Source organism: Malus sylvestris, chromosome 2, assembly GCF_916048215.2.
Source record: "Malus sylvestris chromosome 2, drMalSylv7.2, whole genome shotgun sequence".
NCBI lineage: Eukaryota > Viridiplantae > Streptophyta > Magnoliopsida > Rosales > Rosaceae > Malus > Malus sylvestris.
In genome coordinates, this window is record NC_062261.1 from 33,424,912 (window position 1) to 33,497,000 (window position 72,089).

The window sequence follows — 72,089 nt, forward strand, 5'->3', positions numbered from 1 at the left end:
TTTCTAGTTATGTCTAGCGGAGAAGTTAGTTGTCTGGTTGATAGTGCTACCATACACACCATCTTGCGTGAACGACATTATTTTACTAACTTCGTACCTAAGAAAGCACATCTGACTACTCTCTCAGGCCCATCCAACCTGATTGAAGGATACGGAAAGGCTCGTATCATGTTGTCTAATGTTACAGTCTTAACCATTAAAGAGACCCTATATTCTCCATGTTCTGGAAGAACATTGCTGAGTTTTATAGATATTCGAGATAATCAATATCATATTGAAACCACTGAAGAAATTAGTTCTGAATTTCTTTGTATCACTTTTTACGAGTATGGTTAGAAACATATTCACGAGAAGTTAGAATGTCTCCCCAGTGGGTTGTACATCACAACCATTCGCGGCATAGAAGCCCATCATGTGGCCGGCTCTATGCTTGAGTTCCAGAAAACTTTGCTACTTTAGCATAACCGTATGGAACATCCCGGACGTGATATGATGAGTCGTATCCTCAAATCATCACATGGGCATCATTTACTTCCTTACGTTGGATTCCCGCCATGCAACGCGTGTTCTTTGGGGAAGTTGAATACTCAACCCTCACATACAAAGATTATTCACAACCTCCCCCCCCCCCCCCGAAGTTTCTTCTGAGGATTCAAGGGAATATTTATGGACCTATCAAACCAACATGTGGACCATTTAAATACTTTATGATGTTGGTTGATGCATCGACACAATGATCACATGTTTGCCTGTTGTCCACACGCAATGCTGCATTTGCAAAACTCCTAGCACAAATTATTAAGCTAAGGGCTTATCACCCTGATTATTCGATCAAGTCGATTCGACTGGATAACGTTGAAGAGTTTAAGTCACTGATTTTTGACAATTATTACACATTAGTAGGAATTGAAGTCAAACATCCAATACCCCATGTTCACAACTAAAATGTTCTGGCCGAAGCTTTCATAAAACACCTTCAATTGATAGCTTAGACTTTGGTTATGTGAACCAAACTGTTGGTATCTGCCTAGGGCTATACAATATTGCACGCAGTTATGGTGGTCCGCATAAGGCCCACCGATTCCCTACCTCATTCACCATTACAGTTGGTTACTAGATACGTGCCTGATGTCTCACATTTACGTGTGTTTGGGTGCACAGTTTATGTGCCAATAGCGCTACCACTACGTACCAAAATGGGTCCTTAGAGGAAAATAGAAATATATGTCGGTTATGATTTGCCATCAATTGTTCGCTATATAGAACCATTGACAAGAGATCTTTTTACCACACGTTTTACGGATTGTCACTTTGATGAGATAGTCTTTCCGTCGTTAAGGGGAGATAAGCATGCTAACGTTCTTGAAGAACACCGTGAATTATCGTGGTATGCTCCCACTATGTCTCATTTAGATCCCCGTACTGCCCAATTTGAAATTGAGGTGCGACAAATTATAGATCTTCAAAGCATTGCTCAAAGTATGCTAGATACTTTTACCGATCTAGCTAAGGTGATAAGATCACATATACCAGTTGCACATGCACCTGCAAGGATAGACGTACCCCACGTACATCCTAACAACACCTGGGAAGGCCAGACCATCCCCGAAGGTGAGAAGGTCGCATCTTCCATGCGGCATGGTACATTGGCGGCTAGCCAATCATCAGCTCCGACCCTGAAGCATGGCAAACCCCTTGGTTAAAAAGATTCACAACCCCAGAAGAGGAAATCTGCACCAACTAGTGACCTAGTTTGAATCTGACCATTGCTCATTCATCTGTTCCAACGTAAGAAGTTATTCTAGATTACGGTGATGTCTTTATTGAGACAAACTGACCTCCCGAAAATCCCAGGATTTCGGTCCACTACGCAGTATTGGATGAGGTTTGGAATCAGAATGAAATGATCATCTATGATGCATTTACGTATACAGTAGCTACTGACATCATGCTTAGCGCTAACATTGAACCACGTTTCGTTGATGAACGCCGACGTAGAACTGATTGGTCAAACTGGAAATAAGTAATTCAGGTTGAACTCGATTCGCTTGCGAAACATAAGGTGTTTGGGCATGTAGCTCACATTCCTCCACATGTGAAACCTATGGGCTACAAGTGAATTTTTGTGAAGAAACATAATGAGAATAATGAAATGGTGCAGTACAAAGCACACCTCACGACCCAAGGCTTCTCTCAACGCCCTGGAATTGATTACGAGGAGACATATTCCCCTGTAATGGACGTCATAACGTTCCGCTACCTTATCAATTTGGTAGTTTCCGAAAAATTGAATATGCAGCTTATAGACATCATAACCGCGTATCACTATAGGGATCTAGATACGAAAATATACATGAAAGTTCCAGAAGGACTTCAATTGATTGGTTCAAATAGTTCTAGACCACGGAACACTCTCTCTATTAGATTGAGCAGATCACTTTACAGATTGAAACAATTCGGGCGGATGTGGTATAACCGTCTGAGTGAATATTTGACAATTCAGGGTTATGTGAACAATGAATTATGCCTATGCGTGTTCATTAAGAAGTCACATTCCGGATTTGCAATCGTTGCAGTTTATGTCGACGACATAAACCTCATTAGAACTTCTGCAAAGCTTAAGGAAATTGCTACGCACTTGAAATCAAAATTTGAGATGAAAGATCTTGGGAAAACTCAATATTTCCTCGGCCTGGAGATCGAGCATTGTTCGGATGGAATCCTAGTACATCAATTGAACTACACCCATAAGGTGTTGCATCATTTTAATGATGATAAAGTGAAGCCTTCGAGTTCACCTATGGTTGTTCGGACTCTAGATGCTAAACAAGATCCCTTCCATCTGATGGAGGATGAGGAGGAGATTTTAGAGCCTGAAGTTCCATACCTAAGTGCAATTGGGGCTTTATTGTACTTGGCTCAATGCACTAGACCTAACATCTCCTTCGCTGTTAATCTTTTGGCTAGACACAGCAATGCGCTTACACGCAGACACTAGAATGTTGTTAAAGACTTTTTTTGTTACCTCAAGGGTACTATGGATTTGAGCTTGTTCTACACCCACGAATCCTCGAGAGGACACGCCGCCCCCCTCAGTTCTCGGGTTGATTATTGCCTTGTTGGTTATGCAGATGTTGGATATCTATATGACCCACATAGGGCATGTTCTCAAACGGGTTATGTCTTTACCATTGGAGACACCGCTATATCTTAGAGGTCTACCAAGAAAACGATAGTTACGACTTCTTCGAACCATGCTGAGATTCTCACCTTATATGAAGCATCGTGTGAGTGCTTTTGGTTGAGAGCAGTTATGGAACATATTCGAAGTACTAGTGGTCTTACTTCCGTCGTTGAGCTTCCTACGACAATCTTTGAAGATAATGCAGCATGTATCAAGTAGTTAAAGAATGGATAAATCAAAGGGGACAACACCAAGCACATAGAGCCAAAATTCTTTTATTCTCACCAGCAACAACAACATCAGAACATTGAAGTCAAGCAAATCTGTTCCCAGGACAACCTGGCCGATCTCTTCACCAAGTCACTGCCCAAGTGTACTTTTCAGAAGCTCGTCCAAGGAATCGGTATGCGTAAATTATCTTAATTGAATCGCTTGTAGTTCTCTTATTTGGAAGTTATGTCTAACTCAAGGGGAGTATCCAGAAGCATACTCATTTGATCTTAATGTACCCTTTTTCCTACAATTAGGAGCATTTTTTCCATTGGGTTTTTGCTACTTAACGAGGTTTTGATGAGGCACCCATCCTGGGATGATCATACTCCATTAAGTTCACTACTTTCGTTCTATTTGACATTTTTTTTAGACATTATACATACTTCTTATTTTTCTCCTTAGTCTATGGGTTTTTCTTCCACCTTGGGTTTTACCATAGCAAGGTTTTGTGATTTTTACTACCAATGCATACTTTCTTAAATTTGAGACTCGCATTTGTCCATTGTGTCGCTGACTTCATCAACTATTCTACCTTATCTGCTCAAGATCTAATGCGATGATTGTTTGAGCATTTACACACTCAAGGAGTGTTGCAGTCATATTTAGAATAGGAATGTGATTGTGTAAATTCTAGTAGATCTAGAATATCTCTTATATTCCTATTAGGAGTTGATTACCTATTACGAGTTGTAATCCTAAAAGAGTAAGGTTTTTACCTATCCTACTACTATAAATAAAGTCACAATGGGGTGATACAACACACACCCAACAATTAAATCACTCTCTTCTCTCTCTCACTACCGCCGACCTCCCTCTCTCTAATTCCCTAGAATAGTTCCATCAAATAAGCCTACAATAGTAGAATAGTTCAACCTGAATAGTTCAATAATTAATAGGATTTTCTGTTTTAATAATTAATAAATGTGGAAATTAGATGTATGAAATGATGTAACGAAAATCATTATCTATTAGTTTAGACAATTTCATCCCGAATAGTTCAACTCCAATATTGGAACCACTTCATGTTAAAACTCCGAATCCACCACTGGTTATGCTTTCCATTTTTTATTTCTAATTTGCAATGGGTTTTGTGATTGATTTTGTGGCTTAAGTTTCACAAGGAGAAGACGAGTAAGATAATGGCGCAAAGATTGCCACGAAGTCTCATGAAGATAAACAAAAGTGGGATTACTGTAAGTGCACGCACATCCCCCAAACAGACTACTACTTGTGCTTATTATTGTGCTTCCTTGCTTGCTTTTCGATTCGATTTTAGAGGCTGGCTTTTGGGATTTTGATAGATTTTTAGGGAATTAATTATTTTAGGGGCTACTTAGTACTACGGTCTAATAATATTTTTTGTCATAAGAGATCTTATGTTCGATTCTCGCCAAAGACAAATTTGAACTACATTATTGCTAGTTCATTATGAGGCTTAACTCATTCTCCCACATCTTAGTGTAGATAATATTTTTGGCTAAAAAAATAAAAAATAATTCAGGGGTATTCAATTGTTGTTGATGAATCAAACTTAATAAAAGAAATGTGTCTTAATTAGAATATAGTGTCTTATTCTCTCATATTGGTTGGATTTTGGTTGTGGATGAATCAAACTTAATAAAAGAAATGTGTCTTTGAATAGCTTCTTCTAATTTCAATCAGTTGTTGGATGGATTCCATGGTCGAGCTTGATAGAATTTGTAAGTTTGTTGTTCAAATTGTTCTCTATGATCCAACCGCCCCTTTAATAACAATTCAGTTTTCAATTTTTAGTATTATTTCATTGTTTTTAAGACTCATTAAAGTAGCTTTCATATTTTATTTTGTTTTTTTAAATTGAAAATTTTAAATAGTTGGACATTAGTGAAAACTGAAAAATTAAAACAGTTATTATTGTCATGGAATAACATGGGAGGTAAAAAGATAGATAAATGTCTTTTTAATGTTTTAACATCAATTCTCAATACCATATCTTAAGGGTGAGTTGGTCGTAAGTAACTAGAAGAACATTTTTGGTTCACTTACTGAATAGGGTCCGGGACAATTTTGACTAATTAGTTTAAGGGAACTTTCATGAAAATAGCTTAAGTTAAATTTATTTTAATAAAAAATCATGCTATAACTTTATTTAATAAAAAAAACTTAAATTTTAAAGAAAATCTCTTAAATTTTAATAAAAATGACAAAAAATTTAAATTTTAATGAAAAATACATAATTACACATTAAAGGAAAAATTGATGCGCATGCCCGCGCATCCTCACATATATTGTTTATGAAACTTACCACACTATTTATGAAACTTAACGGTACTCTACTGTTTATGAAACTTACTACATTATTTATGAAATTTAACGGTACTACACTGTTTATGAAACTTACTACACTATTTATGAAACTTAACAGTACTACACTGTTTATGAAACTTAACATTACTACATTGTTTATGAAACTTAACGGTAATAGACTATGTATATTATTTCTTTTGCCTTAAGTAGGTAAGAGTCAAATCTACATATATCAGTTTTATATATATTATTTATTATACACATGAAAATACATCTTACGAGATTATAGTACCTTCCCTCACATTTTTCACATACCTACAACAATAAATGTAGCTCTCCATCCAATTTCTTGATCTTGGGTGTCATCTTGAAGAAAATTTTCCTTGTGCCCATAACACAAGTAGTACACCACGTGTTATTATGTAAGCGGTGAAATTTTTTACTTTTTATGTTATTAATTTTTTAAAACAAGAATCTCACCACTTGTATAGAGACACGTGGTGTAGCACCCTGTGTTCGGACACATTGAAAAATCTCTCGTCATCTTGACTACTACTGGAAAAGAACACCACAAAAATAAAAATGGGGAATGTAATTCAATTTGAAGTTTTTTCGCATTCTAAGCAAAAAAAAAATCTCTTAATGCAGCTGACAATGGGAGAAAAATGGGAGTGTGGAAAAGAGGAAGTGAAGGGCGGGGGGATGCGCCCAGCACGAGTTGGATTTTTTTTTTTTTAATTTTTTTGTCCTTATCATTAAATAAAGTTAGTAGATGGTTTTTTTTTTATTAAAATACAAAGATTTAAAGCATTTTTCATTAGCTCTCCTTTAGTAGCATCCTCAACAATACTCAATATATATATAGATATATATATATATATAGATATATATAGATATATATAGATAGATATATATATAGATATATATAGATATATATATATATATAGATATATATATATATCTATATATATCTATATATATATCTATCTATATATATATAGCTTACAAATAATTATCATATAACTTTAACCTAGTGACCATAGAAATTTTTTGGTTCACTTAGCTAGTGAAATAGTGTCCGATAACTGTTTTGCTAAGTAATTCAACATAGCATCCAATGATACTCTCTATATTAACCAACTATAAATATATACATAAAACAACTTACAAATAATGACCATGTACAACTTTAACCAATTTGGATATTCATATATCATAGTCAGATACAAGTAAGTTCTAATGTGCAACGTAGCACTAAAGTGATTCACAATACAATTTTTAAACTCTATTTAGCTTACACAGGACACACATAAATAAAATTATAGTCACCTATTCTTGACCCCATCTTTTATGCCTATTCCTTTGATAATAAAAGCTACCCTCTCAACCCCTTTAACCTCAAGGTTCTCAACAATCACTTGGCAACAAAAGGGTTTTTCATTCACAAATTTATGTCAAAAGTGGGATTATTACTGTGTCAATGATTGTGTATTCCGCTGGTATCGTTTTTTGGGTGAATGGTCCTGACCAAGGAAGAAAATATCGGTAATATCGGAAATATCGGTAGTCCGAAAACACGGAAATATCGATGGAAATATCGGGATAATATCGATATCGATAAAAATTACATGGAAACCACGGAAATTGTAAGAAAAACTTGGAAATTTTTATTGAAACTTTGCAGGATGTTTATTTAGTCAATTATCTATTAGTTTATCACAAAAAATTGGAAGGAAATGCATTGCATGATGGATTTAACATTATCAAGTTGATTATATAGCGAGCTGACAAACATTGTGAGTGTAGAAAATATGTAGAAATTAATGAAAGAAGTCTAAACACACCATAATCATTTATATATAATGAATTAGTACAATATTTTACACTTTATACATTGCATGGTAAGATACATGAGTGACTTAGTACCACATAGAGTTCCTATGAGGTTCAAAATTTTCACTATCTTCATCATCTCTATGTGTAGAGTGAGTGTATTTTGAAGAGTAGTTAGCAACCATGGCAATGGTTTTCAAGAACCAAAACCCAAAAGTCAATAAGAAACCGAATATTTCGGTATTTTTCGGGATTACCAAACAAATGGGATTTGGAAACCAATCCCATATCGAAAATTTTGGTATTTTTCGGGATGGGATTCTCGAACTTCAGGATGGTTTTGGTTTGGGATTTTTCGGTTTGGGTTTGGGACTTTTTCGGTTTGGTTTGGGATTTTTCGGAATTTTTTCCAGCCCTACCATGTAAGTGACCAAATAAAAAATAGAAAAATTAAAAACCACATGCCATTGACTAAGTAATTAATTGACACAATTTAAAATATAATACCACAAAAAATTTGGAAAATGTGCAAATTTGTTTCTTGTAAAAAGAATTCAAAACAAAAGCATATATATAAATATTGTAGCATATTATCACAACAACATAAGTGGTATGGTGGTTAAGGCGCTAAGGAGTTAAAGTGGGAGGGGTTCGAACCCCTCTATGTTCAAAATTGTGACTTTTCAAAATTTTCAGGAATTTTTGAACAAAATATCGCGATATTAAGCGATATTATAGTTAATATCGCGATAGTATCGATATTATCGCCATATTTTGACGAAAACTCATTGGATACTCATTAAAATATCGTTAACCCAAAAAAACGAAAATATCGACGATATTTCGCCGATATTTTGGATATTTTCTTCCATGGTCCTGACTGACTTTGTCAAGCAGAATGCTTTCTTCTAAAATTCATTCTCCTTTTTTAGCCTTCTGTTGTCTCTTAGGCTTGGGTGCGACTTGTTAGGTGTCTCATCTCTATCTGCTTTTGGAGCTGATTGGTTGTTTAGCTATTGGTCTCTTCGTCATTGTAATTGTGTAGACATCGAAATTTTGGTAAATAAATGTTGACCGATAAATCAAAGTTTTAACGCTCATGTATTACATAAATTTTACACGTAGCGTGTGACTCGACGAAAAATTGAAATGAGTCGGAAAAGTCATCAAACAGGACACGTGTCAACACCTGGCAGAAACGACTTATGTCATCTGGAATATTATATTCAAAATTAGGCCTTGGAAAATTCTATAAATAGAAGCCAATTTCATTCATTTCGGGGAACCAATTCATATGACACCAAAACCTTGAAGCTCTGAAGCTCTGAAACTCCGAAGCTCTCAAGCATCCAGGTTCCCGAAGAATCAAGAAAGCTCTCTTCGTTCTTCATTCATCGTTCTTCCAAGATCAAGCCCCGACGGCCCTTGGATCAACAATCATCCACCTTCAAGATCAAGCCCCAATGGCCCTTTGAAGAACTTCCACCAATTCAAGATCAAGCCCCGACAGCTCTTGAAGAAAGTGTTCATCGTTCATCATCCGTTCATCCTAAGATCAAGCCCCAACGGTCCTTTGGATCAACAACGTCGACAAATCCACACATCCAACCGTCCTTCAAAATCAAACCCCAAAAGCCCTTGAAGGTCCGTTCATCACCGTTATCAAGCCCAAAAGCCCTTGAAGATCCGTCAATCATTGTTCTTCAAGATCAAGCCCAAAAGCCCTTGAAGATCCGTTTATCACCGTTATTCAAGATCAAGCCTCAACAGCCCTTGAAAAAACGCTCATCCTCAAGATCAAGCCGCAACGGCTCCTTGAAGATCTGCTCAAATCCACCTTCAAGATCAAGCCCATGGCCCTTGAAGAACGTTCATCCTTAGATCAAGCCCAATGATCGGATCATATTTATATATATTTTTACTTCAAATTCACTCGTCTTTTCTTAGTTAATTCCTTATATTTTTGAACTATTTACGTTATTTTTGTGTTTATAGGATTTGTTATGCAAAGAAAATAAAAATGGCACAAATGAGTTTTAAATAATAAATTCGTCAAAAAGTAAGATTGTTTTAGTTTAAGTATTAATTCTTATCCCTTCCACCTTTAGTTTAAAATAAGTAATTGATCCAAGTTTTATATTTTGTTATGCATACACACACATATAAATAGACACACACACGTTGTTCTCTACTTTTGATATAGTAAATATGCATGCAGGTGCTTTTCGAGCTGGAGGTGTGAGGAAGAAAATGAGCACTTGGGGATCAGAAAAGAGAAAAATAATAAAAAGCTTTGCAGAGTGTGGTAGGTGAAAGGCACAGAAGGAATAAAAAAACTGCACTTGCAGCATTAGTGTGGTGGGTGAGGCATTAGCCTCGGGAGAGAAAAGAATAAACAAGACCTTGCAGCCTGGGCAGTGGGGGGGGAACGAAATAAGCTGCCTTTGGCAGCAGATAGCAGGGAGAAGGGGGAGAGATAGAAGGGAGGACGCTGCTTTGGCAGCGTGAGAAACCAAGAGGAGAGCAGAGGCTGCCATTTGGCAGCTTGAGTCTTGACTGACGGGAACTGGGGAGAGACACGGGCTGCCACGGGGCAGCGTGCGGAGAAGAAAAGAAGGGAAGCAAGTCAGGGACTTGCCAGGCAGAAACGAGAAAGGAAAGAAGCTCAGAGGGGAAGCTGCAGGAAAGGAGAGGGCGCCAGCGAGGCGCAGTTCACACGGGCACGAACGCAGCAGATCACCTTCTTTCGGTTTAATCTTTCCAAACTTCTATTTTATTTATGTTTTAATAATGTGTAAATAAACTTATTTTGGCTAGAGGTTAATTCAAAGCCATGAATATATTTGTAATATGAATTGATTACCTTCAGTTGTGATTTATAAGTTGTGAATTCAATTTACTTATCCGTTCGTATAAAAACTGATTTGTGTATGTTGGTTGAGAGTGCACGCTTAATTTTCATGCATAAATTTGACGCTAGAATATAAGGGAGTTTCACCTAATCGTTATGAACTTATATTCACAAGTAGTGAAGGTTGCTAGTCACAATCACGTTAAGTAAATTCTTGGCATAAGTTTCATGCAAATCATAGTAACGAGTGTCTCGTCAATGCTTATGTTTTTCATAGAACTTAATGATTCTTGCTTGTATCTCTATTATGCAACTCATGTAGGGAACTTGTAGGGAATGTTTTGGGTTGTCGTATGCAATCATCCAACCCAATAACTTGTGGAAAAACTGAGGGTTAATTAGTGCAATTCACGGTTAATTTGGGGCATTGAGTATTAATAGCTTATCGAAAAGCAACTGAAAATCAATTCATGTTCAAGTGTGTCATGTGTGAAGAATGGATCTCTAGCTAATCCATCAACCATATATTTAGTTTTACTTTTTATCTCAATCACAACCAAAACCAATACCCCCCATTTATTTTCTTGTATCAAAGTGTGCTTAAGTTTGTTTTGAACTCTTTGAGTCTAGTTTAGTGTTTTAAAGCCTACTTTTGTGTTTTTAAGTTTCTTCTTATTTTTTTGAGTCAAGTGAGAGGTTATTAGCAAGCCCTCCTAATCCCCGGCCTAGAACGATACCCTACTTACATCTATACTACAATTGTCAAAAAGAGGGTTTAATTTGTGTGTCAAGTAATTTCTCGCACCAAATTTTGGCGCCGTTGCCGGGGATTAGCAACTTTGCTAATCCTTTTATTTTTGTTTTTGTTTATGTTTATATTGGTGTTTGTGTATTTTACTTTTGATATTTGATTTATTTTTCTTTCTTTGATTTTAGGTTCAAATGGAGCCGAGGGAAATTTAAAGGAAAGATGCGTCCGGCTAAAGACGTTAAATCAAGCGCTTCTTGGGAGGCAACCCAAGCATTCAACGAAATGAGACTTTGGAATCACTAACCCAATCAGCTTTGCATTCTTCCACCCTTATCTTTACTGCTTTCATTTTGTTTTGTTTAGTTAGTTGTGTTATTTGGTTGATTTCTGTGAGTTTGTGTTATTTAGTTTAAGTGTGGGGGAAGGTTAACCAAAGTCTCTTTACATTAATTTAAATATAAAAAAAAAAAGTACAAATATTTTACAATGATGTAAACTAATAGTATTCATTGGTCGGGTGGTGCTTCAGTAGTAGGCGGGGCTTCAGCAGTCAGCGGGGCCACAGAAGGAGGAGGCGGCAGAGGTTGATCAGTTGGAGCTTCACTACGCGGTGCCGCTCCAGAAGACGAAGGCAGATGTTGTTGGAACAAACCCACAAACCTCCGATGATCAAGTAAAATTTGACCATCGGTGTCTTGCATCTGGTCAATCTTCCTCTTCATGCTGGTGGCATAGCTATGTGCGAGCTTGTGCAATTCTTTATTCTCATGCTTGAGCCCTTTAATCTCTTGTTTGAGACTCTGTATTTCAGCCACCAACGACTCAACATGACGGGTTCGAGCATATAGGCGTTGGGCCATGTTGGACACAGAACCCGCACACTGCACGCTAAGAGCCAGAGACTCCTTAACCGCCAATTCATCAGACCGTCTAGCGAGCAGTCTGTTATCTCTAGGAGTGACAAGGTTCCGGGCCACCACCGCAGCGGTCATGTCATTTTTCATCACCGAATCCCCAACGGTAAGAGGACCAGTAGGAGATATGAATGATGGGCGCCATATGTTGTCTGGTGAAGGCGGAGCTGCCTCTTCACCAAGGTTTAAGTCAAAACGACGATCGGAAGGGCCAGACATTTTTCAGAGGTGGTGAAGAAAGAAGAGAGTCGGACAGATCAAGATTAAACAAGTGCAAGAATGGAGTGTTTACAGGAGGGAGCTCAAGTGTGTTGTGGAACAAAATTAACGCCTCTATAAAAAGAAGAAATCAAAGAGGCGCTCCTCAGAAATTGAAGAGGCGTCCTCTCGCAAATCGAAGAGTCGGGGCTCCGTTCTCAAACGCCTGATTCTTTTCTCAAAAGAGGAGTTTCCTTTCTCAAAAGCCGGATTCTTTTCTCAAAAGAGGCGTTTCATTTCTTAAAGGCTGGGCTTGCTCAGAAACCACGAGCCGAACCCCGGATTTCAAAAGATCAATTTGTCCAGACGTGTTGTCACTCGTCACATGCAACCGGTAGCTTTGCGGAAATCACGGGCAGTTTGTCGAAGCACCAATTCAGAAATCAAAGAGGGAAATTCAACAGTCAAAGACACGCTAGCTTTCTCAAAAGCTGGGCTTCAACCCACGGGCAAATCTTCTTTTCCTGATTTATCCGCACGTGTCACATGCTACCTCTACAATCGACGATGCTCAGAGCTCGATGCGCCGATTCCAGATATCAATGAAGAATCTGCTTTGCGGAAATCACGAATAGCTGGTCAAAAAAAAAAAAAAAATTATGGTGAAGTGGGAAAGCACGTTGCACTGTTCTTCTACTCGTGTCGGTAACCCTGGGTTAATTGAACAGTACCTCTACCAGCCATTAAGAAAATTCTTTAAATGTTAAACTTCATTGCAAAGTAGCCTCACTCAAAACTTCTTCATCTCCGAGAATGCATTCCAAAAGAATCCTCTTAAGTTACTCAGTGTTCCTCATTCCTTGGGATACTCTTGCGAACAACCCATTCAAAGAAAAAGTATTTCATATCATAAAGGTTGAAAGCAAGAGTATCTCATATCATGCTTTCTCCATGTCCTTCTCCTTGTCTTTGTTTTCCGACAAGGAGAAAGAGAGCAATCAGCCAGCATTTGGTATCAATCTTCCGATCTGGAGCCAACTGCCTGGAACCCCTTCCTGATTGCTTACCTAGCCTTGCTCTCGAGTACTCATCTTCTTCATCTTATGCTTCCGTTTTGTCTACCACATCTACTTGGGGGACAAGTAAGGGAGGTGAAAATGAGACCTCGAAGCATGGGGAGACAATTTGCCAATTCATCCTCAGCTAGGGAAGGAGAAAGAAAGCAAGAGGTGGGCACTTGGAAATATTGAAGAAAGAATCAGACCAAAACAGCTACCTTGTGCCTGCCCGCCATGCAGAGGAAACAAGCAGAGAAGAATGCAGCTCGTACAATCAAACCAGCACAAGGAGTCCGAGTTGAAGAACTCGAGAAGCTTCAACAACATTTGGAGGGCACCTTCGCCAAAGAGCAAAGCCTCGCAGTACAATAGCATAAAATCATCACTTGCAAGTGAAAAGCTAAGTGTCACCCTGTTCAAGAGGAAAGCTGTGGAAAGTCAACAAGCACGACCAATGATTACTTATTAGTTTTATTCATTATCTTTTATCGTAATTTTCAATTTTTCGTTTGCAATTTTTTTTAATTAATTTTCTTGCGTTACTTAACTGAATTATTTCTTTTCTTTGCAGGAACTTTTGGTTCTTTCCACCCTTGAAGTTGATTGCAGAATTTTAGCTTGGAGGGTCATCGCTTGATTTTACTGCAAACTAGGGAAGTTTTCAGTCCAATTGCTTTATTTTGTTTCTTATTATTTATTTATTTTATTTTTATTTGCATTATAGTGTTTTCTGACATTGGGGACAATGTCCAGTTTAAGTGTGGGGGTAGACATCTCTAGAATTTCATTTGTTTCTGTGTTGTTGTTTTTTTTTTTTTCTTTAAAAAAAAAAATATATATATATATATATAATAAAAAAAAATAAAAAATAAAAAAATTGGAAAATTTAAAAATCCAAAAATATTGTCTTGTTTCCCTTATTGTTTTGAATTAGATTTTTGTTAGTTTCCCGACCCAATGATATAATTGGATCAAATTTGAACCATGATCATCAAGAACTTAGTTAACATGTGTTTTGTGAAATTCCTAATTCTCTTGTTAGTTTTGTATATGTTTGACCATCTTTGAAAAACCAAATGCACATAGCCTTGTTAATGTGAAACTAAAGTATGAATTAAAGCGTCATATGTGAATTTAGTGACCATATTCATCCTATGTGAGTTTTTGAGCCGATTGAAAGTGTGTGCATTTTTCATACACTCCTATTCTTTCATGTGTGATGAACTTATGTGAGATACATCTCTAGAACTTGCGTAACGATCTTTCGAAATGTTTATCATTGATTGCATGAACTTGGAAATGATAGAGGCATTAGGTTTACCACTATGGCCCAAATAACCATGTTTCCCAAAGAAAAATGATATCATTAGATTGCCAATTTGAGCCGTATTTGTTGAACCTTTTATTTCTTATCACCAGATATGTCTACCCTTATACCTGAAACATTTTTTCCTTACCCTTTCCAAGCGAGCAATGCGAGATTGTCTTATGAGAAACGTTTGTGAAGTACTTTGAAGGTGTTTGGCAAAAGAATAAGTGTGGGGGTATTTCATGTTTGTATTAAAAAAAAAAAAAAAAAAAAAAAAAAAAAAAAAAAGAAAGATTGTATAAAAAGAAAATAAAAAGTTTTTAAAGTTTCAGTTTAAGGGTGTGATTGGAGGTATCAGAAGAATCGTTGGAGAGCTTGAGTTCTTATAAATCTAAACAAAAGAATTGCTTGCAATGTAGCTTAGAACTTGTGTTTTCCTATTCTTTCGTTTCAATAACCCTATCCCTAAGCCTCATTATATCCAATAAAAGTCCTCTTGATTTAAGTTTTGCAATTATGACTGTGGAGAAGTGATCTTTATGCAAGCTTATGGTAGAAATTTCACATTTGTTTCTTTGAGCGAAACACATTAAAACTAAACACATGTGTGATTGAGTGCATATCCCGTGAGAAGGTCGCTAGTTTGCATATGATGATTTTAAAAATAAAAACTTGAAATTGCATTAGCATGGCTATCTCACACACTACACTTCAATGATGATTTAAAGATTACTGCTAATATTTGAATGAGGAAGATGAACTTGGATTAGTTTGTTGGTGTTAGCTATGGTTCTTGATGATTTGTTTTCTCGAATGAAATTCTATGAGGGTCACATAGGGGGAAACTAATGTTTTTCATGTTAGTACTTTTTCATGTTTTCTTTGTTTTGCTCGAGGACTAGCAAAAGCTAAGTATGGGGGTATTTGATCGGATCATATTTATATATATTTTTACTTCAAATTCACTCGTCTTTTCTTAGTTAATTCCTTATATTTTTGAACTATTTACGTTATTTTTGTGTTTATAGGATTTGTTATGCAAAGAAAATAAAAATGGCACAAATGAGTTTTAAATAATAAATTCGTCAAAAAGTAAGATTGTTTTAGTTTAAGTATTAATTCTTATCCCTTCCACCTTTAGTTTAAAATAAGTAATTGATCCAAGTTTTATATTTTGTTATGCATACACACACATATAAATAGACACACACACGTTGTTCTCTACTTTTGATATAGTAAATATGCATGCAGGTGCTTTTCGAGCTGGAGGTGTGAGGAAGAAAAGGAGCACTTGGGGATCAGAAAAGAGAAAAATAATAAAAAGCTTTGCAGAGTGTGGTAGGTGAAAGGCACAGAAGGAATAAAAAAACTGCACTTGCAGCATTAGTGTGGTGGGTGAGGCATTAGCCTCGGGAGAGAAAAGAATAAACAAGACCTTGCAGCCTGGGCAGTGGGGGGGAACGAAATAAGTTGCCTTTGGCAGCAGATAGCAGGGAGAAGGGGGAGAGATAGAAGGGAGGACGCTGATTTGGCAGCGTGAGAAACCAAGAGGAGAGCAGAGGCTGCCATTTGGCAGCTTGAGTCTTGACTGACGGGAACTGGGGAGAGACACGGGCTGCCACGGGGCAGCGTGCGGAGAAGAAAAGAAGGGAAGCAAGTCAGGGACTGCCAGGCAGAAACGAGAAAGGAAAGAAGCTCAGAGGGGAAGCTGCAGGAAAGGAGAGGGCGCCAGCGAGGCGCAGTTCACACGGGCACGAACGCAGCAGATCACCTTCTTTTGGTTTAATCTTTCCAAACTTCTATTTTATTTCTGTTTTAATAATGTGTAAATAAACTTATTTTGGCTAGAGGTTAATTCAAAGCCATGAATATATTTGTAATATGAATTGATTACCTTCAGTTGTGATTTATAAGTTGTGAATTCAATTTACTTATCCGTTCGTATAAAAACTGATTTGTGTATGTTGGTTGAGAGTGCACGCTTAATTTTCATGCATAAATTTGACGCTAGAATATAAGGGAGTTTCACCTAATCGTTATGAACTTATATTCACAAGTAGTGAAGGTTGCTAGTCACAATCACGTTAAGTAAATTCTTGGCATAAGTTTCATGCAAATCATAGTAACGAGTGTCTCGTCAATGCTTATGTTTTTCATAGAACTTAATGATTCTTGCTTGTATCTCTATTATGCAACTCATGTAGGGAACTTGTAGGGAATGTTTTGGGTTGTCGTATGCAATCATCCAACCCAATAACTTGTGGAAAAACTGAGGGTTAATTAGTGCAATTCACGGTTAATTTGGGACATTGAGTATTAATAGCTTATCGAAAAGCAACTGAAAATCAATTCATGTTCAAGTGTGTCATGTGTGAAGAATGGATCTCTAGCTAATCCATCAACCATATATTTAGTTTTACTTTTTATCTCAATCACAACCAAAACCAATACCCCCCATTTATTTTCTTGTATCAAAGTGTGCTTAAGTTTGTTTTGAACTCTTTGAGTCTAGTTTAGTGTTTTAAAGCCTACTTTTGTGTTTTTAAGTTTCTTCTTATTTTTTTGAGTCAAGTGAGAGGTTATTAGCAAGCCCTCCTAATCCCCGGCCTAGAACGATACCCTACTTACATCTATACTACAATTGTCAAAAAGAGGGTTTAATTTGTGTGTCAAGTAATTTTGCGCATCACCCAACGGCCCTTTGGATCAATCGTACATCCACAAATCAACACCTTACGGAGATCAAATCAGAGGATCAAATTTGAAAGAGATTGTAACCCAAAATCATCAAATACAAATATCATTTTGTGCACGTGTTCTTGTCTCGTTTGTTTCAGGAAAATTTCGTGTTCACAAATTTGGCACGACCGGTGGGATAATCTCTACCTCTCATCTCTTTCTTCGTTCAAGGAATCCAAATACGCCTCAAAGTCAATGGCATCAAACAAGGGACAAGCCGTTCTCTCAACCACCAAGGGAAGGATCCTGAGCACTTCTGCCGCGAACGGACAATCCATTGGCGCCACAACCGCTCCTCAATATGCCACTTCAAAGTTGGTGATGCTAAAGGAGCAAGGGGAGCACTAAAGGTGCGAGTCTGTCATCAACCTAACCTCACTGGGGGTACCGAAGCATGCTGCTGAGGCACACAAGATGACATCCCAAAATAGCCAACGACGTTCTTCGTCAGCATGCTGGATGTCTAAAGGAAAGTCACGTCTATTGGTTGCACAAGTCATGACCATCGACGTTACCTCCATCGAAGAACAACTGGCTCAAATGAATAAAGCGATCGTAAGGCTAACACGGATTGTTAAAGAAAAAGACTTGCAAATCGCTTCACTCGTCAGCCGATTAGAGCCACAGAACGGCGAGAACCCCGACCTAGAGGATGATCCACTAAAGAGAGGAGCTGGCAAAGAAGATAAGCCTCTGGTGAAGAAGATCGATGTGAAGCCGGAGCCAGACCAAGCAAGGGCACTCATGGGATCTCTTTCTATCCAGCAGCTGCAAAAGATGATCACCAACACCATCAAGGCACAGCACGAAGGGAGCTCACATACCTCCTTGTTCTACTCGAAGCCTTACTCCAAGAAGATTGATGCCTTGAAGATGTCAAGGGGTTATCAACCACCAAAGTTCATGCAGTTTGATGGAAAAGGAAACCCAAAACAGCACGTTGCACATTTCGTCGAAACTTGCAACAACACGGGGACGGAGGGAGACTACCTCGCCAAGCAGTTTGTGCGCTCGCTGAAAGGAAACGCCTTTGAGTGGTATACGGACCTAGAGCCTGAGTCTATCAACAACTGGGAGCAATTGGAAAGAGAATTCCTTAATCGCTTCTACAGCACCCGCCGCACTGTAAGCATGTTGGAGCTGACAAGTACGAAGCAATGGAAAGATGAGCCAGTCGTGGACTACATCAACCGATGGCGCACTCTAAATCTCAACTGCAAAGACAGACTTTTGGAGACCTCCTTGATCGAGATGTGTGTTCAAGGCATGCAGTGGGGATTACACTACATCCTTCAAGGCATCAAACCACGGACCTTTGAGGAGTTAGCCACCCGCGCCCATGACATAGAGTTGAGCATCGCCCATCATGGGAAGAAAGAATCGATCGTCGACTACAAGAGCGACAAAGTTCTTGGGACAAAGGTGGAGAAGGCTGCATGGAAACCCATCAAGGAAGCAATGACGATCAACACAGCTCTTGTCAAAATCTCTACACGAGGCAAGGCGATTCAAACCGAAGCTTTTCGTGATCAAGAGATGCGTAGACGCACTTTAAAAGAGCGCGAGGAGAAGACTTATCCATTCCCCGACTCTGATGTAGTTGCCATGTTAAAAGACTTGCTTGACAAAAAGGTGATCGACTTACCTGAGTGCAAACGGCTGAAAGAGATGAATCATACTAACAGTCCAAGGTACTGTAAATTCCACTGTTTCATCAGTCATCAAACGGAAAAGTGCTTCATACTGAAAGATCTCATCATGAAGCTGGCTCAGAAAGGAATCATTGAGCTAGATCTTGACGATGTGATGAAGTCAAATTATACCACCATCACTTATGGCTCTGTCGACTCAAAATCTTCACCTCAATCGCTGGGGGCATGCTCCAAAACCATGCCGGTCAAGTAGAGTAAAGTTAAGGGATGGATTCATGTTACTTCGAAGAAATTGCACAAGAAGCATATGTCTCCTCCACAAGGTCACCAATCGGAAAATGGGCAAAGCAACTCTCGTCAACCTTCGAAGCGATGTGAAAATGTTGAGGATGATGAAACTTTGACACAAAGATTATCCATCCCCATCACAATGCGCGATTTCCTCCCCGAAGACTTCTTCAACCACTCGGTCAAGACTCCTTGCTATGAGGATTGCAAGGAATGCCTCTCCAAGATCGATTGACAAATTCACAAGCTCCTTGTTCGCACGAGCCTAAATTGCACAAACCAACGCTCCTGGTCCGCACGAGCATAAAAGGCGACAACCAAAGCTCCTTGTTCGCACGAGCCTAAACTGCGTATGGCACAAAAAAAATCCAAAAAAATATGTATTTGAACTACGTTTTGACTTGATCTCTTCTTTGGAAGGGTACGTAGGCGGCTCGAACATTCAATTTCGAGTTCAGTCATATCAAAATAAAAAATAAATGTTTTATTAAAGAAAGTAAATTTTATTACAAAAGAAAAAAAAATGCAATGAATACATATGTTATTATGTATTTACAAAACAAACAAAAACAAACAAAACAAAAAAAAAAACAAAACAAAACAAAACAAAACAAAAACAAAAACAAAAACAAAAACAAAAGAAAAGAAAAAGAAATAATATATGTATGAGTGTCTCGGCCCAGCAGCAACAAAAGGCTCAAGCCACAAGCCACAAGCCCAATCCACGGTCAAGTCCAATGCTCACAAATTAGACCCATTTCTCATTTCTTGCATCATTGCTCAAAGTAGCACATCCAAAATGAAGCCTAAGTGCTGTCGAATCTGCCCCAACCCGGAGTGCAACAGTTTGGTGCTTTGCTGGCCCAGCTGAGTTTTGGAACCAAATGTCTTGGGCTATGAACCCATCACCATCAGCAGCTAGAAGTTGCAGAGTTGAAAGGGGCCAGGGCAGCGCCGTGTTTCTTTGCTGATGCTTCCGCCTCCAATTCCAAATATAATCGAACCATTTCCGTTCAGGTGGACGAGGAAATAAAGGCAGTCATCAGCAACGACCTCTCCGCCAAATTCGCTGCTCTCAAGTCCCCACCGCTCACGGCCTTGGCGTTCGCTCCGTCACCATCTGTGTCTCCTGCACTCCCTCGAAGCACCTTCACCGCCTCTGCTGTTGCCGCGCCGTCCGATTCATCATCATCATCACTGGCGGGTCCCGTACCTCCGCCCGTTGATTCGCCGCGCCTATCTTCTTCTCTCATTCTACTTTACTCTATCTTCTCTCTCCGTCTCTCTTAGACGCACAACAATGGCGTCGTTCACTCCATAACCAGCTGCTTTCGCACCTCCCGTGGTAGCACCGTCAGCCGCAGTACTTAATCTCCCACCACACCAACTCCAAATCGCCAGCCTGTTACTCTTCCGCATCAAACACCTGCGTACACCGCAACCCGATCAAGGTCACCCTCATCCTTCTCCGTCTTCATCATCAAGGCCAGACCCTACATGGTTATTGAAAATCCTCCACTGCATCTGCTCCTCCGCCATGGCTGCTGCCTCCGAATGTGATTGACAAAACCAAAGTTTGTCAACTCACACCCAGAGACCTCCTCCGTCTCTTGCCTCATCGAGCTTCAACTTCGCTGCTCCGTCAAGTTCCACCCTTGCAAAGCACCATATCTAAAGAAAAAATAATTATATATATATATATATATAATAAAAAAATATAATAAAATAAAAGTTGAAAGGTTCATGATGGTGGTGGGTGTGAGCACCATCGAAAGCAAAAAAAAAAATTTTAAAAATTAAAAAATGATGGTGGACGACACCATGTGAAAAAATAGTATTATAAAAAATCATAAAGTCCTTTGGTGCTTCTGGCACCATGTGCAAAAAAAAAAAATTATATAATGGATGGTGCATCTGGCACCATGTAAAAGAAAAGAAAAAATATATATATATAAAAAATGAATGGTGGATCAGCACCAGGTGAAATATATATATATATATATATATATATATTGAATGAAGAAAGCCTCATTTATTGATTTCTCTGAAAATTTACAGAAATGTACATTTTACATCAGTAAAAGAAAAAGAAAAAAAAAAAAGCAAACAGGAGGGAGCCTTCACGAAGGTTGCTCGTGTAAAGCCTCATCACTCGGCGGAACTCCAGGAAGAAGAGGAGCCGGAGGTTGATCATTTGGAGCTTCATTACGCGGTACAGCCTTAGAAGACGAAGGCAACTATTTTTTGAACAAACCCACAAACCTCTGATGATCAAGTAAAATCTGACCATCAGATTCCTGCATCTGGTCAATCTTCCTCTTTATGTTTGTAGCATAGTTATGTGCGAGCCTGTGCAACTGTTTATTCTCATGCTTGAGCCATCTAATCTCCTGTTTGAGACTCATCACTTTAGCCGCCAATGATTCAACTTGACGGGTTTGAGCAAATAGGCTTTGGGCTATATTAGACACAGAACCTGCATACTGAACACTGAGAGCCAGAGAATCCTTAACAGCCAACTCATCAGACCGTTTGGAAAGTAGTCTGTTATCTTTGGGAGTGATAAGGTTCCTAGCCACCACCACATCGGTCATATCATTCTTCATCATCAAATCCCTAACAGTAAGAGGACCAGTAGGGGATATGAAGGATGGGCGCCATATGTTGTCTGGAGAAGGCGGGACTGCCTCTTCACCAAGGTTCAAGTCAAAACGACGGTCAGATGGTCCAGACATTTTCAAAGGTGTTGAAGAAAGAAGAGGTCGGACAAATCAAGATCTCAAAAGTGCAAGAAGGGAGTTTCTACAAGCGAAAATTCAAGTGTGCTTTGAAACGAACTGCGTGCCTCTATAAAAATCAGCACTCAACGGAGCTCAGAAATCGAAGAAGCAATCTCAGAAATCGAAGAGGCAATTGCTTTCCCAGACGCTTCAGCACCCCTCACACGCAAACTTAGCTTTACGGAAATCACGGGCAATTTATCGAAGCGCCAATCCCAGATATCAAAGAGGCGCCAGTCTTTTTCAGCCTCGTCAATACCTGTCACATGCACACTCAGCTTGGCAAAAATTACGGACAATTTGTCAAAGATTTTTGATGAAGAAGAAAGCACATGAAGCCATACTGATCAATCACTCAATGGTTGCCAACACGAGTGAAAGAATAGTACCTCTATAGGTATTAAAGAACTTCCTATAACTGTCCACCTTCACCCTCCATAGCAAGGCAGACATACAGAACCTTTCTTTGTCTCTGAGAATGTCTTCCCAACGAAGCCTATCAAGTCACTCAGTGTTCCTTATTCCTTGGGGTACCTCTGCAAACAAATGACACCAAAGCAAAAGTATCTCATATCACCAGGTAGAAAGCAAGAGTATCTCATATCATGATTTCTCCCTGTCTTTTCCTTTGTCCTTGTTCTTACCTGCAAAGACAATGATAAAGAAAGCAATATGTCAGAACCTCTACTCAAACTCGGATAAGGAATCGACTACCTGGAACCTTTGCCTGGTTGCTTACCTGGCATTGCTCTCGAGTACTCGTCTTTAACTGCTGATGTACTTCCGAAGAAGATGCCACATTTGCCTGGATAACAGATAAGGCAAGTGAAAATGATACCTTGCAGCATGTGAAGACAACGTGCAGAAGAAACAAGCAGAAAAGAATGCAGCCTGCACAATCAACTCAGCAGAAGAAGTCTGAGTTGAAGAACTCAAAAAGCTGCCACATCTGCCTAGAGAACAAATAAGGAAATGCGGCATGCACAATCAACTCAGCAGAAGGAGTCCAAGTTGAAGAATTAGAGAGAAGAAGGGGTCTGAGTTGAATCCAAGAGCTCGAGAAGCTTCAACAACATATTGACGACACCATCACCGAAGAGCAAAGCCTCGCTGTGCAACGCTGTCAAATCGCCACCACTTCTTCGAAAGCAAGAGTATTTCATATCATGCTTTCTCCATGTCCTTTTCTTTGTCCTTGTTCTTACCTGCGGGACAAGGAGAAATAAAGCAATCGGCCAGCACTTGGTATCAATCTTCCGATCTGGAACCGACTGCCTGGAACCCTTCCCTGATTGCTTACCTAGCCGTGCTCTCGAATACTCATCTTCAACATCTTATGCTTCCTCTTCGTTTACCATATCTGCCAGAAGAACAGATAAGGCAAGGGAAAATGATACATTGAAGCATGTGGAGACAAGCACAACAAAGCACATGCCGATTCATCCGCTACTTCTTCAAAATCAAAAGTATCTCATATCATCAGGGTTGCAATCACTCTGGGTAGATGACTCGTTTTGACCCTCAAATTCTTGGGTCGACTCGCTAGGCGTTGTGGGCTGCACGTGCCGATTCACCACCCTTGAATTAAATCCTTAAAGATCAAGTCACCAACTGGAAAAAGAGCCTATCAATCTTGAAAATCATACCGTTGACCAAACTGCTCAGGTGTGAATTAGAAAGATTGAACAAAGCAACAAGTCGTCACCTTCACCTCGTGCCTGCTTGCCATGTGTTCGAGTCAACCTTCAAGAATCAAGCCTCAACGGCCCTTGAAGAAGCTTCCAGCCAAATTCAAGATCAAGCATCGACGGCCCTTGAGGAAATCACAAGTCCGATTCAAGATCAAGCGTCCACCACCCTTGAATCAAATCCAGTTCAAGAATAAGCTGAGGAAAGTCAACAATTGGAGGAATTCAGAAAATCCTCCAACCCAGTTCAAGATCAAAGCTGTGGAAAGTCAACAAAGCGCAAAAAACAAATACGTGCCAATTCATCCACAACCAAAGCCAAAGATCATCTACCATATAAAGCTCCTTGTGGTCTAATTTCAACTTTCAAGATCAAGCATCGACGGCCCTTGAAGAAATTTTCAACCTTCAAGATAAAGCCTCAACGGCCCTTGAAGAAATCTCAAGCCCAATTCAAGATCAAGCCTCAACGGCCCTTGAAGAAATCTCCAGCCCAATTCAAGATCAAGCATCGACGGCCCTTAGATCGACATATACATTAAGGGACTTCAAAACGCATCTCCTACACGTGACAAGCACATGTATACGACGCGCCTTGAAGTGGGGGCATTTGTAGACATCGAAATTTTGGTAAATAAATGTTGACCGATAAATCAAAGTTTCAACGCTCATGTATTACATAAATTTTACACGTAGCGTGTGACTTAACGAAAAATTGAAATGAGTCGAAAAAGTCATCAAACATGACACGTGTCAACACCTGGTAGAAACGACTTATGTCATCTGGAATATTATATTCAAAATTAGGCTTTGGAAAATTCTATAAATAGAAGTCAATTTCATTCATTTCGGGGAACCAATTCATATGACACCAAAACCTTGAAGCTCTGAAGCTTTGAAACTCTGAAGCTCTCAAGCATCCAGGTTCCCGAAGAATCAAGAAAGCCCTCTTCGTTCTTCGTTCATCATTCTTCCAAGATCAAGCCCCGACGGCCCTTGGATCAACAATCATCCACCTTCAAAATCAAGCCCCGACGGCCCTTTGAAGAACTTCCACCAATTCAAGATCAAGCCCCAAAGGCCCTTGAAGAACTTCCACCAATTCAAGATCAAGCCCCGACGACCCTTGAAGAAAGTGTTCATCGTTCATCATCCGTTCATCCTAAGATCAAGCCCCAACGGTCATTTGGATCAACAACGTCGAGAAATCCACACATCCAACCGTCCTTCAAGATCAAACCCCAAAAGCCCTTGAAGGTCCGTTCATCACCGTTATTCAAGATCAAGCCCAAAAGCCCTTGAAGATCCGTCAATCATTGTTCTTCAAGATCAAGCCCAAAAGCCCTTGAAGATCCGTTCATCACCGTTATTCAAGATCAAGCCTCAACAGCCCTTGAAAAAACGCTCATCCTCAAGATCAAGCCCCAACGGCTCCTTGAAGATCCGCTCAAATCCACCTTCAAGATCAAGCCCACGGCCCTTGAAGAACGTTCATCCTTAGATCAAGCCCAACGGCCCTTTTGATCAATCGCACATCCACAAATCAACACCTTACGGAGATCGAATCAGAGAAACAAATTTGAGAGAGATTATAATCCAAAATCATCAAATACAAATATTATTTTGTGCACGTGTTCTTGTCTCGTTTGTTTCAGGAAAATTTCGTGTTCACAAATTGGTTTTATCTACTTTGGAGCAGGTTGTCTAAGTTTTGGTCTCTTCGTTGTTGTAATTGGTTGTATCTTTGTTATGGTTGATATCTGTTAGCTGCCTTTTGGCCTTTCATCAAAATTTGCTTTGATTAGAAAAAAACAAAATTTGTCTACGATGTGTTTGAGAAAAAGCCTTAAAGAAAAGCTCTTAGCTTAATTACTCTTAACTTAGGAACATTATATGTTTATTATGTGTTTAAGGAAGCATTAAACACAAATTTTTAGTTTATTTACTCTAACTTACCAATATGATATGTTTATCTAGTGTTCAAGGAAGCCTTGTAGAAAAATTCTTAATCTATTTACTCTAACTTAGCATCAGGATGTTAAGGACAATAAACATTGGATTTTATGTTGATGGATGAGTCATTCTTGGACTGGATTCCAAGTGACTAGAATCTCCTATAAAATATGAATCATCAGTTTCCAACAATACAATATTGTCTTGAGACCAATGAACGAACTTCTTAGTCTTTAAGGTTTTGATCCACTATAACCTAAGAAAATCAAAACCGTCATCACTAAGAAATTATTACTTTGCTCTAAAAAAACATCCACTCCATGTCTTCCGAAGCCAATGGTTCTATGCAAGGTATAAAATATCGATGATATTGGAAATATTGGTAGTCTAAAAACACGGAAATTTCGATGGAAATATCAGGATATTATCGATATCGATAAAAGTTGAATAAAAACCACGGAAATTGTAAGAAAAACTTGAAAATTTTTATTGAAACTTTGCAAAATTTTTATTTAGTCAATTATCTATTAGTTTATCACAAAAAAATTAGAAGGAAATGCATTGCATGATAAATATAACTTATTTAAGTTGATTATATAGCGAGCTGGCAAACATTGTGAGTATAGAAAATATGTAGTAATTAATGAAAGAAGTTTAAACACACCATAATCATTTATATGTAATGAATTAGTACAATATTTTACACTTTATACATTGCATGGTAAGATACATGAGTGACTTAGCAAGATCTAAAATATCAATGATATCGGAAATATCGGTAGTTCAAAAAAATATCGGTAGTCCAAAAACACAGAAATTTCGATGAAAATATCGGGATATTATGGATATTTTAGACCATGGTTCTATGGTCCTCAATCTTTCGTATTAGTTCAAAGTATCTAAGTGGATAAATCTCAGGTTTCTTCGCAAAAACAAGAAACAACAAAATTATTAAAATTAACCATTTCGATTTGGTTAAGTTTTTTAATTTTGGTTCCTTTTTTTCTTCGATTCGTTTATTTCAATTACAGTTTGGCTTTCAGTCCGATTTTTTCAATTTTCGGTTTTTCGAACTCAACCCTATTTTCCATGTTGTGTGTCAGATTGGTCGGAGTGTATCATTTGTTAAATGCAATAAGAAATTATTGTTAGGATGCTGAAATATCTTAAAAATACTTGAGAATAATCATTAAGATATTATTAAATTAATAATATCCTAAGAATATCTTTTGAGATTTTTATTTCTTTGAACAAATCAACAAAGGAATCTGTCTTCTACCAGGAAAGATTAAAGGTAGGAATCTGTTTTCTACATTTAATTTATTTGTCATTATCTCATTGTCTTGGACCGCAGAATTTGAGAAAGTTGTAGTCTGCAGTTTAAGGCTTTTTGGTAGTTGAACGGATAGTAGAATAAAATTGAGTATCACGAATTAATAAGGGCATTCTCGATAATAATGAATAAAAGTTTACACGTTAGTTCCATATTTTACAGATTATTCTTTGCTCCACAAACCCCCTCTTACTAAGTGATTTGATGAATCGACATGCACTATCTTTCTAGTCTTATGTAATGGCCAAGTCAACTAAAAGGGCAAAATTAGGAATTCTAGAAATGCTATGGTGAATTCGGTTGTCGGTTACTTGATTTGGAGTAGCTAAACCCTAGTGTTTTCCAAGGCCCCAATTCGCCTTTAGCTTCCAAACAATACAATGGAAGTTTATATGCCTCTACGGAGCATCACGACTGCTTCTATGGAGATTAAAATTTTAAACTAAATTTACAAATAAAATGATATGTCACTAATAAAAAAACAAACACGTTAATCAATATTAAAACAATAATTATGTTATCTCTACTAATTAATAAAACACTTATTGTCAACCAAAATCTTATGAAATTACCAGTTTAACCTTCTAATTAAAACAGAACATGAATAAGAAATATGAGACACAAATGTAATTTCACACAACCAAATTTTGTTTTTTTTTTTTCAAAGCTTCACCTACATGTAATCCTAACATATCTCTAATTAAAAAAATTATTCCACTCCCATATTCTCTATCATTCTCTTCCTCTCTCCTTCTATTTCAAAAACAAAAATAAAAATAAAAATTCTCACACACTTTATGTGTGCCCATTTGCTAATATGATTTATAAAATTTAGTTTTTCTAACTTTTCTCAAGTTTCAACAATCAAAAGAAAAAAACACAAAAACCGTATAAAGTGAGACTAAAAACTAGAAAAGAATGATTATCAACGAACCCTTTAAGATTTTTACGTGCAAGAGTTCACCATCATTTGCCTCATAAAAAATAGAAATTTTCAAAGAAGTGACTTTCATAGCCACATCTCATACAATGTTTCCATTCTAGTAGTTTAAATAAAATTAGCATCAATCCAAAAATTCGTTTAAGCAAATGATTCCCCTATCATGTGAAAAATTAGCAGTTAACTTGATAATGTAACAGACCGATAAAAAATTTGAAGAGTTCTTCACCGGAACATTTTGCCCGTAGCTTTGCCGTTTTAATTTTTAATGGATGAGATCGGTCTGCCATGCACAACCAGCACAAGTGGCAGCAGCCCACCATCATTTCCATGCTGAATGTCCTTATCTATCCTTCAGCTTATTCTGGGACATAAGTCTATGTCTGGGTTGGTGATTTGTCAAATCTGTACTGAAAAATGTTTAATACTACTCCGAAAGTTTAAACTATTGCCACGTTCTCCTCTTTTATATTTTCTAAACATTTTTATAAAAAAAACAAAAAACAAAAAAAACTAATAAAAAAAATTTAAAAATTTTGAATTTTAACAATAATGATAAAATAAAGAACAAAGTGAATAGTATCAAAATTAACTTTTTAATGTAAAAATATGATTTTTTTTGTTAAAATGAACATTACTGAGAGATTTTCGTTAAAGTTCCTGAGCAAAAACACGCCTGATTATATGCTGTCAAAACACAATAATATGTCATAGGGCTCAATGACAGTTCAGATTATACTTACTATTTTAGTTAGATATAATAATTTGTTATCTGCCCACTTAGTGGGAAAAGGCTTTGTTGTTATTGTTGTTGTTATAATAATTTGTTATCTGATAATACTGATTGAATTAGTTAGAGTTTTAGAGTAATATCAGACTAAAATTTGACTATTTAATAAGTATTGTAGATTGTACCAGATAAGAAATTTTTAGATGGGAACTTTAACGAAAAGCACCCGGTACTGTTTACTTTAACGAAAAACCACATTTTTACACTAAAAAGTCAATCCTGGTACTATTCACTTTACCCTTTATTTTGTCATTATCATTAAAACTCAAAGTTTTCAAGTCTTTTTCATTAGTTTTCCTTTTTTAAATTTGAATACAATTTTGTGAATAGATTTTTAAGTTTATTTGCAAGCATAAGTATGTGAAAATTTTGTAAGAAAGATTAGTTGAAAGTAATTGCAAATATTGCAATGTGGTGTAAGGCGGAAGATAATAGTTAGATATATATATTTTTTAATATTTTTTATTAACTTAATTAATCTGGATCATTAGACTACAAAAATTTTGAAATTCCATAGCCTAGATTTTGACACGTGCCCAATGGTAACATTTCTATTTTTTTTTTTCATTTTTTTAATCCAAAAAACTTAGACCGTTGATAAAAAATAAAACAGTCCAGATTATGCCATGTCATCTAGCCATTGGGGTTAGATTTCAAGTTTTTTTTACAGTTGGAAATTCAAAGGCCCAAAAATAGTCATTGGATCCAACGGCCTATAGAATGAGCCACGTCGCCCCCTATCTGGACTCCATTAGTGCGCCTACCGCGCATCCATGCACGCGTGTCTTCCACAGGTCTGGCTCCCAAAAAAAAAAATTCCTTTACATGGCTGACATTAACCTTGCGTCACATGTTCAACTAATTAATAATACGCTATAGTATATAAGCCTCCTTATCATTTGGGTTCACACATATGGCATATCCCGTATAAACTGGTTGTTTAATCCAAGCTCTCTCACATTCCAACCTTTTTATTTCTTGAGTAAATTAAACTAGTTGCCATATTACCATCACCATGGTCAGTGAAAATAAAAGGCTAGTCGAGGAGGTGTCTGGTTGGCTAAGAGTCTTTGACGATGGTTCAGTCGATCGTAGGTGGACTGGACCTCCTGAGGTCCAGTTCATGGTAGAGCCTGTGGCGCCCCATGATGAATTTGTCGACGGAGTTTCCACAAAAGATGTTGTGGCCGGCAAATCATCTGGACTTCGCGTCCGACTATATTTACCGAAGCGAAAGCCGGAGGATGACGACACCAAGCTACCAATAATCCTCCATTTCCACGGGGGTGGCTTTTGCATGAGTCAAGCTGATTGGTACATGTACTACCACATATACACTAAACTATCTCGCTCCACGAATGCCATTGTAGCGTCTGTCTATCAGAGGCTCGCACCGGAGCACCGTCTCCCGGCTGCCATTGACGACTGCTATTCCGCTCTCCTTTGGCTCCGGTCATTGGCTCGAGGCGAGCAAAACGAGCCACTCCTCAGCCACGCAGACTTTAACCGTGTGTTCCTTATTGGGGATAGCACCGGAGGGAACATAGTCCATCACTTGGCAGCTCAAGCGGGGACTGCGGACCTGAGTCCCTTAAGAATTGCCGGCGGGATTTTAATCCACCCCGGTTTCGTACGAGCGGAGCGGAGCAAGTCGGAGTTGGAGCAACCTCAGTCACCTTTCCTTACCCTAGATATGGTGGACAAGTTCTTAGATTTAGCCCTTCCAGTGGGGTCCACCAAGAACCATCCCATAACTTGTCCGATGGGTCCCGAGGCCGCACCGTTGGATAATCTGAAAGTTCCGCCGTTCCTTCTCTGCGTTGCTTCCAAGGACTTGATGGTAGACACGGAAATGGAGTACTTTGAGGCCATGAAGAAGGCCGACAAGGATGTGGAGCTTCTAATCAACGAGGGGGTGAGTCATAGCTTTTATCTGAACAAGATTGCCGTCGACACGGACCCGGACACAGCCGCAGAAACTGAGCGTCTGATTGCAGGGATCAAACAGTTTATCAAGAACACTACGATTGAAGGACTTTGACCCTTTTGATTGTTTCAGACTGCGAATATCTTTGGTAAAATTAGCCATATATATATATATATGTTCATGATTCTCACTTTTGTGTTTGCATGAACTTTAGCTATATTTATCATATGACGTTTTAATAAAGCATTTTATGTTGTAAAATATTATTTTATCTCTGGGTTAGTATATGTAATATGTTAGTTAAGACTTTTTTTATGTAAATTCTAAGAATACTCTAATGAGATGAAAAATGATGCTCTAATTTCTCCTCTCATTATCTTTCTCATCTCTCTCTATTCTATCTTACTCCATATTTTATTTTCAACACATTATTAGATGCCCCTATACAATTTTAGATTTTCTTTTGTACCAAGTTTCATTATCTATTATATTTTCCGAGTGCCCCCCCCCGCGCCCCCCAAACAATATTTCACGCGACCGTGATCGGAGGGTTTGGTAGGTAATCGGGTATTGTCTGGTTTTGGGTCGGATTCAACGAAACCGTGCCACTCTTCGGCGAGAACGAAGGTGATGAGGAGTTGAGGGTTTTCTGAAGATAGTAGCTTGATGATGTTAGTTGCAGGGTAAGTCGACCAGGAAAGAAGAACTGAGGGAGGAAAGGGCGAGTGCGATCCCAGATGTCAAAAAGGATACCTGGTCTGTTGGTCAGTGGCATAAATGTAATAACGCAAATTTAGAGGTCAAAATCGAAATATAATCACTGTAATTATAAACAAAATATATGAACAATATTTCAAATGGGTTTTAGTATAAATTAAATTTTAAATTTATACCAAGTTTCATATCTATATCTACGGACCGCTATCACAGCTATACTGTGCTTAAAATTATTCATGGCTTTGACTTGCTGTGACAAACGTTGGGTTATTGCAAGTCCCCACTCCCCCCAACAACTCCCGAAGATACACAAATGTAGGGTTGCTGTAAGTCCCTCCCTCCCCCAAACAGACTACTACTTGTGCTTAATTAATATTCCAACCCAATTGGCTTACGGAGACTAATATGCATGCAGGGATCACAAAGTTATTTAACCCTTTTATTTACCTGGATGAATCTATATCGTTTTATATCTCTCTCAACTGTATGTGTATCTACCATTTAACAGTGCCGCGAGTCAGTTAGAAGCCAAAACATGGACAATGGCTTTGTCTCGTCAAAAGAGCAGCCAGTTTGATGCAGTGTAGAATTTATAATACTGCTGACCACGCGACTCAGGACTGCCCAGATAATAATGGCATTTTTCGTTTTCTTCCCCTCGGATCATCCTTTTATTCACTTTGTGTTATCTAGTCATTGATTTGTTGATCCTTGTGTTAAAAGGGGTTTGGTTTCGTGTGCTCCCGTTGTAGTTTTGTTTGTGTTTTTCAGGTATTAGTAAAATACCGAAATTAATGGAGGGTAAGGGCGGGCGTTCAACTCACTGTGACGTTTTCGTGTCATTTATAGGAGACTTGGAGAAAGGTTATATTAATCTTGGTGCAATAGAAAGGTTGCTCTTTCGTGACCAATACGTCACAGGTTCGAGTCTGAAAACAATTTTTTTTGCAAAACAAGAGTAAAGTTGCATACAATAAACGTTTCTACTCGGACCCTCGCAAAGTGAGAAGCCTTGTTAGCTTAGGGTTGGCCTTTTTTTTATAGTAAAATACCCAAATTATTGGAGGGTAAAGGCAGACGTTTAACTCATAAGTGGTCCCAGTTGCAGAGCTAGAAATCCTTCTCAGGAGGGGCCTTTAAGACATATAAAAGAAATTAGACCAAATAATAATTAATTGGAGAAAGTTTTAAGCTTTTTTTTTATTAGCATAGAAAATTTATGAAACAAGAGTGATAGAGCTTCAAAATTTTTACGAAAAGTATTGATCATTCTATCATAAAACAAAACTTTCTTACGAGCTTTAATAAAAAAATAAAAAATAAAAAGTAAGATTCGAACAAAAAGTAAGGTCATAACTTAAAACTATTACCATGAGATATTAATTTCACCATAATTAATTGAATTTTACTTTAACTTGTATAGAACTTGTCTTATACGAGACCTGATCTATATATGGTGAAACAAAAAGCTAATTATAAGGTTTTGTTTAAAAAGCAAAACAAAAGTTGTTGACAACAACTTTCAAATTCATGGAATGGTGGAACTGTCAAACTGCATTGACCAATGCAATACAAGCTCTATATTGCCAAACTTAGCCGACAATAAATATATATAAGTAAAATTTCAGGATAGGTCTAGGCCTCACGGCCTCCATGTGACTCAGCCCCTGCTTGGTCCACTGTGATGTTTTCGCGTCATTCATAGGAAACGAGGGGTTGAAGTCGCAGATCGATTTTGTGCGTTGAAGTACAATCCTTCATTAGTTTAGTACGTCATGTGATAGTTACTTAAAGCATGTTGACTGTTATTACATGCTTGACGTTAACCCGAGAGTTTGTGCAGGCTTTTATGATTCTGCCCTTGTTTACATGATATGTGGTATTTGTTCAAGACGGGTCAATGGGGCTGCCCATACAGGTACTATGTCCCAAGGAACGCAGTAGTTGGCCTTGGTGTTGTGAGAAAGAGGGTGGCCACTCGGACCCTGATGACGACGAATGGATCGGAGTAGCTCTTGTGAAAGATTGTGGGACTTGTGGTGCTGTTGGCAAGCACAGGACAGAAGACTGCCCCAAAAAAATAGGGAACAGGGAAAATCAACCGGAAGACTGCCCTAAGAAAGAAGAAACGAACTTCAGTCCCAAGAAAGAAGACTGCCCCAGGAAGCAAGGAACAGAGATGGTTGGAACCGGCCAAGCAGGAGGGAGGTTTATATCCATGGATTTATCCCAACTTTTTTTTTTTGTCAAATAATATATTTTGTTAGAATAGAATCATTAAATGTTAGATTAGCCCACGGGTTTAAATTCACGCTGTCATGTAAGGACTTAACTTCTTTTCACCATTGTGATAAATGATCACTTTCAAATTTAATTCCAACTTCCCAACATCAGTACACGCCTTTTTGCTTCATACTCGCATAACTTTGAGAGTCCTTCCTGGTCCCTAATCACAAGATTCACAACTTCCAGTCCTGGAACATAAACAATCACACAATCGAATTGTGAAGACCTTACATAATTTTTTTTTTTTTAGTACAACGATGTGTTTACACTTTGGTGAGCAGAGAGTTTAGTTAAGACATACAATAGACAACCTAATTTGGTACCGAATTCGCCTAAATGAATTACTCGACAAAAAAGAATAATAGAAAAGTGAAAATAAAAAAGGGTGAATTGCTAATTTAATTTATGAATTATCACCTTAGTGAAAATTAGGTTCCTAAACTATTTTTTTAGAAAAATTAGTCATTGAATTATAAAAATCTGCCAATTACATCCCTAATATTTGATTTGAAGCTACTATATTCAATACTCCGTCAGTTTAAGTCACGTTACTTGCATGTGACACACATTGGAGGGTAGATTGATAATTTGGCATATATAAATTGTGTATGGAGTTAACTTTTGAGGGTAAATTAGAAATTAGATTCGCAACCTATATGAAATGTTAAGATCTTATAAGTGAGAAAAAGATGGTATTGCACTTTAAAGTGTGTCAAGTGATTTAAATTGACAAAAAATTAGATAAAATAGCTTTGAATATAATAGTGTGGATGAAATTAGCAATTTTTAATTAATTTAGAGATTTATTTACCGAAAAATAATTCAGATACCTAATTTTCACTGAGGTGATAATTCAAAGACTAAATTGACACTTCACCTAATAAAAAAATCAAAATGAACACGTGATATTAGAAGTTTTTTTTTTTTTTTCCATGGTGCGGTTTCACCCAAAAATTGTGAGGATCCTCTTTGTGAGGATCTCAAATATTTGTAAATCGTGTTTGTTTATCGTACATAGTGCGGTCAGAAATCATTTTAATGTTTTTTTTTTAATATTAACCTAAAAATTGTCGGACACATTAGCGGATTCTCACCAAAGGATCCGTAGAGGATCCTGTTGGCTATTTCCGGACTTCCAGGACTCTTAGAGCAATTCCACCCCATTCCAAATGTCCCAGCCCCCAGTCCAAAAATCAAACTAATCCTCAGTCCATTTGCTCCACCCCACAAAGCTGACTGGCACCCAGCCCAAGCCAGGCGCCAGCCCAGCCTGTTTCGGACAGACCCAGGAACTGGGCAAAATACACGGCGCGTGCACGACACGCGGGAGCTGAGGCGAGTAGCCGACAAGGAAAAGGTGGGGCTGTCAGCCCACTTGTGTCCCGTCCCAGGCAATCTCTGAGCCGTTGGATTTCCAATGGCTAGTTTATCTAGACCGTTGGATTTCCAACGGTAAAAAAAATTAAAAAATTAGTTTTAAAATGGACCGTTTGATCACAGATCAACGGTCCACGTTTTAGACGAAAAAAAAATTAAATAAAAGGCCCCAACGGTCAGATTTTTTACCGTTGGCCACGTGGCGTGATCTTAGCTATTGGATTTGAATTTTTTTCAAATCCAACGGTCCAGATTAATTAACTAAATTAAAATTTATTATAAATTATTAAAAAATACAGAAAATTTTTAAAAAATACAGAAAAATTTTAAAAAATACAGAAAAATTTTAAAAAATTTATATTTTTTTCCTATAAATATCTAACCCTCATCTTCCACCTTTACACCACATTACAATATTTTCTACACTTTCTACACTTTCTACATATCAATATTTTCTACAATTTGAGAGAAAAAAATGTCTTCGTGGAAGCTTATTGAAGATGTTACGTTGTGTGAATGTTGGGTTCACACTACTCATGATCCGATTACGGGTAATGAGATGGATAAGCGAGAGATGTGGAGTAAAATTACGAAAGCGTTTTGTGATGTACATGGAGAAAACGCCAGAACTAGTCAAGGTCTTCAAGGTCGTTGGAAAAAACTCAACGCATCATTTACTTGTTGGAAAAACGCCATCTCTCATGCTTCCGGTAACCTCCGTAGTGGGACAAGTTTAGCGGATCAGGTGACAATATTTTTATTTATTTATATGCATTCCACTCACATTAATATTTTGATTTATTTAATTTCGTATGTAATTTTTATCTTATTTCTTATGTAATTTTTATTTAATTTCTTATGTAATTTTTATTTAATTTCTTATGTCATTTTTATTTAATTTCTTATGTCATTTTTATGTAATTTATATGCATTCCACCCGTATTAATATTTTGAATTTATTTATTTGTGTTACACCCGCATTTTTTAACACTATGTTATCCCACTTTTTTATAGACACTACAAGCTCAAGCATTCTACAATTCAAAGAACGGGAACAAATCATTCAATAGATTGGAATGTTGGCAAATTGTCAAAGATTGCCCTAAATACAAAATTGTGGCAACTGGTCCAGAAGTTGTCATGCACGGTATGGGTCTACATAGTTCTCCAGAACCAGACATGGCCGAACAAGAAGCCGACACATTTCAAGACACGGAAGGGACGGCTGAACAAGTGCCCGAGACCCAACCGACTCGTCAGTCCCTAAGGCCTCTAGGTAAAAAGGCGTCAAAGAAAAAAGGTAGTTCTTCCAAAAATGACTACACTAAATATATGGAGGAACTTGCTCGCCAAGGTGAACTAAACTTGGCACGAGAAAAGGCTAGAGATGAGGAAAAAGTTGCTGCTATGGCAGCAATATTAGCAGCTACTGAGGCCCGTGATGCGGCGGCTGAAAGACAAAGAGAAGTAGTTAATCGAGAGAACGAGCTGGTTAGAGAAGCACTTCATCAAGAAAATGAATTGTTTCGAGAAGAAAGGATGGCTCAAGCAGATCGTGACACTATGAGCAAGTCTCTAGTAGGACTGTCTCCGAATTCTAAATATTTTTGGACATCGGAAAAAAGAGATGCCATGCGTAGGAGGCGTGCAAGAGATGCGGAAACAAGTCAAGGGGGTTCTAGCTACACAAATCATGGCAACCAAGATCCTAGCACCACATATCCTAACTCAAGAGACTTTATTTAATTTCTTATGTATTTTTATGTATTTTCTTTCTTTTTTCTAGTAGAACTTTATTTAATTTCTTATGTTTTTTCTTTTTTTAGGTTTGAACTTTATTTAATTTCTTATGCAATTTTAATGTAATTATTTATTTAATTTCTTTTGTACTTTATTTAAACACATGAAATAAGATTACATAAACTCACCAAATAAATTTAAAAACAAAACACATTACATAGAATTACATAAACTCACCAAATAAACTTAAAAACAAAACACACTACATAGAATTACATAAACTCACCAAATAAACTTAAAAACAAAACACACTACATAGAATTACTTAAACTTAAAAAAAATACAATTTATTCTTCAACCACAAGCCTCATTCTAATTATCTTCGCCTCCATGCAATCCCCACTGGTGCTCAATCAAGTCATTCTGGCGGGTTACATGCCAGTATGGCTCTTGCACATTAGTGTACCGCTGAACGATCAATTCATTGTAACGTCCATCACGTTCCAACGGCTCGTGTTGCACTGGATCTTCGGTCCCATCATGAGCACAATAAATACGTGTTCTTGAGTTGTTCATCGGATCTGGCTCATATTCATCGACGACATCATAATCATACTCATCTTCAACAATCATGTTATGGAGAATAATACACGTCATCATGATGGATCGAAGAGCCTCGACATCAAACATTCTAGCTGCAGCCCTGACAATCGCCCAACGAGCTTGCAGGATACCAAAACAACGCTCGACATCCTTCCTACACCCTTCTTGACATTTTGCAAAGTGTTTTTCCTTTTCAGTCTGTGGATGTGGCACTGTTTTGACAAATGTTGACCACCTTGGGTAAATACCATCTGCAAGGTAGTATGATCCCTCGTATTGGGTACCATTAACCCAATATGTGCATCTCGGCGAGTTTCCTTGCAGCAGTTCGTCGAACACTGGGGATTGGGCAAGGACATTTAGGTCATTTTGAGCTCCTGGAACACCAAAAAAAGCATGCCAAATCCATGTATCAAATGAAGCCACCGCTTCCAAAATGATGCTTTTGGCTCCTTTTCTGTCGCCATATGCTCCTTGCCACGCACTTGGACAGTTTTTCCAAGTCCAGTGCATGCAGTCGATGCTTCCAATCATGCCAGGGAAGCCTCGCATCTCACCCTTCCTCAGAAGCCTTCGCATGTCCCTTGACGTGGGTGTCCGGAGGTACTCTTTGGTGTAGATGGCTTCAATTGCAGAGCAAAACCGCATCAGGGACTCCAGAACAGTTGTTTTTCCCATCCTCGCGATCTCATCCACTTGATCTGCAGATGCTCCATATGCAAGCATTCGCAAGGATGCCGTAATTTTTTGCTCGGGAATAAGACCTAGAACATGAAAAGCATCCTCTTTTTGCACAAAGTATGAATCATGGTTGCAAATATCACTCATGATTTTGTTGAACAAATGTCGTTGCATTCTAAAACGCCGTCTAAAAACATGATCAGGGAATATGCTATTGGGAATAAAATAATCTTCCAATAGATTTTTACCTCGTTTTTCCCTTTTTCTATCGAGGTTTGCAACACGTCTTGGTTTGGCTATCTGACCCACGGCTTCCATGACACGGCGGGAATGTGAGGCCTTCAGCCTTCTATGGTGATCATCCTCATCCTCCTCCATGAAGAAAGCCTCATCTCCACCTCCACCTTCCTCGAGATTGGCCAATTCTGCCTGTTGTGCCAACAACCTTTGTTGTTGCTCTTGCAACTGCTTATACACCCTTCTTGAAGAAGACATTGTAATAAGAACTCAAGATTTGAAAATGATGAACAAGGATTCTTAGCTAAAAAGAAGGATTGAGCTTGGTGTGAGGATGGATGTAGGGATGTAGGGTTTATATGGACAAAAAAAGAAAGGATGAGGTTCTGGACAATGCCACGTGGCACTACGTGATTGGTTGAAAATCTTATCGAAATCTTGGCTAAATTATTGTAAATCGGAAGTGACACGTGGCGTGTCAGGATTGGTCGAGAATATTATCGAAAATCTATCCACAAAATAGTACGTTCGGATAATGACACGTGGCATGACGTGATTGGTTGAAAATCTTATCGAAATCTTGGCTAAATTATTGTACCATGGAAGTGACACGTGGCGTGTCGGGATTGGTTGAAAATAATATCGGAAATCTATTCACAAAATAGTACGTTCAGATAATGACACGTGGCGTGACGAGATTGGTTAAAAATCCTATCCGAAATTAAAACTATTTTATTTTTTTATTCTTTATTTTAAATGGGTTAAAAATCTTATCCGAAATAAACTTAAAAAAAAAACACACCAAATAAATACGTTGGGTGCCAGCGCATTTTTTTAGGGGTGGAGATGCCTTGGCCTATTACTGTTCACTCCAGTATATTACTGTTCATTTGAGGGGATAAATGCGCTGGGTGCTGGCGCGCAAAGTCCACAGGTGGAATTGCTCTTACGTAATGGCCAAACCCTTTCCCTCAACCTCTCCCTCACCATCGCAATCTCCTTCTCTCTCCCTCTAAGCTCCAGCCATGGGCGAACCATTCGTCGCATGCCCACCACCATGTAACGTAATCCAGATCCCGAATCCAGAATTCATCCAGAGCCAGGATCAGGAGCAGATCCCGCCTCCACCGAATGAAGACGAGCTGGCGATTCCGGGCAGACTCCATTGGCACTGGTTCGACGAAGAAGAAGAGCATCTAATGGGTGGCGAAGATCTGCCCGGGGTGTCTTACGTCCTCGAGGATAGCTATGAAGCCCAAATGGCTGGTATAGTATTTATGATGCCTTCCATTTTTTATTTCCGATTTGCGATGGGTTTTGTGATTGATTTTGTGAGCTAAATTTTGTATGTATATATGTATAAATGTATGTTTGTTTGTTTAACAGCTAGAGAGAAGACGAGTAAGATAATGGCGCAAAGATTGGCACGAACATCTCCCGAAGATAAAGAAAACTGGGATTATTGTAAGTGCCCCCTCCCCAAACAGACTACTACTTGTGCTGATTTATTATGCTTCCTTTCTTGCTTTTCGATTCGATTTTAGAGGATTTTAGAGGCTGGATTTTGATGGAATGGGAGTGAATTATAAAATCCTCGCAAATCAATGTCTTTCTGGACACACCTAACATTGCACCCAAATTTGTGTGGTTTAAATTTCTGATTGAACACCAAACTCTTTCAAATTCCTTTATTATCCCAATCCAATTGGCATACGGAAATGAATAAAAAGTTATTTAACCCTTTAATTTACCTGGGTGAATCTATATCATTTTATCTCTGTTTCAACTGTACGTGTATCTATCTATTTAACAGTGGTCAGTCGAGTCAGTTGGAAGCCAAAACATGGACAATGGCTTTGTCTCGTCAAAGTGCTGCCCAATTGTTTGTATTGTAGAATTTGTTGTACTGTTGGCCACAAGACTCAGGACTGCCCAGATAATGATGGTATGTTTTTGTTTTCTCCTCCTCGGATAATTTTTTTATTCACTTTGCGTTATCTAATCATTTGTGTATTGATCTTTGTGTTCTTTTTCAGGGGTTTGGTTTCATGTACCCCTGGTATTTTTTTTGTTTGTGTTTTTCGTATATTAGTAAAATACCCAAATTAATGGTGGGGAAGGTCGGGTGTTCAACTCGTAATTGGTCTTCTATGACGTTTTCGTGTCATGTGATAGTTACTTAAAACATGTTGACTGTGTCAAAGTCGGATTACATGCCGGACAGTAACCCGAAAGTTTGTGCAGGCTCTCATGATCCTGCCTTTGTTTACATGATATGTGGTATTTGTTCAAGACGGGGTCACTGGGGTAACACCTGCCCATACCAGTACTATGTCCCAAGGAACGCAGCAGTTGGCCCTGGCGGTAGACTAGTCTGCAGGTGTTGTGAGAAAGAGGGTGGACACTCGGACCCTGATGACGATGAATGGATCGGAGTTGCTTTTGTGAATGATTGTGGGACTTGTGGTGCTGTTGGCAAGCACCGGTCTGAAGACTGCCCCAAGAAAGAGGGAACAGGGAAAATCGACCGGAAGACTGCCCTGAGAAAGAAGAAACAAACTTCCGTCCCAAGAAAGAAGAAACATGGATAATTGAAAGAAGACAGCCCCAAGAAACAAGGAACAAATATGGTTGGTACTGGCCAAGCGGTCTACCTTTTATATTAGTTAGACACAACTTTATATATATTTCTCACTGTTTCTTATACATTATTATTCTGGTTTTAATCTAAACTTATCAACTTACAGTCTCTTGAATACTACACATTTTGATAAATATTTCAAAAAATATGAAAATGTTCTCACCGCCCACTGTTTGGGGTGTGGTAATAAGGTAAGAGATGTTTCGAATACCACGTCTATCGCGTTTCTTTTGTTGGAAGATGGCTCCTCCTCATATGAGAAGGCAAAAAGGCGATGGAAGCATGACAAGACGAAAACTGAATTTGAGTTTGATGATCAGCCAATAGTGTACATGAAATGTCCTAATAAAGCAAAACCTGTAATCATATGCAAGAAAACAATGCATATTTTTTTTACCTTCATGAATCATGATCCGGCAATGTGGTGGTGCCTCAAGGGTTCAATGAAGTAGATGAAAATGTTTGACGTCAAACTTCGATTAGAGAACACAAAGATCTATGTTTTTGTTGAATAATTTAGTATATTTCTTTGCAAGTTCACTAAATCTTGATGAACAAGACCAAGCGTCTGCCTTAAATATTTCCAAATTATGCATTTTACATGATTAGGAAGAAGTTGTAATGTACTACATAATCAGTCTACACATGTAGTTAATCTGGAATAGCTTCAACCAAAACCATTATGACTTCTTTCTAATCAATCTAAAATTTATACTTTTGAGATTTTTAACTCATATCTTGGTCTTCGTAATCAAGATTTAAAAAATGTTCAATGAACTTCCAAAAAAATATACTAAATTAATCAATAAAAACATAAAACTTTATGTTCTCTAGTCGAAATTGAGGTTAAGTATCTTAATCCACTACATTAAACGTTTTAGCACCCCACATCGTCGCATCATGATTCATGAAGATACCCAAATTATGCCTCATAGGTTTTTATTCATTGGGATATTGCATGCACATTATTGGCTAATCATCTTGCTTCCGATGATTTTTTGCATTCTCATATGTCGAGCAAGCACCTCTTACAATAAAAGAAACACAATATATGTGGTATTCGAAACCATCTCTTACCATGTTACTATATCCACAGTGGGTGATGAGAACATTTCCATATTTTCTGAAACATATATCAAAATTAACACAGATGTCCATATTATATTTATAGGATGCAGATTAAAAGTTAATCAGTTTAGACAAAAATCAGGATAATGTATTGAAAAACAATTAGTAATACAAAGATGTGTCTAAAGAATACAAAATGTAGAAATGCTAACCAAAATGTTTATGCTAAAACGATGTTATAATATAAGAAGAGAAATGAGTTGTACTTTTGTATTATGAGCATATAAAAGTAGACTATTGTTGTACTTTAGGGTGCGTTTGTTGCACCGGACTGTCTCAGACTGGACTAGCTGCATGGACTAAGCTGGACTGGCTTAGACCAGACTAAGTTGGACTAACTTAGTGAAGCGTTTGGTGCAGTGTTGGACTAAGAAGCAGGATAATGAAAACAGTACTGTTCACCAGATTTGTGTTTGCTTAAACTAGAACTACATTATTGTTCTATTTTAATAGCTCAAAAACCTGTGCCCAACACCCAAAATTTTTTGCCATTGTGTAATAGAATAATGCTACAAATCTCATGATCTGAGTTAATTTGAGCATATTTTTACCATGTATATTATGAATCTTAAAAATAGAGAACAATTGTTTTGTTTTTAGTACCTGCTAATATAAATGAAAAGATAAATACATATCCTAATTCAAATGAAATTTGGGCTTGGTGTATAAAACGGTTTTACCACTTATTTTCCCTCCAATATTTTGTCTAGTTACAAAAACAATCTCAATTCTCTTAGAACACAGAGCAGGCTCTACAAGTATTCCAAGTTTAAACAAGAAAACAAGAAACAAATCAAGAGGTACAAAAAGGGCCAAAAAATTTCATCGAGCTACATATGTTTTTATTTTTGTTTTTATTTTACAAAAGTCATATTACGGGAGGGAGATACACAAACACAGAACTTCGAGGGTAAACTGGCTTAACCACTATTAAAGGAAGCAGTACAACTAGAAGTCCCTTGCATCTCCATTTTCTTTAGATTGAAATGTTTTTGGGATTAACCCAAAAAACTCACATGGATTTCTACCCATATGTTCTTTTAAACGGAATTTTTTTGGGGGATTGGACCAAATTAATATTGTTATAAATATTTGTTACAGGGGGACCAAGCATCAATTGTTGGGGGTGCCATAAACTTTGTGAAGGAGCTAGAGCAGATTTTTCAGTCCATGAACAGCAACAAGAGGAGCAAGCAACAGCCTTTGGCTGACTTCTTCACCTTCCCACAATTTTCAACTCGTGCAACACAGAATAACAACTCAGCAGGGGTCCAAGCAAATGAGTCGAATATGACTCAGTGTAACAACAACCAGTGGGCAGCAGCAGACATAGAAGTGACCATGGTATGGTCCCGAGGGTAACTGGCTCTTGGACTAAATCTGGAGAGAAAGAAGATCTTCATAATTTACAAAATGCCAGTTAACTATAGTATAGCATTCCAAAGTAGATCTCCATAATTTACAAAATCCTACCTAATGCCTCTAGTTCATTTCATGAAATGTCAGAGACAATACTTAGAGAAAAAGAGAACCATGTTATTCTTTCTATTTGAATGACATCCCTTATCAAGTAAACATGTTCTTGTACTGTCAACACAACAACATCATAAATACGCCAATCCTTTGTCAACTTCACAACATCAACTATGGAAATGGTACATTAAATTACAATCTTAAGGTAGCAATCATAGTGCATATAGACTTCACTATGAACAATCAGTTTGTGTGATAAAAACCACAAGAAGACCGCCTCCTTTATTGAAATTGCTATCTAGGAAAAAAACTTGTAGTTCAAACTTATTCATCGGAAACATAGCATTCAACAGGAAAAGAAGCTATTGTCATCCAATTAAACATGTAGGACACTCGAATTGGGGATCTTTACCACCTAATTACAGAAGTGTATTTCTAAAGTTAAATTCATACGATCAAATATCAAACAGCCATGAAGTTTTACAAAATGGTGGGTCCTTTTTTATATTGCCTAAACAGTTTGGTTTTTCTATAATATCACAGAAGTCATATTCACAGAGATGCAACGCAAACTTTCACACATCCAAGGACTACATTCAATAGATCCATGTCGAAAATTGATCTATGGGTTTAGGAATTATACCTTCTTCTAGACTTGAGGGTTTTCAGTCGTTTGCTACTTGTTTTCCCTTGGGTTCTGAGCACTGGCCACTTCCGTTTATGCTCATTTTCTCTGCAACCAACAACCACAGAATATTGCAGTTCAGCATCAACCACACACGGTACAAAACATTCACATTGTAATATCATGGTTGGGCATTGACAGGACATATGGAATTGCTTCCTGCCTATCTCCAATGCCATTCAAACAAGGTGGTCCGAGGAAGGTAAAAGGAAATCAAAAAATGCAGAAACAAAACCAAACAGAGGATACGACTTCGAACATAACCATAAACCAGATTCTTTCATCACTTGTCACGTGAGATATAGCACGGCTTAGTTGTAAAGCCAGATTCTTTCACGTAAGGCTTAATTATAAAGCCATCATAGTTAACAAGTAGTATTTTCCTGTGAATGAACAGAGTTGTGAGTGTTTTTTATTCACTTTAAAAGGAGGGGTGGGCGGGAGGTGGGTATATGAATACAAATGCATTCAGGATGCATGCTAGTTAACCCTCCTACCATATAGAAAGTCCAAAGTATGAAAGGACACGAAATTTTCAGATTAGCTGCTTATAAGAACAACTATGGAAATTCATTGGGTGCACGTTATAACTCGACTTGTATGCAATTGCTCCCACTTTCATATACTTCCCAGTGGCACAAAAGTAGAGTAAATTTTATGCCAACTAAAAATGTCTAATTCTTGGCCCATGCACCAGTAAAGACAATCCTTTCACTAGTCATCTCTCCTTGTTATCAGAAGAAATCTTTACGCCTCTCCCAGAGAATCAAACAAACAAATAAAATGAGACCAAAGACGAAAATTCTTGCAAAAGTTTCTCTAAAAGCTGAATGAAGATATTCCAGAGTTTCCACTGTAATCCAAACTCCATAAGCCCTATAAAATAGGTCAGGATTTTAATGTCAAACATGCCTGGTAATACAGATCTCCTTATATATGCCTTCAGACTAACACCTAAGTTTCTCAGAATCTCATATAAAGAGTGCATAACAAAAATTTCTTCAACTCACATAAATTCTCATCCAAACAATTCACAAAAATCCAACCCTACATGAAATTTAATAAAATAAAAAAGCGAAACTAGTAAAGATTCGTGAACCAAGAACATAAAAACGAAAAACCACACAGATTTATGCTAATATAACAGAGATGGAAGTATGTGTTCCTTCTGCAAAAGAAACTTGTCGATTTTATGGCCAAGCATGGTTTCTGAGTTCGGATTTGAAAGAAAAGTTGAAATATGAAAACCCCAAATTCATCAAGGTGACTGTGGTAGAACTTGTTGGTGAAGACATTATCAAAATCTTCTAACACAATTCCAGAGGTCAGAGAGTTCTGTTAAGAGTAAAAAAGCTATTGAGAGTTCCATGAAATCAACAATGAAAAACGATTTCTATTTTCTTGAGCATTCAATATCTACAAAGAGAACAAAAAGCTAAATAAAAGGAAAAAATGCATAAATATACGGCCCAGGAACAACACTACCCAAAAAAAAAAAAAATTAATCCTTCCTGAGTTCAAGGTTGTGTGGATTCAATAAAATAAAACTTCCACATGGAATGAGACATCCAATACCTCCAGATGATGAATGCGCTAGGGATAAATTCAAGGGGACATTGCACAAGAGTAGTTTATGTTGCTATCAAACCAAAGTTCTCTTTTAAATCACAAATTCATCATTTTTTTTAATGAATTATGCACCTACTTTTTACGGGAGAGGTGTGGCTATCAAACCCTAGGCCAGCTACAACATTACATGCTCTTTGTTGATGTAATCATGTAGATGAAGGAAGTCAGAATTAAAAATTAACTGAAAAGAGTAAGGGACTGTACTGTTACATACCTTTCTCAGAAAAGTCATCAAGGAGGATGGAGGTATCCCAGGATTTGAAGCATTTGCAGACGAGATCGTAATGTTTTCAGACTTGACTGAATCTTGGGCACGCCTCACAGCATCCAATGTCTCATTTGTGGAAGATGAAACCTACAAATAACACCTTGAGAAATATAACCATACTGAATGGAGGGGCACTTTATGATAATAAAGATGAGAGTCTCTATTTGATCTTCCCAACAGTTTCTTCTACTGTAGGTTTCACAGAAGGCAAATTTGGAATAAATGTAACCACACCAAATGTGAAGGCACTTAATGATAATAAAGAAGAGAGATCTTTCTGTTATCTTCCCAAGAGCTTCTTCTAATGTAGGTTTCATAGAGGGAAAATTCAGAATTTGCATATTATTGCATTCCATCAATGATCTAGTCAATTGTGAATGAATGGAGATCAGACCGTGGAAAGGGAAAACCATCATCGACCAATGACGAGAACAAAAAGTTCATGTATTTCTATTATGATATAGAGACTGAATTTTAGACATGCACAGAGAAAACCGTACGGAATCTTATCACCCAACTTCTTCCACAAGCATACATAAAGTATTTCACTTGTGCCAGATATGAAAGCAGTTATATTATGCAAGATACAATTCCAAGGCAGAGTTGCAGAAGTTACTAGTATGTGCGTAAAATTTGAATTGCAGGGAACAAGTTTTCTCACCCCAGTTGTATGAACATCAAAACCTTAATTTGTTCAAGTGCAGAGGTCTATGAATGAAAATTTCTCAAACCCATAACAACAAAATCAAATAAAGGTCAGTAACACCACGATCTGCAAACAAATCGAAGAAATAAATCGAAGTTTCGAAGTTTACCTGACAACTTCGAGCAGATAAGGGCGAGCAGATGCAGATGAGGGAAGACGCAGAGATGAGGGTCAGGACGACGACGATGAGGGAGGCAAGGTTGACGATGAAGGAAGACGCAGAGATGAGGACCAGCGACTCTCTCTATCAGAACGGCGAAGGGCTTACGAGTCCGCCCGAAATTGGGGATCCCCGTTAAGAACGCGTAAGGAGGTCTTTAATCCGAGCGAGTCCGACCTAAGCTCATTAAACCTAATCCTGGAGCACACCAATCAACGGACTACAGTCTAGTCCAGTCCAATCCTGTCTAATCCGGTCAAACAAACGGGCCCTAGGTTTTTTGAGTTTATATTTACAGAAGTGCCTCAAAATGTTTATTTATTTATTTGTATTTTACAAAATTACCACCAAAAATTTTCCATTTCCAACACTGCCTCGAAAATGTTTTCTAATTTACAAAAAAAAGCTCATCATGTGCCTTGACCATGTCCAAACCGTTGATAGTATCCAAACTATGTTCAGGGCGTGTTCGAGGCATGTCGGTGTGTCTGATACTTTGACACTTTGAAGTTTCAGAGTGTCCGTGCAAGTATATTGGTGGTGATAATGATGGTGATGAACAGACAAATAGCAAAACAATTGTCCTATTGCAACCTATGTGTAACAAACGTAGCGTGGAACCTCTATTTTATTCTGTCACATCCCATCTCATCTACGTACCAAGCGCTCCCTAATGTATGGTATTATTAAGTAGCTCGATACAATTCAAGTTCGACTTCTTTCAGCTTGGTTGGGAAAACAAATTGAGTCGAACTCATACAAAATGTTTGGCTCGTTAAATTCAAATCATATCACAAACAGTTGTGCCCCTTCTCTCACTGTAGCCGGCCCTCTCTCTCACTCTCAAAACAACATTTCATAATTTTTTTATGTAACTATATTTTTTTTGTCAGATTATGTAACTATACTGAACAGTAAATAGTACAAAACTTTTGCACAGAAAATTTCTTGTGATCTCTTTGTGACTTTCGTACATTTTTAGCAGCCCAATTGCACAGTAAAAGCTTCACCCACTTTGACACCACCAGCCGCTCCACCAACCCCACTGCGTCCGCCATAAATAATACTAAAATACAGGGGGCTTTGAATCCACCTACATCAAAGGAATTTAGGTCATCTCCAAACGAAGGCTGGTCAGCGAGCTCGTTTTAGTCCTCTGGTCCTCCAAGAAATTAATATTTTAATGAACAATGCTGGGTCATATTTTTTACCATCTCTAACCGAGAGCCAAAGGGCCAAACATAATATTTAAATTTAAAAACTACAACAACTTAAATTAAATGCACATTTATCACGTATAAATGCACATTTACCATCTCTAATAAGAAGCTTATATTTAGGGCACCTATTATATTTGTCCCACATCGAGAGAGAATTGAGCAAGCAAAAGCTTGCATGTGTGGCACCCATTGTATTTGTCCCACATCAGCTGTGGGAGATGTTTGAGTAATAAAACATGCTTATAAAAGCAACATCCCACATAGAACCAATCATATTTTTGCACCTTAATTAAATATTATTGTTAAATTTTTTGCCCAAAAAAAAACTGTAAAAAAAAAAAATAATAATTAAAAAATAATGGCTAGTTAACGTCAGTTAGCTGTTGAGATTCAAATTTTTTAGCTCGGCCCGGGGCCGGCCGATTGGCCCTTTGGCCTAACCCTCGATCGGAGACGATTTTAGGGCTATTTTCTGCCATCTGCCCCTCTAAACTTTTCGGTTGCAGATGGCCTTATAGCCCTCAACCTCTCATTCCTCTCTCTCTCTCTCTCTCTCTCTCTCTCTCTCTCTCTCTCTCTCTAAAGCTCAAGCAATGGTGAACCATGCGTCGCATACCCACCACTGGATGGCGACGATCTGCCCAAGGTGTCTTATGTCCGCGAGGATATCTATGAAGCTCAAATGGCTGTGAGGACTTTGGAGGACCACCCGACGGTCTGAGATATGGTGGAGAAAATGTATCAGCCGTGGCTGCAAGCTGTGTAAATTGTAGGTGAATAATGAAGAAGAAGAAGAAGAAGAAGCAGGTTGTTTTCTTTTTGAGTAAACTGGCCCAGTCGCCCAGATGACTCGTTTTGAGCTGATACAAATAAAAAGAACACGTGACCCTCTTAGAAAAGGCATGTGAATCTCTCTTTTAAGTATAATCTTAATTCCGTTTTTCCTCCTATTCCCTTTTACCTTCCATCCCCGACCAACCAATCCTCCACCATCACCACTTGCTCACCTCTCTCCGTCACGAGAAATTTTTCATTATGACCGGAACACAGGAGGTATATCACATGGTTTTATATAAATTGTCACAACCCGTCCCGAAATATTATATTTTTAGGTGTGAAATGTCAAATTTACCCTTGGACGTTTTGTGTGGTAGTATTGTAGGTAACGATGGTATATTTATATACCTCATTTGAGCAATGTATGAGAAGTTATTAGCTAGTAATGGTTATGTGCTTTAAATAACGTTTATTCAGTTATTTCGCATATAGGTGAGACCTATCCCGAGGACGAGCGCAGTCAAGGGAGACTTGGGTGCAATTTGTGAGTGGGCTTTTGGTTTTCAGTATATATTTATATACTTGATATTTTCCTAGAAAATGTGTTCAAATGAAAGTATGCTTTGAAATACCCTACATATAAATTTATATTCAGCATATGAATTAGTATATGATGCATAATATGAATTGGTGTTGTGGACGCTCAGGTAAGTACCAGGTGAGTATGTTTTGTTATATGAGATATTGATAATGTGAGACATGATCGAGAGCTCATAAACCTGCACCCTGAATGATTGTGATTTAGCCAGAGATATGGTATAGGCCCGTTTATGATGTCACCTCCCACACCCTATGCTCACATTGGATCCAATTTAGGTGCACAGTTTTGTCGTACAGACCATTATAGGTGGTTCCGACTCGTAGGTGACTAGCGATTTATCGCACAGTTATAATGAGAATGTAGTAATGAGCATAATTATATTACACCCAGTCCTGTCGTACATACCATTACAATGGTTCCGACTCGTGTGCAATGTAGTGCCGTATAGGTCACTTGCGGTGCCTCTAGCTAGATTGACTAATGAGCTATGAATTCAGCCGTACAGACCTCTACCGGGGTTCCGGCTAATATGTTATTTTCCATGAATTTATTTTCACCTGAATTACTTATTCTGTTTTATATTTTTGGCATGGCATACTTATGAATATGGATATATGAAGCATGATTTGAAAAAATATATATATTCTATTTATGGGAAAATTATACATGTTTTACGGCGACGGGTTAGAGCATTTGATAATGAAATGATTTTGAAAAACTTTGTTTTTGCCCACTCACACTTTCTGTTTTGTGCCCCTCCAAGTTTTAGATAAGCTTGTTCATTGGTGGCTCACGAGGATTGATTGGAGGTTCTGACAGACTATCACAAATGTAGGGTATCTTTGGGTATCGTTTAATTAGTACTTGTTTTCTGGACTGAACTTAGGCTACTTATGCTCTGATTGTGTATTCACACATTTTCTAGCACTTACCGTAGCTAGTACTCTTATGAATTGGCTTTTATTTATTCGTATTCTCTATTATCATTATTGCTTCCGCACTGTGCACATGGCTACGTCACCCTCACGTGACGGCCAACATGTCCTGATTCGGGTCGGGGTGTGTCATAAATGGTGAGAAATTTTTTTTTTTTTTAACACACATATCCCACCATTTGTAGAGTGACACGTGATATACCACATCGTGTATTTGTCACACTAAAAAATTTCTCCTCCACCACCACCTATTTTCTTAATTTCTATTTTTTATTTTTAGTAGTGTCCTAATTTCTAAATTTAAATAAATTTTATAATCCTAGCCCAATTTAATAAAACAGGATGGAATTAAAATTGTGGGTATTAGATGAAAATTTTAAATTCCTAATAGATTATAGTTATTGCTCTAATTATTAGATTGTAGTTTTATGATTTTTTTTTTTACATTGATTTAATCGTGTTGGTTAGTTTATTATATATATACCAGTGGTGTATGCCTCACACTTTTGTGTGTGAAAATAATTTTTATTTTTATTTTAAAATGGGAAGGAGAAAGGAGAAAAAAAGAAGAAAAGAATGTGGATTAGAGAGAGAAGTTTTCTTTTTTATATTTTATTTTTCAAAATTAAGGGATGTTAGGATCACCTTTGAGTGAGGCTTTAAAAGAAACGATAAAATTTAGTTTGTGTGAATTTACTTTACTGCCCATGATTTTGTTTTGTGGTATAGACAAAATTATCCTTTTATTCTCTTTTGGTTGACAAAAAGAATTTTATTAATGTAGTTTATATATATGTTTTAGCTTCGTTAATTGATAGGATTTTCTGTTTTAATGATTAAAATATGTAGAAATTAGATGTATGAAACGATGTAACGAAAATCATTGTTTAGACAATCTCATCCCGAAAAGTTCAACTCCAATATTGGAACCACTTCATGTTAAAACTCTGAATCCACCACTGATTATGCTTTCCATTTTTTTTTTCTAATTTGCAATGGGTTTTGTGATTGATTATGGTGGGCGGATAACCGCGGTTATTTACCCAAAACCGTTAAAACTTTTACCCGCATAACTGTTTACCCGTTGGGTATTTACATAAACAGGTATACCCATACCCATACCCATAACCGTTTATAAACGGTTAACCATACCCATTTACCCATAACCGCATACCCATTTAACCATAACCGAATACCCGTTTACCCATTTTTAACCCATTTACTCTCTTTTTTTCACCCGTCTACCTATTTTTTTAACAACTTGAAAATTAAGAAGAAATTTGTCATAATTTTCTTTTTCTAACAATTAAATACCGTTATAAATACATTTAACATGAATTTTTGTTTAATGGCAATATTATTTATGAATATATGCGATGTCTCCCAATTATTTGACGGTCAATCTATTACAAGAATCATGCATGGTTGTAGGTTAATTAATATTCTTGTATACATACATACATACATACATACATATATAAATATATATATATATATATATATACACACACATGTATGTAAGTATGCATCAGTCCACTAATAAGCTAATTTGATAAATATTTGGATTTTTATTTAGAAACATATGTTCATCGATCCAAGCCATTTAATTGATTTCTAATTTTTGGGTCAAATACTTATTGAAAACTTGAGGCCAATTAAATATACAAATATATATATATATATATATATATATATATATATAGGTACGCATTAACCGACAATAACATGTTTCTAAAAGCTTAAGGTAATCATTATCTTGAATTGGCCAAAGCTCCAAAAGACTCCAAAACAAAACTGTCGAATACTCTAATGCTTTAGCACATTCAATCACATATATTAAACATTGGTCCGTTCTATCAACTATATTTTTCTCTCAAGTGAGGCATATATATTATGGCCCCTTATAACCAAATATGTTTCGGGATACTAAACTTAGCTAGAAACTTTTTTTTTTTTTTAGTTTTACATATATTAAAATAAATGGTTAAATGGGTACCCGTTTATAACCGTGGGTAATGCCTATAACCACCCATTTAAATTTCACGGGTAAACGGTTATACCCATAACCGTTTATTTATCTATACGGTTACCCATAACCGTAACAGTCAAATTTAAATGGGCGGATAACCACGGTTACCCATAATCAATGGATATTTGCCCATCCCTACTCGTGAAGATAAACAAAAGTGGGATTACGGTAAGCAGTGGCGAAGCCACGTGAGGGCGAGGAGTGGCGGCTGCCACTCCCCTCACTGGAAAACAGGACTGGATTTCTAGGTCCGCCCTTCCTCTAGTCGGAAAATAAGGCCAGGAGTGTCAGGGGTGGATCTATTAAGGGACCTGGGTGGTTCCAAGACCACGTGGAAGCTCAGATAATTGGCTGTGAGGACTTCCAAGGACCACCCAAGTCTGGGCAGTGGTGTAGGGGAAGAGCAGCGGCTGCACAAATATTCTAACTTTCCGCCAAGCCAGAAGAGAAAAAGAAGGCTATTTACTTTTTAAACGGCATCCTAGGTCACGACGTCACGTGGAGCATTAAGTAAAACAGTGAGTATTGATGTATTGTTTGAGAACACCATCCTAGGTCACGTGGGAGGCTGAGAGCCTCACCATTTTTTATTAAAACAAAAAGGGTTTGACTTTCAAACAATTCCATCCCACCCAAATTAACTTCCTAGTCCCCAATCCCCGTTCCCTAATATTCCCACCCCACCCAACCGAAGGCCACCATCTCTTCTCCGATCTCTTATCCGATCTCTTCTTCAGCCTTCACATACCCATACATTTGAAGATTAACTTGATATTTATATTCATTCAATGCATTTAAGAAGTGACTTTTCTCAATTGTAAGGGATTAGTGATCTTGCTAAAAAGGGGTAAAAAAAGGTTTGAATCAAATTGTTGTTTATATTAAGATTAAGAATAAAAAGTTGTAGTTACTTATCTATTTTTTATATAAAACATTTATCATACTTATATAAAAATAATAACTATGCACATTGTTTGACTACTATAATACCTACAATTTGTAAGTGGTGTTTTGCATTAGTTGTTTAATTGATATAGAATTAGTGTAATATGCTTTTTATCTATTTTGTTTCTATTGTACAATTACGTAATGTATGTAACAATACTATAAGAAACAGTGTTTAAATCCTCCTTCAAATATTCCGGGTACAACGGATAGTCCTTCTTCGAATATTTCCGGATAGTCTTTCTTCGAATATTTCGGTTACTCCAAATCCTCCTTCGAGTATTCCAGGTAGTTATGAACGATATTAATATTGTATATTATGTATAAAGATTTGGTTGTCTATATTTTTTATAAACCTTTTACGCTTTTAAATTTCGCCCCTCCTGTCGAAAATTTCTAACTTCGCCACTGACTGTAAGTGCACCCCTATCCCCTAAATGTGCTTCCTTGCTTGCTTTTCGATTCGGTTTTAGAGGATTTTAGAGGCTAGCTTTTGGGATTTTGAGAGATTCTTAGGGAATTAATCATTTTAGAGGGCTACTTAGTATTACGGTTTAATGGTATTTTTCTTCACTTTTAAGTAAGATGTCTTATATTTTATTCTCGCCAAAGACGAATTTGAACCACATTATTACTAGTCCATTATGAGACTAAACCCACTCCCTCACCTCTTAGTGTAAATAATATTTTTGGCTAAAAAAAATAAAAAATAATTCAGGGGTATTCAGTTGTTGTTGATGAATCAAACTTAATAAAAGAAATGTGTCTTAGAATATAGTGTCTTATTCTCCACATTTGGAATATAGTGTCTTATTCTCCATATTGGTTGGATTTTGGTTGTGGATGAATCAAACTTAATAAAAGAAATGTGTCTTTTTTTTTTTTCTTTCTAATTTCAATCAGTTGTTGGATAGAATTTGTAAGTTTGTTGTTCAAATTGTTTTCTCTATGATCCAAACGCCCCTTTAAAAACAATCAGTTTTCAATTTTTAGTATTATTTCATTGTTTTGAAGACTCATTAAAGTAGCTTTCTTCTTTTTTTTCTTTTTTTTTTAAATTGAAAATTTTAAATAGTTGGATATTAGTGAAAACTGAAAAATCAAAACAGTTAATGTCATAGAATAACATGAGAGGTAAAAAGATAGATAAATGTCTTTTTAATGTTTTAACATCAATTCTTAATAAGGGTGAGTTGGTCATAAGTAACTAGAAGAACATTTTTGGTTCACTTAGTGAATAGGGTCCCGGACAATTTTGAATTATTAGTTTAACTTAGCATCCTCAACAATACTCTCTATTTTAAGCAATTACAAATATTATATATACACAAATATAGCTTACAAATAATCATCATATAACTTTAACCAAGTGACCATAGAAATTTTTTGGTTCACTTAGCTAGTGAAATAGTGTCCGATAACTATTTTGCTAAGTAATTCAACTTAGCACCCAATGATATTCTCTATTTTAACCAACTATAAATATAAACATAAAACAACTTACAAATAATGACCACATACAAATTTAACCAATTTAGAGATTCATATATCATAGTCAGATACAAGTAAGTTCTAATGTGCAACGTAGCACTAAAATGATTCAAAATACAATTTTTAAACTCTATTTAGCTTACGCCGGACACACGTAAATAAAATTATAGTCACTTATTCTTGACCCCATCTTTTATGCCTATTCCTTTGATAATAAAAGCAACCCTCTCAACCCCTTCAACTTCAAGGTTCTCAACAATCCATTGGCAAGAAGAGGGTTTTTCATTCACAAATTTATGTCAAAAGTAGGATTATTAGTGTCTCAATGATTGTGTATTCCGCTGGTATCGTTTTTGGGTGAATGATCCTGACTGACTTTGTCAAGCAGAATGCTTTCTTCTAAAATTCATTCTCCTTTTTTAGCCTTCTGTTGTCTCTCAGGCTTGGGTGTGGCTTGTTAGGTGTCTCATCTCTATCTGCTTTTGGAGTTGGTTGGTTGTTTAGCTTTTGGTCTCTTCGTTGTTGTAATTTGTTTTATTTACTTTTGGAGCCAGTTGTGTGTTTAAGTTGGTCTCTTCGTGTTGTAATTGGTTGTATCTTTGTTATGGTTCATATCTGTTAGCTGCCTTTTCAAAATTTGCTTTGATTAGAAAAAACAAAATTTGTCTATGATGTGTTTGAGGAAAGGCCTTATAGAAACGCTACTCTAACTTTATTAAGTGTTTAAGGAAGCATTAAAGACAAAATTTTAGTTTATTTACTCTAACTTACCAATATGATATGTTTATCTAGTGTGTTAAGGAAGCCTTGTAGAAAAATTCTTAGTCTATTTACCCTAACTTAGCATCAGGATGTTAAGGACGATAAACATTGGATTTTATGTTGATGGATGAGTCATTCTTGGCCCGGATTCCAAGTGTTGCTATTGCTAGACTAGAACCTCCTATAAAATATGAATCATCAGTTTCCAACAAATGCTTTCGCCAAGTATTAGCCTTCTGCCCAGCAAGCTTTTGTTTTACCCTTTTTAAAAGTTCATTACCATTCACTGGGTTTTTTTTAGAAAACAATATTATAAATACCCAAATATTTACCAATGGTAGTTTTATGCTGAATCTGAAGAATATTTAGTATTTCATTCCGAGGCCCTGAGAGAAAAAGAGAGAAGATTTATGAAAATTAATTTGCTGCCCACAAACTTTCGCAAACTTGTCTAAAATACCCAGAATATTTCTTGCCCCTTTGGTAGAAGCTTTAGCAAACAACAAACAGTCGTCAGCAAAAGCTAGATTAGAAATTTTAAACCCAAACGGGGAAGTTAGAAGACTAACATGGGATTTTGGGATGCTAGAGAGATCATTTAAGTGGCGAATTAAAGGTTGCATGCTGGGAATAAAAATATACGGATTATGAAATAATACAAGTTAGTTAAATTATATTATTAATTGTCTGTCAGGATATTGCAAAGAAAATGCCGTACAGAACCCTCCGTAACGCCAAGTCATCGATAGAGACTCCCTACATACTATGTATTTGCCAATGGCTAAAACTTGAGCTAAAAGGTATTAAGGTGCAATAATGAAAATAACACGCCGGAACATTTTTCAACTAGAACACCGATCGAGCTTACGTCTAGTACAGAAGGGCATCAAGCCTCATTCCAAAGGGTACTCATTGAGCGGCTGGATTAATTATAAGTCAACAGAAATGAGCATTAACCTGATACTCTGGCATCAATTAAATTCCAAAATACTCTTCTAACAACTCCTCTCATTTTAATTGGAGGTTGGGGTTTACCACCTAGTACTACGGTCTGGTAGTAATTCTCTTCACTTGTAAGTAAGAAGCCTTATGTTCAATTCTCGAGAACCCGCATCTGGAAATGCCTGTGAAAATGTTTAGAAGGGGTTTGATTCTGAAAAGCAAAACATCACCTTAATTGTGATGTTAATGACTAGTTACAGCAACTAAAAAATCAAGTCCCCGACCTTGTTTACCAACAAACCTACTGCTGCTATATATATAGCATGTCATCAATGGTAGAGAGTTATTCTTAAGATACTATATCCACAGAAGAAAGAATAAAAAGAGTGTGCAGGCATCTGCCACTGGCCATGTAAAGCATGGCATTGCAAAATAAGTACACACGGGAGCAAGATTTGATCTTTGGAGTAGGCATTTCCTTTTCATAATACTCTTCCCTATGTAGGTACGTGCGAAAACATAAATGCAAACATGAATACGCATCAGTAAGGAAATGAATGGAGCTACAGTATATTTTACAAATATCATCATGATGGTTCCTATTGAAATTGCATTAATCTCCGAACTGCATATGGTCATTGTGCTGTTTTCTCTTATGTTCTGTGATATATCTTCTGTAGAATAACTCTGTGTGTGTGTGAGAGAGAGAAACATGGAGAGTAGCATTCAAAAATAATAAAGCTTGAAGGAAATACCACTGTCACTATGTCAAGTTAATCTGCAATAATCTCAACCAAAATCATTACTTACTAGATCACAGCTTCATCAACTTCATTGAAGTTCTGCACAAATCACATCGCCAACTCACAATTCGGAATTATACCCAAATTTTGCTTCGTTGCCTTGCAAATGATCATAGGCTTTGCATCAGCGGAATACTTCATATACACAACTGGTTGGTCCTCAAACTCAAATTCGATCACCATGTCATTCTTGTCATCTACCCATCGGAATTTGGCCTCCTCGTACACCGAATGAGCAAAATCTCCAGCAAAAGAAACCCGAAATAGGTGATAGTCTTTTCCTACCATGTCGGGACATCCCAAGCAGTGTTTTTATGTATGTCAATTGACTTCCTAAAAGACTATCACCTATTTCGGTTTCTTTTGCTGGAGATTTTGCTCATTCGGTGTACGAGGAGGCCAGATGCCGATGGGTAGATGACAAGAATGACATGGTGATCGAGTTTGAGTTTGAGGACCAACCAGTTGTGTATATGAAGTATTCCGCTGATGCAAAGCCTATGATCATTTGCAAGGCAACGAAGCAAAATTTGGGTATAATTCCGAATTGTGAGCTGGCGATGTGGTCCGTGCATGAAGGCAGGGTAGGGTTTCCGGGGAGAGAGGCTGTCAGTTTTGACCACACAGATCAGTGAAGAAGAAGAAGAAAAACAAGGTGGTAGTTGAATACATTGGATAGAGCATGTGAAAGTAAGTTACATGTTATGAAAGTATGGACCTATGTACTTTAACGTCTCTTCTCTTCTTCTAAAAGAGAATCTCAATTATTGCACTTCCAAACGAGGTAAAAACAAACATAAAGCCAGCACAGATGGTCCCCATCCCCTCACAAAAATGTATTGAAATTTAATGACTGAGAAATCTGGACCGTTGAACAAAAATATAGTTGTTGGAGAAAGAGATTGTGTGAGTAAAAAAAAGATATGGTTGTTGAAGAGAGATTGTGTGTGAGATGAGACAATGATATAAACTAATGGAGACCGATAACTTAAATTGAACGATTTGAATTATTCAAGTTGTGAGCTTCGTAGTGTGCAATCAGGAAAAAAAAATCTCAATCTCCAAATATAGGGTATTCGTCCCCTTGTTACTCTACTTTTAAAATTCTCCAAAATTATGTTTTTTTTCTAATTTACTGCAAGACCATTATTAACAAAAGAGAAGATAAAATTTGAGAAAATGACCAATTTAGGGAATTTAAGAATTATGTTAGTTGGCCCCAGTGGTTACGGCTTTCATGTTCAAATCTTCCCCTCTTTTTAATGCGGAAGTTAGTGTAGAATATCGCTTGGGCTCGAATTAGGTGAACAAAAATGCTCATAACTCGGGTTGGTTCGGTATGGGATACCGAACCGAAACCCTTGTTCCGATTCCAAACCGAAATTTTCGGGATTCTCAATTTTAAGACCGATCCCAAACCAAATTTTCGGGAATCTCGAAATAATTTTGGGCTTTTGGGCTATAATACTCTAATAATCAATTAGAAAGCTTGTTTGCTAGACTCTATACAGATAGACTGAGTTTAGTGGATAAAAACTTCACTATACAACAAGAGAAAAACAAAGGAACAATTTGGATAGTGGGGTTGTTTCTTACTAGGAATAACTTGAAGGGAAAATCCAATAATACTTGAAGATAAAAACTCATAGAAGACATAAATAGCATCTGAATTAAGAGACCGATAATATAAGGCATAAAATGGCTTATAAATCCAGTAGGATAAATAAGAGCTACAAGATCAACTCAAAGAAATTAGACTATTACAGCTTTCCAATCAGAAAAGTCCCCAAGAAAGAACACATCATGTAGACAGCCATTACTGATGCCTGTAGTACCCCAAAATCTGACAGTCTCCCAAAGCTCCTTTCACCAAACCCTGCTGCATCTTCAAAGATTCATTTCCCCCCAATGACTAAAAAATTAGCTTTCACACCTAAACTATACGATTTAAGATTCGCATTCAAAATTGAACACCACCCTAATCTCTTCAGTCACTAAAACAACCTATATACATGATAAAGACTCGAGACTTACATTAAATTTCGGCAAAACCCAAAATTGGAGAAGTCTGATCAATCACTAAAACATCCTAATTTTATAAATTTTTATTTTGGGAACATAATGAAGGGTTGAAATTAACTTGATTCATTCTAATTTTTATAATATTTTCAATTTTCTGAAATGTGGATAGAATGCATGCAGAGTTTCAAAGCTTGAATTATTCTGCAATTCATCTTGGTTCCTATTTAATCTGCATCCCACATAAACCATACTCTACCGCAAATTCCCTAGGTTCTTCTCTAGACACTAACGAACGAGAATCCAAAATTTCCAATAATACTCAAATAATCAATTAGAAAATTACATACTTTGAATTCCTTAGCGGCGAATTTCAGCACGGCAGCGAAAGGGATTCTCCAGCGAGGTGAGGTGAGGTCGAGAGAGTGACTGAGTGAGGGTGACTGGGACGAGGAGGGTGAGTCGGTGAGGTCGAGAGAGTGGGTGAGGTCGAGGACGACGAGGAGGGTGAGCCGATGAGGTCACTGAGGTGAGGTGAGGTCGAGAGAGACTGAGAGAGAGTGATTGAGTAGTCTGAGTTAGGGTTTATCTGGATTCAACGGTTGAGATGAAATCTTAACCAAATCGGACGTCTATTACAATTCTAAATATATAATTAAAATTAAAAAATATATATTTATTTTTTATTTTGGTTCGGTTCGTGATTACCGAACGAATACAAATGTGAGATCGATTCCTATACCGAATTTTCAAAATCGGTTTGGTAATGGGTATCGAAATTTTCAATTTAGGATTTTTTCAGTTCGTCTTGGAATTTTCGATTTTTTTTTCCACCCCATATCTACAGATCTACTAGCGCTATGGGGATTTTCGAACCTCTGGGTTGGTTAAAAAAGAATAGTAGGTATAATAGTACACCAATAAGCACACACCACATTTCAACCTATGAGATCAAGGTCAAAGAGAAAGGTCAAAGGCCACATGGAACCGTCGGTTTCGGAAGACATGGAGTCGATGTTGTCTTGAGAGCAATGTAAGAATTTCTTAGTCTTTAAGGTTTCGATTCGATCTACTATAACCTAAGAAAATCAAGACCGTAATGACTAACAAATTATTACTGTGCTCTAGAAAAACATCCGCTCCATGTCTTCCGAAGCCAATGGTTCCATGGTCCTCAATCTTTCGTATTAGTTCAAAGTATCTTACTGGATAAATCTCAGGTTTCTTTACATAAAAAAAACAACGAAATTATTAAAATTAATTGGAATTATTTAGAATAAAAATCTATTTCATATCTCTCATGGGAATCCAAAAAACAAATGTGAAATATGTTCCATGTTGTTTTTTCTTATATAGTCATCTGTCAATATCGCTATACCATATGCGGTGGTGTGTTGGCATTCGCCAACATGAGTTTAAGGAGTACAAACAAAAAAAGAAAAGGCAATTTACAAATGAGAGTGATCAGTGAAACAAGAAAAACGTATATATATTGTCGCAATGTGGTGTAAGGCGGAAGATAATGGTTAGGTATCTATATATTTTTATTTTTATTTTTTAATAATTTTTATTAACTTAATTAATCTGAACCATAGGACTACAAAAATTTGAAATCCAACAGCCCAGATTTTGACACGTGGCCAACGGTAACATTTTTGATTTTTTTTTATCTGAAAAACTTAGACCGTTGATAAAAAAAAATAAAACAATCCAAATTATGTCATGTCATCTAGCCATTGGGGTTAGATTTCAAGTTTTTTTACGGTTGGAAATTCAATTGCCCAAAAAAATAGCCGTTGGATCCAACGGCCTATAGAATGAGCCACGTCGCCCCCTATTTGGACTCCATTAGTGCGCCTACCACGCTGCACTCTTGTAGGAAACGCGCGCCCACGCAATCGTGTCTTCCACACATCTGGCTCAAAAAAAAAAATCCCTTCACATGGCTGGCTTCAACCTTGCGTCACATGTTCAGCTAATTAGTAATACGATTTAGTTTATAAGCCTCCTTATCATTATGGAAGCATGACAAGACGAAAACTGAATTTGAGTTTGATGATCAGCCAATAGTGTACATGAAATGTCCTAATAAAGCAAAACCTGTAATCATATGCAAGAAACAAATGCATATTTTTTTTACCTTCATGAATCATGATCCGGCAATGTGGTGGTGCCTCGAGTTCAATGAAGTAGATGAAAATGTTTGACGTCAAACTTCGATTAGAGAACACAAAGATTTATGTTTTTGTTGAATAATTTAGTATATTTCTTTGCAAGTTTACTAAATCTTGATGAACAAGACCAAGCGTCTGCCTTAAATATTTCCAAATTATGCATTTTACATGATTAGGAAGAAGTTGTAATGTACTACATAATCATTCTACACATGTAGTTAATCTGGAATAGCTTCAACCAAAACATTATGACTTCTTTCTAATCATTCTAAAATTCATACTTTTGATATTTTTAACTCAGATCTTGGTCTTCGTAATCAAGATTTAAAAAATGTTCTATGAACTTCCAAAAAAAAATACTAAATTAATCAATAAAAACATAAAACTTTGTGTTCTCTAGTCGAAATTGAGGTTAAGTATCTTAATCCACTACATTAAACTTTTTAGCACCCCACATCGTCGCATCATGATTCATGAAGATACCCAAATTATGCCTCATCGGTTTTTATTCATTGGGATATTCCATGCACATTATTGGCTAATCATCTTGCTTCCGATGATTTTTTGCATTCTCATATGTCGAGCAATCACCTCTTACAACAAAAGAAACACAATATATGTGGTATTCGAAACCATCTCTTACCATGTTACTATATCCACAGTGGGTGATGAGAACATTTCCATATTTTCTGAAACATATATCAAAATTAACACAGATGTCCATATTATATTTATAGGATGCAGATTAAAAGTTAATCAGTTTAGACAAAAATCAGGATAATGTATTGAAAAACAATAAGTAAGACAAAGATGTGTCTAAAGAATACAAAATGTAGAAATGCTAACCAAAATGTTTATGCTAAAACGATGTATAGAAGAGAAATGAGTTGTACTTTTGTATTATGAGCATATAAAAGTAGATTATTGTTGTACTTTAGGTTTTATGAGTTTATATTTACAGAAGTGCCTCAAAATGTTTATTTATTTATTTGTATTTTACAAAATTACCACCAAAAATTTTCCATTTCCAACATTGCCTTGAAAATGTTTTCTAATTTACAAAAAAAAAGCTCATGATGTGCCTTGACCATGTCCAAACCGTTGATAGTATCCAAACTATGTTCAGGGCGTGTTCGAGGCATGTCGGTGTGTCTGATACTTTGACACTTTGAAGTTTCAGAGTGTCCGTGCAAGTATATTGATGGTGATAATGATGGTGATGAACAGACAAATAGCAAAACAATTGTCCTATTGCAACCTATGTGTAACAAACGTAGCGTGAAACCTCTATTTTATTCTGTCTCATCCCGTCCCATCTACGTACCAAGTGCTCCCTAATGTATGATATTATTAAGTAGCTCGATACAATTCAAGTTCGACTTCTTTCAGCTTGGTTGGGAAAACAAATTGAGTCGAACTCATACAAAATGTTTGGCTCGTTAAACTCAAATCATTTCACAAACAGTTGTGCCCCTTCTCTCACTGTAGCCAGCCCTCTCTCTCACTCTCAAAACAACATTTCATAATTTTTTTTATGTAACTATATTTTTATTGTCAGTTTATGTAACTATACTGAACAGTAAATAGTACAAAACTTTTGCACAGAAAATTTCTTGTGATCGCTTTGTGACTTTCGTACATTTTTAGCAGCCCAATTGCACAGTAGAAGCTTCACCCACTTTAACACCACCAGCCGCTCCACCAACCCCACTGCGTCCACCATAAATAATACTAAAATACAGGGGGCTTTGAATCCACCTACATCAAAGGAATTTAGGTCATCTCCAAACAAAGGTTGGTCAGATAGCTCGTTTTAACCCTCTGACCCTCCAAAAAATTAATATTTTAATGAAAAGTAGAGGGCCATATTTTTTATCATCTCCAACCGAGGGCCAAAGGGCCAAACATAATATTTAAATTTAAAAACTACAACAACTTAAATTAAATGCACATTTATTACATATAAATGCACATTTACCATCTCTAATAGGAAGCTTATATTTGGGGCACCTATTATATTTGTCCCAGAGAGAATTGAGCAAGCAAAAGCTTGCATGTGTGGCATCCATTCTATTTGTCCCACATCGTCTGTGGGAGATGTTTGAGCAATAAAACATGCTTATAAAAGCAACATCCCACATAAAACCAATCATCTTTTTGCACCTTAATTAAATATTCTTGTTAAATCTTTTGCCCAAAAAAAAATTGTAAAAAAAAAAAATAATACTAATAATAATAATTCAAAAATAATAGCTAGTTAACGTCAGTTAGCCGTTGAGATTCAAAATTTTTAGCTCAGCCCGGGGCCGGCTAATTGGCCCTTTGGCCTAACCCTCGATCGGAGACGATTTTAGAGCTATTTTCTGTCATCTGACCCTCTAAACTTTTCGGTTGGAGATGATCTTATAGCCCTCAACCTCTCCTTCCTCTCTCTCTCCCTCCCTCTCTCCCTCTAAAGCTCAAGCCATGGTGAACCATGCGTCGCATACCCACCACTGGATAGCGGTATACCTTTTATATTAGTTACACAACTTTATATATATTTCTCACTGTTCCTTATACATTATTAATCTGGTTTTAATCTAAACTCATCAACTTACAGTCTCTTGAATCCTATACATTTTGATAAATATTTCAAAAAATATGAAAATTGTTCTCACCGCCCATTGTTTGGGGTGTGTAATAAGGTAAGAGATGTTTCAAATACCACGTCTATCGCGTTTCTTTTGTTGGAAGATGGCTCCTCCTCATATGAGAAGGCAAAAAGGCGATGGAAGCATGACAAGACGAAAACTGAATTTGAGTTTGATGATCAGCCAATAGTGTACATGAAATGTCCTAATAAAGCAAAACCTGTAATCATATGCAAGAAAACAATGCATATTTTTTTTACCTTCATGAATCATGATCCGGCAATGTGGTGATGCCTCAAGAGTTCAACGACTACATCTCTCTATTCATTTAGGATTATGTTTAATTTATTTAGGTTAAATGTTTTTTATTCATGTAGTTAAGGCTGGTGGATTCAAGGTTCCGTAGCAAAGCACAAACATATTTTCTAATCATTTATCTATTCTAAAGTTGAGGAAGGCATTGCCACTTGATTTCACATTATTTACAACAAAAACATCAGATTTGGACTGGTTTGGAAGGTAATTCTTATAAATTAGGAGGGTAATTTTGTGCTAAATCCTAAACCCTTGATTTCACCTTATTTACAAAAAAACCCATCCGGTTTGGGTTGGGTTGGGAGGGTAATTATTAGAACTTAGAAGGGTAATTTTGTCCTTAAGGTTTGGGCCTGATTGAGATGGGTTAAGAGCACCTCCAGCGGGGGAGGTTGCTCGGGGGCCAGTGGGTCAAACAGTAGCAAATTGCTGGGGGGCTGACCTCCAGCGTATGGAAGCCCGAGCGACAGGCGAGGCCCGAGGAGCAGGCCCGTCGAGGATTGCCAGCCCGAGAGCCCGAGGGCTGCGTCAGGCGCGTGCGTTTCACTCGCGCGTGGGCGCGAGTCGTCCGACAAAAAAACAGGGCAGGGGCCCGCGATTTCAGTTTTGAAAAGTTACCGTTGGGGAAGCCACGTGGCTTCCCCATGTCCGTTCGATTGAAACGGTCCTATTTTATGGACCGTTGGATTTCCAACGGTAAAAAACATTTAAAAATCTAATTTAATTTCATCCGTTTGATCTAAGATCAACGGTCCACGTTATTAGGCTTTGTAAATTAAAAAAAAAAAGAAAAAACAGTTTAAAAATCTAAAATGTTACCGTTGTGACACGTGGCACAATCTGGAGTGTTGGAATTTAAATTTTTTTAAATCCAACGGCAGAGATTAATTAGATGAATAAAAATTTAAAAAAAATGTAAAAAAATTCTTAAAAATCCGAAAAAAAATTATGAAAAATTATAAAAAATTTTGATTTCACTTCACCTATAAATACCTTCTCATTATCTTCTACCCTACACCACAATTTCATATTTTCTCAACTACTTTCAACCACATTCCTATCTTTCTTTCAAAGTTTCAATCCAATTTTTTTCCAACAATTTAATATTTTATTGCCAATTGCCAGGGCTATTCAGTGCAGGGGTAGAGATGCAAAAGGCAATTGCCAGGGGAATGCACTATTCATTAAGAGCAGTTACTGTTCACTAGGTGGATTAAATAGTGAATTACCTGGGGAGGGCTCCTACACTGGAGTTGCTCTAAGTGGAGTGATCCTGCGAAAAAAGCATGGGTTGCAGAGTGAGGGATGCTGTCGGTGATTAGGAGTGAGGCACTGAAGCTACCAAAAAGGGGTTTATGTTTGATTTTGTGAAAGGAATTCAGACTACATCGACTACATCTCTCTCTCACTTCCTCTCTCCTCTGCAAACCATAATCTTCCTTTCCTCGGCGCTCTCCCATGTCTCTCGCCGTGGAGCCCACAAACCAAGCACGTAGTGACGGTCACAAGCCTCAGACACACCGGATGCGAGCGACGGCTGGCAACCGTGCCTTCCGCGATGAACATAGCCGTCGGATAGCGTCCTCGCTCCGATTGCGGTATGTTGGATTCCTTGAATTCCTTTTTTTTGGGTTTCCTCCCTCATTTTTGCGTTTGTTTGTGGTCGGATCTAGGTTTTCTCTGCATTGCTTAAATTTTGCATTTTTTTTCTTCTGGATTTCAATTCAGAAATGAATAAATTTGCGGTTTCTGATTTTATATTTTGTTGTTTATATGCCGGAATATTTTGGGTTCGGAAATCTAGGCTGGGTTGGGAAGGTAATTCTTGATCCAGTGCCGAGCTACATTTCCGAACCCAAAACCATCTGAGACTCCAAGAATCGCATCGTTCAGAGACTTGATCCAGTTCCCAGATCCACAAGAAGCAAAGGTAAAGACTGGGTTCGTGCCTCAAAAAAAATATGCTCTCTTCTTTGTTGTTTGCTTGAATGCCTTGGATCTGTGACTCTGGATAGCTGAAAATTAGGTTCTTTGCACCCCAGCTATGAATTTTAGCATTTTTTTTTTTGCGGATTAATGCAATCACAATATTATTTTGTTGATTTTTACATAGGTTTGTGGATGAAGGGTTTAGGTGCTCTGAAAATGCCCACCTTGATTTTTTTACACCAAGTGGTGATAGCAACCCAGGCATTCCAACTTGCCCATGAACTTCAATCTTTTCAGTTTTTGGTAATTATCAATTGCTGTTTGGTTGCTGAGAAAGAGAGGCAAAATAAAAGAAATCATCAAAGTTGATATATATCATTTGTTTTTAGTCACTTTGAATTTTATTGTGAGAAATTATATGATTATTTTTTATAATTACCTGTGAAATCGAATTCTTTCTCTGAAATTTCATCAACACTTTGTAAGAACTCCAATTCTTTCTCTCATATTTCATCCGTTTCTGTTAATTTTTGTAAATTTTCAGATTATGGGTCGTTCCCAATTTCCATTTTTCTTTGGGGTTTATGTTATTTTGATGGAAAAAGGTAGTATTAGCAGATAGATGATATTTCAAAATTACGATTGTCTGATTCATTATTTTTGTTCATCTCTTATATAAATATTAGTTCTGCTTGCATGATTTCTATAGTTATGTTTTCTGTAAGAATTAATATTATTGCTTTCAGGATTCCTATAACATTTCAGTAATAACTATTAATGGAATATACAGAATGCAATTCCAATTGGAGATTTCACCTTATTTATGAAATTACCATCCTCTAAAATTGGGAAGAGTCAACCGGCTTTCCATTTGCTTTCAACATTCTTCCATTCTCTTCCTCCCTCTCTTTCTCTCTCCCTCAGATTCAATCTGCTCACCTCAATTCCCCTGATCGAACATCCTCCATTTCAGGCAGAGAAACTGTATTGCTTTTCAACTTTCGATGTGTAGTAAGTATTTCATGTTCTTTTTGCAGGAGCCAGGAAATGGTTTTTATCGAAAGTCTTTCCAAGTGGCTGTTAAGGTGCACTTCTCTCTAACTTGATCTCCTAACTGCTTAATTCTGTTGTTGAAATCATGTGTTGACATCCCTTTTGGGGTAGCACTAAAAATTTTAAACTGTCTCTGTTGAATGTAGTGTCGATTGGTTTTCTTGAGATGTTTGTTGTTCTTGATTATAGTATTTTTGGAACTGTAAGCTTTTACGCTGTTTTATTTATTTTTTATCAGTTTATGTTATGAACGTTAGACTTATATCGCAAGCTTACTAATTACTGTGTTTATAGGTACCGCAATTGCACTTGGATTTACACAAGCATGGTTTAGGTCAACTGGAGCTAAACCTTCTCCTTTAATCGGTGGAAGGGTGATTTTTTCTGTCTGATGGTACTCTTCCTTTATATTTCATAAACACCAACAACACAGCCTTTTCATAAACACCATTCAATAAATTTGAGTTAGGGTTTTGTTCAATTCAATTTCATTAGTTTGATTCTAATTCGGCAAATAAATGTTCTTTCATAGTTTATTCAATTTCTTTCATTTTCTGATTTGGATTTTGAAAGTGAGTAAAGTTTCTGTTTGTTTGCTTGATGCAATTATTGAAATACCCAGGTCACATACTTCAAATGTGGAGTGTCGCTTGGGGTCAGCCTGGAACATCAAGTGGCAGATGGGTGTTCAGGTCTCCACTTTGTATATACATGTTCTGATATCACTCGCGGACTTGACCTTACAATCCCACCATCATCGACAGGACATTACAGGACATTACTTCGTGCTTGAGACCCACCTCAGCCAACATTCGACCCGGTTGAATACCAGCTTGATCCGCCCTTAAAAATTCCTCCACCCTGCACAAAAGATGGTGATGCTGAGAGTACGACAGTCTCCATTTTTAGATTGACGCGGGAGTAGCTTAGCGTCTTGAAAGCCAAGTCTAAGGAAGAAGGGAACACAATCAACTATAGCATGTATGAGATGTTGGCAGGCCATGTTTGGAGATGTGCATCCAAGGTAAGAAATCTTCCCGTTGATCAAGTGACCAAACCGCATATTGTGGTTGATGGACGGTCCAAACTGCAACCCCCACTCCACTTGGTTTTTTTGACAATGTGATTTTCGTAGGCGCACCATTAGCTACATGTTGTGGTGCGCATGAACAACGATTACCTTAGGTTAGTTCTTGACTATCTTGAGGTTCAACTTGATCTGTTTGGCCCTTGTTCGTAGAGCTCATACTTTTCGGTGCACGAAACTTGGGATAACTAGTTACTTACTAGATTGCAACTTCATCAACTTCATTGAAGTCTTGCACAGACCACATCGTCAGCTCACAATTCAGAGTTATACCCAAAATTTGCTTCGTTGCCTTGCAAATGATCATAGGCTTTGCATTAGCGGAATACTTCATATACACAACTGGTTGGTCGTCAAACTCAAACTCGATCACCATGTCATTTTTGTCATCTACCCATTGGGTTCTGGCCTCCTCGTACATCGAATGAGCAAAATCTCCAGCAAAAGAAACCCGAAATAGGTGATAGTCTTTTCCTACCATGTTAGGACAACATGGTAGGAAAAGATTATCAACTATTTTAGGTTTCTTTTGCTGGATATTTTGCTCATTCGGTGTACGAGGATGCCATAACCCAATGGGGAGATGATAGGAATCACATGGTGATCAAGTTTGAGTTTGACGACCAACCAGTTGTGCATATGAAGTATTCCGTTGATGCAAGGCCTATGATCATTTACAAGGCAATGAAGCAAAAGTTAGGTATAATTCTGAATTGTGAGCTGGCGATGTGGTCTGTATAAGACTTCAATGAAGTTGATGAAGCTGCGATCTAGTAAGTAATGATTTTGGTTGAGATTGTTGCAGATTATCTTGACATAGTGGCAGTGGTATTTCCTTCAAGCTTTGTAATTTTTGAATGCTATTCTCTGTGTCTCTCACACACACTTATTCTACAGAAGATATATCATAGAACATAAGAGAAAATAGCACAATGACCATATGCAGTCTGGAGATTAATGCAATTTCAATAAGAACCACCATGATGATATTTGTAAAATGTTTTGTTGCTCAAATCATTTCCTTACTGATGTGCATTCATGTTTTCACACGTATGTACATAGGGAAGAGTATTATGCAAAGGAAATGCCTATGAGACCAAATCTTGCTCCCGTGTGTACTATTATTTTGCAATGCCATGCTTTACATGGCCAGTAGCAGAGATGCATGCACTCTTTATTATTCTTTATTCTCTGGATATGGTAGCTTAAGAATAACTCTTTACCATTGATGACATGCTGTATATAGCATTAGTAGGTTCATTGGTAAACAAGGTCAGGGACTTGATTTTGTTAATTGCTATAGCTAGTCATTAACATCACAATTAATGTGATGTTTTGCTTTTCAGAATCAAACCTCTTCTAAACATTTTCACGTGCATTTCCAGCAGATAGTTCTTGATTTTAGCAATAATGTGATTCAAATTTATCTTTGACAAGAATTTAACCTAAGACCTCTCGCTTTACTTACAAGTGAAGAGGATTACCACCAAATCGTACTACCAAGTGGCAAAACCCAACCTCCAATTAAAATGAGAGGAATTGTCAGAAGAGTATATTGGAAATTAATTGATGCCAGAGTATCAGGTTAATACTCATGTCTGTTGACTTCTAATTAAGAGTAAATTGTACAAATGGTCCCTCAATTTTAATCAAATTGGAGCAATGGTCCCTCAACTAAAAATCCATTACCTTTGGTCCCTCAACTTATGAAAACGTGCAGTTATGGTCCCTCAATTAAAAATCCATTACCATTGGTCCCTGAACTTTAATTCAAGTGGAGAAATGGTCCTTTAACTTTAACCCAATTGTAGCAATGGTCCTTCCAATATAACTCGTTTTGACAAATTTTTTGACATAGTTGACGAAAAGAACCATAATTATACACTTTGATGAGTTAATGGACCTTAATTATATAAATGATCATTCCAACATAGTTTATTATGACAAAATTGATGAAAAGGACTATAGCTACACATTTTGATAAGTTGAGGGACCAATGGTAATGGATTTTTAGTTGAGGGACCATTGCTTCAATTTGATTAAAGTTGAAGGACCATTTGTACAATTTATTCTCTAATTAATCTAGCCACTCAATGAGTACCCTTTGGAATGAGGCTTGATGCCCTTCTGTACTAGACGTAAGCTCGATCGGTGTTCTAGTTGAAAATTGTTTCGGAGTGTAATTTTCATTATTGCACCTTAATACCTGCTCAAGTTTTAGCCATTTGCAAATACATAGTTTGTAGAGTCTATCGGTGACTTGACGTTACAGAGGGTTCTGCATGGCATTTTCTTTGCAATATCCCGACAGGCAATTAATAATAGGGAACTTTAACGAAAAATTCTCGGTACTGTTTACTTTAATTAATTTATATTATTTCACAATCCATATATTTTTATTCTCAGCATGCAACCCTTAATTCGCCCCTTAAAATGATCTCTCTAGCATCCCAAAATCCCATTTTAGTCTTCTAACTTCCCCGTTTGGGTTTAAAATTTCTAATCTAGCTTTTGTTGACGACTGTTTATTGTTTGCTAAAACTTCTACCAAAGGGGCAAGAAATATTCTGGGTATTTTAGATAAGTTTGCGAAAGTTTGTGGGCAGCAAATTAATTTTCATAAATCTTCGCTCTATTTCTCTCAGGGCTTTGAAATGAAATTGTAAATATTTTTTAGATTCAGCTTAAAACTATCATTGGTAAATATTTGGGTAACCATAATATTGTTTTCTAAAAAGACCCAATGAATGGTAATGAACTTTTAAGAAGGGTAAAATAAAAGTTTGTTGGGTGGAAGGCTAATACTTGGCGAAAGCTGGTAGATTAACTTTGGTCGAGTCTAACCTAACCCCAGGGGTGGGCCACCCTCTCTATAAATACCCTATTTTTCCATCAAGATTGGGTAAGTTTTTTTATACACAGAAAACTCTAAAAGCTAACTCTTTTTAGAGAAACTAAGTTAGGTATCGGAGATTTATTGGCCAAGCTTTTGATCTTTGATAAAAGATGTTGATTGATTTGCTGGTCCATTCTCAACAAACCAAGTCAGAAATTTGCATCAAGATATGCTAAGACCAATTTGGTTACCCACTATAAATTAGACCCACCACACCCATCACACCTCTTACTAGTCTAACTGAAAATTAGGGGTGGGTTTGACTTCATTCGATTTTGTTTTTTGCCAAATCAAAATTACTACGTGGTTCGGTTACCTTTTAATTTTTGTTGGCTTATTTGAGGTTCAGTTCAGTTTTTTGTTCGGGAGTTCGAACACTTTATACACATGAATGAATCAG

At 37.2% G+C, this 72,089-nt stretch overlaps 5 protein-coding genes, 1 long non-coding RNA gene and 2 pseudogenes across 8 annotated transcripts; 5 read left to right on the forward strand and 3 right to left on the reverse strand.

Annotated features, from left to right (window-relative positions):
- The first annotated feature begins 3,037 nt into the window (after positions 1-3,037).
- LOC126603222 (uncharacterized) lies at positions 3,038-35,152 on the forward strand (annotated as a pseudogene).
- LOC126613888 (probable carboxylesterase 15) lies at positions 29,751-31,108 on the forward strand. The gene has a single exon (XM_050281506.1). The coding sequence runs from the start codon at positions 29,836-29,838 to the stop codon at positions 30,859-30,861; it is 1,026 nt and encodes a 341-aa protein (XP_050137463.1). The 5' UTR covers positions 29,751-29,835; the 3' UTR covers positions 30,862-31,108.
- On the forward strand, positions 34,835-41,137 carry LOC126613890 (uncharacterized). 2 transcript variants are annotated; one of them, XM_050281509.1, is made up of 5 exons: positions 34,842-34,891; positions 39,332-39,654; positions 39,775-39,852; positions 40,202-40,333; positions 40,633-41,137. In XM_050281509.1, the coding sequence occupies exons 2-5, from the start codon at positions 39,414-39,416 to the stop codon at positions 40,977-40,979; spliced, it is 798 nt and encodes a 265-aa protein (XP_050137466.1). In that variant the 5' UTR covers positions 34,842-34,891; positions 39,332-39,413; the 3' UTR covers positions 40,980-41,137. The 2 variants fall into 2 exon arrangements, with proteins under 2 accessions (XP_050137467.1, XP_050137466.1); XM_050281510.1 differs by lacking the exon at positions 40,202-40,333 and having other exon boundaries at positions 34,835-34,891.
- LOC126603232 (uncharacterized) lies at positions 35,517-36,767 on the forward strand. The gene is made up of 3 exons (XM_050270015.1): positions 35,517-35,872; positions 36,142-36,675; positions 36,753-36,767. Exons 1-3 carry the CDS (start codon positions 35,603-35,605, stop codon positions 36,765-36,767), a joined length of 819 nt encoding a protein of 272 aa, XP_050125972.1. The 5' UTR covers positions 35,517-35,602.
- LOC126613887 (uncharacterized) lies at positions 37,042-38,824 on the reverse strand. Its single transcript, XM_050281505.1, has 2 exons — positions 38,400-38,824; positions 37,042-38,234 (listed from the first exon to the last, which is right to left on the reverse strand). Exons 1-2 carry the CDS (start codon positions 38,644-38,646, stop codon positions 37,240-37,242), a joined length of 1,242 nt encoding a protein of 413 aa, XP_050137462.1. The 5' UTR covers positions 38,647-38,824; the 3' UTR covers positions 37,042-37,239.
- Positions 41,138-42,958: 1,821 nt separating the features above from the next.
- Positions 42,959-47,289, reverse strand: LOC126613891 (uncharacterized). Of its 2 annotated transcripts, XM_050281511.1 has the most exons (5): positions 47,028-47,289; positions 46,159-46,299; positions 45,483-45,650; positions 44,274-44,365; positions 42,959-43,537 (listed from the first exon to the last, which is right to left on the reverse strand). In XM_050281511.1, exons 2-5 carry the CDS (start codon positions 46,174-46,176, stop codon positions 43,453-43,455), a joined length of 363 nt encoding a protein of 120 aa, XP_050137468.1. In that variant the 5' UTR covers positions 46,177-46,299; positions 47,028-47,289; the 3' UTR covers positions 42,959-43,452. The 2 variants fall into 2 exon arrangements, 1 of the variants encoding a protein (XP_050137468.1); XR_007620210.1 differs by lacking the exon at positions 45,483-45,650 and having other exon boundaries at positions 43,389-43,537; positions 44,274-44,363; positions 47,028-47,259.
- A 9,945-nt stretch (positions 47,290-57,234) lies between these two features.
- LOC126613895 (uncharacterized) lies at positions 57,235-60,319 on the reverse strand. Its single transcript, XR_007620220.1, has 2 exons — positions 59,953-60,319; positions 57,235-58,189 (listed from the first exon to the last, which is right to left on the reverse strand). It is a non-coding gene; the product is annotated as an uncharacterized LOC126613895 (long non-coding RNA).
- A 6,135-nt stretch (positions 60,320-66,454) lies between these two features.
- LOC126603240 (shikimate O-hydroxycinnamoyltransferase-like) lies at positions 66,455-69,791 on the forward strand (annotated as a pseudogene).
- Positions 69,792-72,089: the final 2,298 nt, after the last annotated feature.

What these genes read in the sequence shown, in the direction of transcription:
- LOC126613888 (XM_050281506.1), top strand. Translation starts at nt 29,836, where the DNA reads ATGGTCAGTGAAAATAAAAGGCTAGTCGAGGAGGTGTCTGGTTGGCTA.
- LOC126603232 (XM_050270015.1), top strand. Translation starts at nt 35,603, where the DNA reads ATGTCTTCGTGGAAGCTTATTGAAGATGTTACGTTGTGTGAATGTTGG. An exon ending in GGACAAGTTTAGCGGATCAG is followed by an intron (nt 35,873 to 36,141) that starts GTGACAATATTT and finishes ACTTTTTTATAG; the next exon opens with ACACTACAAGCTCAAGCATT.
- LOC126613887 (XM_050281505.1), bottom strand. Translation starts at nt 38,646, where the DNA reads ATGTCTTCTTCAAGAAGGGTGTATAAGCAGTTGCAAGAGCAACAACAA. An exon ending in TAGAAAAAGGGAAAAACGAG is followed by an intron (nt 38,235 to 38,399) that starts GTAAAAATCTAT and finishes TTCATGTTCTAG; the next exon opens with GTCTTATTCCCGAGCAAAAA.
- LOC126613890 (XM_050281509.1), top strand. Translation starts at nt 39,414, where the DNA reads ATGGGCGAACCATTCGTCGCATGCCCACCACCATGTAACGTAATCCAG. An exon ending in TAAAGAAAACTGGGATTATT is followed by an intron (nt 39,853 to 40,201) that starts GTAAGTGCCCCC and finishes TCTATTTAACAG; the next exon opens with TGGTCAGTCGAGTCAGTTGG. An exon ending in GGACTGCCCAGATAATGATG is followed by an intron (nt 40,334 to 40,632) that starts GTATGTTTTTGT and finishes AAGTTTGTGCAG; the next exon opens with GCTCTCATGATCCTGCCTTT.
- LOC126613891 (XM_050281511.1), bottom strand. An exon ending in CGACAAGTTTCTTTTGCAGA is followed by an intron (nt 44,366 to 45,482) that starts AGGAACACATAC and finishes GTTGTTGGTTGC; the next exon opens with AGAGAAAATGAGCATAAACG. An exon ending in ACCCTCAAGTCTAGAAGAAG is followed by an intron (nt 43,538 to 44,273) that starts GTATAATTCCTA and finishes CTTTCTCTCCAG; the next exon opens with ATTTAGTCCAAGAGCCAGTT.